Here is a 72,089-nt window from a genome sequence, read left to right as displayed (position 1 = left end):
AAAACATCAAAATGGTGAGGCATTCAAGTCCATACCCTCTAACGGAGGGGCAATATCCCCAGATTTCCATGGGTCTCCTTCCCAAGAAAATCCATCCAATGATGTGAAGTTAGAGGAGAAAATCCCCTGAGAGAGTAAGAATGAGGTAAGGCAAATGTATATATGCTTTCTTAGTCAGAGAGGGCTATCTGGGAAACACATAAACACACACACACACACTCCTCCCCCCATATGTGTCTTTATCTGTTGTATGTGAACATGTGTCTAATGTGTATATACATGAGTGTTGAAAGTATAGTGAATGTGGTTATGGGAATAGAATCTTAAATTAAGTTGTACATAGCATTGCTTTCTTGACACTCTATGAGTTATGTCAATCATTTTCTAGGAAGTGATTAAATGGCCCCAAGAGTAATTTTTCTCAGGTTTTTCTGGGTTGGTACCATAGCAAGCTGCCAGACAGTGGTAGAAGAAGCATTGCCAAGAGAAAAGAGAGGGGCTGTACTTGAATCCCCAAAGGCAGTGAGTGGTAGACTCACCATAGCCAGGCTTAGCCAACCTGATGAAGATTTCCTCCCTTGGACCTTGACTCTGGCCTGATTATAGCACCAAGTTCCACCGAATTTTCTGTGACAGATCACTGAGGATCCCAATTATCTGGATACCATTTTGAGAAGTATCAGCCTAGGCCTTACATCTCCAAAGGATAGACAAGTGTCCACACCTAAGACCAGACCAAAAGCAGAGTGCTGGTGGCACTGGGTAGGAAAGGAGAAGTGAGCCTTCAGAAAAATTAGAAAGCAGGTGAAGCTGAATGCTTGCATCTCTCCTTTCCTGAGACATGCATCTCTCTCAGACAATTTGTCTACTCCCATCCTAATTTATTTACTTGATATCTAAAACCTAACCCATTTCCTGGTATTAATGAATGGAATGTGGACCATTTTTCCACTTAGACAGCTATTGCATATCTGAAAACTCTTAGAGATTATGTGTCCAATTCCCCCAATTATTCTCTATGAAACTGAATTCCATAATATGGACATGATTTGTCCAAAGTTATACAGCAAGTTGTAGAACTGCAAATGTCTCCTGATTCCTTGATCTTTGTTTTCTATGACAGCAACAGTTAATCTTGACCTCTGTTCTGTTGATTAGATACCTTATATTTCCATTGGCTTTCCATGGGTGGGAGAACAGATCTATCTTCAGGTTCAGGATACCCCATTTATGTCTTTCAGTGTAAGACCTATTTTTTCCAGTCTCCTCATTTTCTTACCTGTATGTATGTCACACTGGCTCCAGCAAAACTCATTTGCTTGTCAAGGCCCCAAGTGCCCACTCTGAAGAAGGAGGAAGGATTTCCAGTCACAACCCAAGAGGGTGACTCTGCCCTACATAACTCTTCCTATGGCTTGATTGCCAAGGGACTTAATGGACATGCCCTTGGAAGAACAATTGGTTCTGAAACTACAATAAGTATGATAGTGAGTTGAAAGCCACCTATGGAGGCCCAGATACCTCAATATTAAGGCTGAGAACCGAGCATGAAGGCCAGAGATTCTAGATGGGGAAAGGAAGATATTTCTTTTTTGAAACCTCTTTGTCTTTGCTTATCCCTTATGCCTACCCCCACAAAGTACAAAAATGGTGCACTTCACTTTAAAAAAGACAAAATAAGCTCCAAGAGTTTCAGTATATTGTTCACAGACACATACTGAAATTGCATTTCCTATTGAATCCCAATTCACCTCATTCACACTTCTCTCCAGACTTACCTCCTACTTTACTCATTAAAGACTTTACCCATTACTCATCAACCAAAAAAGTCAAGATGCATGTCTGAGTGTTCAACTATCCTTGATTTCTGTTTCTTCAGCTATTTCTTCATTTAGCTTGAGTGGGTAGGTCATATTTTTCACCAAAGTACTTGATTGTTCCTTATTGTTTGATGCCACAACCCTGGTTTTAGCAAATAATGCACTTTTTAAAAAAGATTTTATTTATTTATTAGAGAGAGAGAGAGAGAGCATGAGCAGGGGGAAGGGCAGAGGGTGAGGGAGAAGCAGAGTCCCCACTGAGCAGCAAGGGGCTCAGTCCCAGGCCCCTGGAATTACAACCTGAGCCAAAGGCAGATGCTTAGCCAACTGAGCCACCCAGGTGTCCTGCAAAAACGCCACTTCTAAATGAAACCTGGGGAAGAAATAGGGAGGAGAGAAAATAGAAGAAAAGGAGAATGAGTTTGGAATATGTCTTTCTTCTCAGATTGATCTTTTTCTGATGAAGAGAAAAATTGCTATTCAAGTCAGCTCCCACATAGGGCTAGAGATTTGGGACTTTGAAATGGGGGAAAGTAAGGGATGAGAAGAGATAAGGCAGAAAAGAGGAGTGAGTGAAGATAAGGAGTAAGTGAGTGTAGGTGCAGGTGTGGGAAGTTAGTAGCATAGAGTGATAGGAGTAAGCGCAGAAAATAAAGAGTAGGAGGGGACATGTAGAGCAAGGAGGGGGAAGTGTTGAGGAAGGAGCTCTAAAGTTTTAGTCTCAGAGCAAGTGCTGTACGTTTGTGCCACTGTAACTCAGAAGTATGTGTATCTGTGTGTGTGTGTGTGTGTGTGAGAGAGAGAGAGAGAGAGAGAGAGAGAGACAGACAGACACAGAGACAGAGAGACAGAAACAGAGACGGAGATAGACCAGATGGACAGAGACGAGATGAAGAGAGTTTCAAGTCTGGCATCCCAGAATTCAGAGGTGCTCACTAGCACACTCAGAGGTTCAGATGTATATTCAAGAAGTAAAACGTGAGAAAATGAGTTAGATGAGTCTGCATTTTCTTAAAGATTTATTTATTTGTGTGAGATAGTGTATGAGTTGGGGGAGGGGCAGAGAGAAAGAGAGTGGAGAGAGAGAGAAAGAGAGGGGAGAGAGAGAGAAAGAGAGGGGAGAGAGAGAGAAAGAATCTTAGGCAAACTCCCCACTGAGTTCAGAGTCTGATGCAGAGTCCAAACCCATGACTTTGAGATCATGACCCTAGACAAAGCCAAGAGTCAGAGAAGTGTTGACTTCTGATTGAGCCACCCAGGTGCCCTGAATCTACAGTTTTTGATTAGACATTTCCACTTTGGATTTGTCTCGAAAACTTCCAAAATGGAGGAGGTTGGGTGGCTCAGTTATTAAGGGACCGCCTTCTGCTCAGGTCATGATCCCAGGGTTCTGGGATCGAGCTCCACGTTGGGCTCTCTGCCGGCGAGAAACCTGCTTCTCCCTCTCCGTCTCCTCTTGGTTGTGTTCCCTCTCTCACTACTTATCTCTCTGTCATATAAATAAAATCTAAAAAAAAATTCCAAAATGACATAAACCTGATCAGAGAATTAGTGATGGAAAATATTCCATTTGTAAATGCAGCCATAACTTTCTAGAGAGGAAGGTGTTTAGTGTTTGTTCAGACCAGCAACTCCCTCTAAATCCCCTCAGCGAAGGAATTCAGAGGTGGAGAGTAGGCAAGAATATGCAATATGGACCTGTCAGGTATTTTTCTTCTTTAATGCAATAAGGATAAACTTGGCTTTCTCTTAGATTTTCTTCTCCTTACTATTCCTACCCAGGATGCCCCTACCTTCAGCTCTAGAATTCCAACTCAGATACTTGGACAACTTTGTCTATAAGAACTCCAGCCCAGAATCATGCTGCTCCAGGGCATCTTTCTGGAGACCAACTGTATTTCATTTTACTTCTCTCCTTCACATTTGGGTCAGTGGGAGATGGCAACACTAACAGTGTGAAGAGCAGCAATGGAGGCAATGGAGAAAAACACAGAAGGAGGCTCCTTTCTCATACCAAGTCCACCAACATACACACAGGCCCTGGCCTCTAAGAGCAGAGCATTTATTATCCATACCTGAGAAGTCAGAAATGGTGAGCTAAGAATTTGAGCATTTTTCTTTCTCTTCCTATGTTACTAAACTTTCTAAGTTTATGGTTTTATGCTCTTATTGGTTATTTCTTATGGAAGCAGAAACCCCCTGAGAGGATCCATCCCTTCATATCTCCTGATACTTTTCCATCTGACTACATCTTCTTTTAGCTTGGAAAGGGTAGAACTGGGTCTCCTGAAATTGTCACTATTGCTCAGTACTTTAGGGAACACCCCACTTGTGTTGCTCTTTAGGTCTTCTTTTCTCTTTTCCAAATTATTCATTTATTTCTAAAGTCAAAAGTATGACCTTCCGAGATTTCATTTGAGTTCATCTCTTCCTTTCCTCAAGATGATCCCAAGGGTCTCTTTTCCAAAACTGTCAAACAACTCAGCATCATGGTCTAGTGGTTCTGAAGTCATATTTTCCCCATTCCCCCCAAACCTCTGTTGTGTTTTCTTGCTTCTCTTTCTTAGCTGTTTTTCTCCTACCTACCACTCCTCCCAGTTTAGGTTCTCTGGGATATGCATGATAAAATGAAGAGGAAAGCTAGATGCAAGGCAGAATATTGCTATCATTCTCTAGCCTGGTAACAGCTAAATTTCCATAAATGGATGTATATGTGTTCATTTATGAAGGGTAGTATTTGGATCTTAAATTTTGATATTTTCCCAAATAAGTGGATGCAAGAAGAGGAGCCATTAAATGGCAAATGTATCTTATTTTTCAATAAAATACATTGTAGCTTTACCACTACTGTAGCGAGTCTGTCAGTTTGACTGATGCTATTTTTATAGAAACTCATACAATTTTCATTACTGGTAAGAAATAAGAAGGCAAAGAGGCTGAATAGAGTCCATTTTATTTTTTTCAAGGGTTTGAAAAGCCTTTATTGTTACAAGGAGGACCCTAACAAGCAGGGACTTATAAACAAAATATATAGTCCCAGGATGTCACCATGGAGAAATCAAGAGGCCATGATTACAGAATAGGTCACTGTAGTTGAAGGACATGATCCAGGGAAGGCCAGCCAAGAATGCAGCAGACATGATCAGGACAGGCCAGCGGTGGTGAGGTCACAGGGTGAAAGGACAGAACAGCTCTCTTCACTCTCACTTCTTGTAGCTCTCCAGATGTAACAGAACGCAGCCCAATGGCAGAAGGAAACACAGGAAGCAGGAAGTGAGCCCAATGGCAACATCCATGGTCCTGAGCTGCTCTCATGGTGGCTTGGAATGGATCTAGGCACACAGCACCAGGAGCCTTCAGGCTAGGCCTGCCAGGCCCCTCAGCAGCAGTTGTGTCAGTATGGACATGACCACACAGAATGATTGCAGACAGTGGTCACAGGAGCCCAAGATTGGGGACCATTTCTTTATTAAAGAGTTCCTGCTTTGTGCCAGCCGCTGGGACTGGAGTCAAAGATACATTCAAATATGAATAAACCATGGTTCCTGCTTTCAAAGATACAGCACTGTAAGCATCCTAAAAATAATGCTGTTTAATTTTTTTCAAGATTTATTTATTTGAGGGGGGAGGGGCAGAGGGAGAAAGAATCCTGAAGCAGCCTCCTTGCTGAGTGTAGAGCCTAAGCAAGTCTTGATACCAGAACCCTGAGATCATGACCTGAACTGCAATCAAGAGTTGGCTGTTCAGCCACTTTGGAGAGCAGTGTGGAGATTCCTCAAGAAATTAAAAATAGAGCTTCCCTATGACTCTGCCATTACACTACTGGGTATTTACCCCAAAGATACAGATGTAGTGAAAAGAAGGGCCATCTGTACCCCAATGTTTATAGCAGCAATGGCCATGGTCGCCAAACTGTGGAAAGAACCAAGATGCCCTTCAACAGACGAATGGATAAGGAAGATGTGGTCCATATACACTATGGAGTATTATGCCTCCATCAGAAAGGACGAATACCCAACTTTTGTAGCAACATGGATGGGACTGGAGGAGATTATGCTGAGTGAAATAAGTCAAGCAGAGAGAGCCAATTATCATATAGTTTCACTTATTTGTGGAGCATAAGAAATAACATGGAGGATATGGGGAGATGGAGAGGAGAAGGGAGTTGAGGGAAATTGGAAGGGGAGGAGAACCAGGAGAGACTATGGACACTGAAAAACAACCTGAGGTATTGGGGAGGGCACGTATTGCATGGAGCACTGGGTGTGGTGCAAAAACAATGAATACTGTTACACTGAAAAAAAAAAGTTGGCTGCTCAACTGACTGAGCCACCCAGGTGTCTCAATTAGAAATAATTTAAAAAATGCTAGAAGAGAAGGAAACAATTTCTCGTGATGTGATCATCAGAGAATGCTACAAAGAGAAGACTTGAATTGGACTTTATATTGAAATGAGCACATTTCATATAAAAGCATAGAAATAGGAATATGCAGGGTTTGGCTGAAGTAAAAAGCACATATATATCAAAAGTGGGTGATAAGTGAAAAAGGCAGAAAGAGCATAAGCTGGAAACTCAGAACTCCTTATTCATAGTGTTGGTCCTTGATTGGACAGGCTCTAAAACTCCTAGGGTCGTTACCATAAAACTTTGTCCAGCTCAGATAGGTGACAGAAACTGGTCTTTGGCATGAGCCCAGTGAGTGGTATATATAAGGGTAAGTAGAGGGTAAGGAAGAAGAGTATTTGCGTGGAAGAGGGCATCTGATCTGGGGCTAGTTAATAAATGCTTTGGAGCCTAGGGTCCTGAAAACTAGAATGAAGGCAGGGGTTAGAGGCAAAAGAAACATGAACTTTCTCAGTACCACACAGAAACGCAAGCAGCAAAGAAGATAGTGTAATGGGAAATAGGAAAACCACCATTCTGGCTTTGTTAGAATTTGCTACATGACTGTGGGAAGGCCATTACTCCTGTCCTGGCTTCAGTTTCCCTATCTGTGAAAAGAAAAAGTTTATTCAACAATCATTGAAATACCTTCCAGTTTTGACATTGTATGTTGGCCTCTACGGCCATACCACCCTGAACGCGCCCGATCTCCTCTGATCTCGGAAGCTAAGCAGGGTCGGGCCTGGTTAGTACTTGGATGGGAGACATTGTATGTTGGATAGTTGAAGACCAGAGTTGTGGTAAAGGCTGAGCATGTCTGCAATGGGAGTATGTATGGGAATGGGACAAAGGAGCCCAGAAAGCCCTGGTGCCTGCCTGAAATCCATTTTGTAGAGAAAAAAGACTTCCATTCCATTATTGTATAAAGATAATGTCAGAAAAATCTTTCCTGAAACTCTGAGAAAGATAAGTCCAGAAAATTGCTGCCTGTGTGCCTCAATGGGCAGGGAGCACCACAAAGAGGCCCACAGATGAAAATATCTGTGCTCTTAAGTCAAACATCAAGTTAACAGTCTAGCTTTGGTCCTTTCTGTGAGCCAATCAGTCCCTCTACTGATTATAGCAAATCAATGGAGAGTTATCTGACTTCATCATGATTTCAGAGCCAGGTGGTTGGGGCATAACATCCCATATCACAGGGTCAGATCTATATATGGGAAGAATAGGCAGCCACATATACAGCACTTATATTTGAAATTCCACCTCAATCAGGTTTTGCTAAAATGCAAATATTTTAGGTGCGCATGCCTGGCTCCCTCTGTAGAGTATGCAACTCTTGATCTCAGGGTCATGAGTTCAAGCCCCATGTTGGGTTAGAGCTTAATTTAAAAAAAGTTACAAAATGAAAATATTTTATCTGAGAGTGATAGACAAACTTATTAACTCAGGATTAGTCATCAAAATCTTAGCTCTGTTCAAATTCTCTGATTTGGCTGGAGGAAATGGTGCAGAAAGAGTGGTTATAATTTAATAGATGAGTTGGGGGCTGAAGAAATGTCTGAAAGGTTCTGGAATGTGGGACACTGGCTGGGTTGGGTAGTATGCCAGAGTGCAAAATGGCATGAGGGAGGGGAGGTTTCCCCAACTAAAAAAGGAAGCATTTATTTCTTTTTTTGCATAACATTATAGTTAATTTTTGTAGACTGTCTTCCCAGCTGAGCTGTGAGTAATTTGGGGTTCTAGTATGCTCATGGCTATCTCCACCAAGTGTCTAATCTCTTATCTCAAATTGCTGCTACTGAATTAGGAGATAAGCTTCTAAGATCCAGTCATGAATGCCTTTCCATGGACAAAGGAGCTTGTACTCTGTCTTTTTTTTTTTTTTTTTAAGATTTTATTTATTCATTTGACAGACAGAGATCACAAGTAGGCAGAGAAGCAGGTACAGAGAGGAGGAAGCAGGCTCCCCGCTGAGCAGAGAGCTGGGATCATGACCTGAGCCAAAGGCAGAGGCTTTTTCCCACTGAGCCGCCCAGGTGCCCCGCTTGTACTCTACCTTGTAGGCAGGCTCAGAAATGGCTACTTCCCTTTCTAGTGGTGTTTATTATCTTCTCCCCTCTGTCAGGTTTTAAATTCCTGAGCCCTTCTCATTAATCTATGATCTGGATGAAGATATTAAGAGTAGGACTAGACAATCAGAGAAATCGTATGATCCCCCTGATATGAGGAAGTTGAGAGGCAATGTGGGGCGTTTGAGGGGTAGGAAAAGAATAAATGAAACACGGTGGGATCAGGAGGGAGACAAACCATAACAGATTCTTAATCTCACAAAACAAACTGAGGGTTGCCGGGGGGGAGGGGCGTAGGGAGAGGGTGGTGGGGTTATGGACATTGGGGAGGGTATGTGCTTTGGTGGGTGCTGTGAAGTGTGTAAACCTGGTGATTCACAGACCTGTACCCCTGGGGATAACAGTACATTATATGTTAATTAAAAAATGAAAAATTATTAAAAAAAAGAGTAGGACTAGAAAGGAGAGGATGACCACAAGAAAATTTAGCAGCTTTCTACCTTGTCTACTTCCAACCAGTCCTTCTTTTAAATATATATGTATATATTTATTTACTTATTTTTAAAATTCCACTATGGAGTGTTATATATAACTGTTGAATTATTGAACACGACACCTGAAACTAATGATGCACCATATGTTGGATAATTGAACTTATTTTTTTTAAAGGTTGTATTTATTTATTTGACAGAGAGAGATCACAAGTAGGCAGAGAAGCAGGAGGGGGTGGTGGTGGGAGAAGCAGGCTCCCTGCTGAGCAGAGAGCCCGATGTGGGACTCCATCCAGGACCCTGAGATCATGACCTAAGCCGAAGGCAGCGGCTCATCACACTGAGCCACCCAGGCACCCGGATAATTGAATTTAAATATGAATTTTCAGGTATTTAATATATAGTGTTATATTAGTTTCAAGTGTAAAATATAGTGATTTAACACTTCCATACATTATTCAGTGCTCATCACAATAACTATACTGTTAATCCCCTTTACCTATTTCATCCACCACCACCCTACTTCTCCTCTGACAGTGACTAGTTTTTTCTCTATATTTAAGAGTCTGTTTTTTTTGTTTGTCTCTTTTTTCTTTCTGCAACATACAGATGGTCAACAGACACATGTTTTGTTTTGTTTTGTTTCTTAAATTCCACATATGACTGGAATCATATGGCATTTGTATTTCTCTGACTGACTTATTTCATTATACCCTCTAGATCCATCCATGTTGCTGCAGATGACAATATTTCATTCTTTTTCATGGCCAAGTAATAGTCCCTCCTCTGTTTACCACTTCTTTTCCCATTCGTTTATCAGTGGACACTTGAGTTGCTTTCATAAATTGGCTATTATAAGTAATGCTGCAATAAACATAAGGGTACATATATCCTTTCAAATTACTGGGGCTTTTTTGTGGGGGGGAGTAAAATACTCAGTAGTGGAATTATGGGATCATATGGTAATTGTATTTTTAATTTTTTGAGAAACCTCCATACTGTTTTCCACAGTGACTGCACCAGTTTGCATTCCCACCAACAGTGTCTGAGGGTTCCTTTTTCTCTACATCCTTCCAAAAGTTGTTTCTTGTATTTTTTATTTTAGCTATTATGAGGTGTGAGGTCATATTGCATTGTGGTTTTAATTTGCATGTCCCTGATGGTGAGTGACATTGAACATATTTTCATGTGTCTGTTGACCATCTGTATGTTGCAGAAATGGCTGCTCATGTCTTCTTCCCATTTTTAATTGGATTATTTGGGGGTGTGTGTGTGTGTGTGTGTGTGTGTTTAAATTGTGAGTTGTATACATTCTTTATATATTTTGGATATTGAGCCATTATTGGATATAATCAGTCCATCTAGCCAGAAATGCCAGATTATTCACTACAAGCAGTGAAATCTGTTGGTAAAAACAAAACAAAACAAAAAACTCCTCTATACTTTTTCAATGCCTTCAGAATAAAGTCGATCACCAATTTCCAATAAAAGCTTTCAGAAAATGAGGACTAGAGGGGAAATTTCTCAACTTGATAAAAGTCTTTGACAAAAACACCAATTTATGACATTGTACTTAATGGTGAAAGATTGAATATTTTCCCCTAAGAATAGGAGAAAGAAAATGATGTTTGCTCTTATCACTCTCTTATATTTGATATATTATTGGATGTTCAAGCCACTGTAGTAGGGCCACAAAAAGAAATAAAAGGCTTTCTAATTGGAAAGAAAGAAATAAAACTGTTCGTTTTTCCAGAGGACATGATTATCTATGTGGAAATCCTGAGGAATCTACAAAAAAAGAAAAAAAACCTCATAGAATTAATGAGATCACCAATGCATCAAACTACAGAATCAACATACAAATACCAACTGAACTTCCACATACTAACAATAAATATGCAGAAACTAAATTTAAAACAAATATAGCATTTATATGCACCCCCAAAGAAAAGGCTCTATATGCTGAATATTACAAAGTGTTAATGAAAAAAAGCAAAGAATACCTAAATAATTGGAAAGAATTACCACTGAGCACACATTATTATGCTGAGCAAAAGACCCAACCCCCGAAAGTTACATACTATATGATTCCATTTATATAACATTATTGAAATGACAAAATTATAGAAATGGAAAACAGATTAGTGGTTGTCAGGGTTCATGATGTGTGTGGAAGGAGTAGGACAAGAAGGTGACTATGGATAAGAAGTCCATTATTTTGATATGGGTTTAGCAGCCCAGGAATTGGAAAATTCAATGTAGTAAACATGTCAATTTTCTCTAATTGATCTATGGGTTTAATAACATTCCTATCAACATATGCAGCACGTCTAGAAAGATTATTCTAAAATTTATATGGGAGGGCAGAAGCAAACCACATGTTTCACAGAGGACTAGAATATCTAAAACAATCTTGAGAAAAAATAGATTACAAATAAATATTCTACCTAATTAATGCCTACTATCTACCTAGAGTAATCAGGACAACATGGTATTGGCAGAGCGATAGCCACATAGATGAGTGGAAGAGAATAGAGAACCCAGAAATAGACACACACAAATGTGTACAACTGGTTCTTATTGAAGTTGCAAAAGCAATTCAATGAAGTGAAGATAATCTTAAAAAAAAAATTTAAAGATTTATTTGTTTATTTGAGAAAGAGAGAGAGCACAAGTGGTAGGGGCAGAGGGAGAGGGAGAGATAATCTTAAGCATACTCCACATGGAGTGTGGAGCCCAATGTGGGGCTTGATCTCACGACCCTGAGGTCATGACCTGAGCTGAAACCAAGAGTCATCCAACTGTGACACCCAGGCACCCCAAGGATAATCTTTTAAACACATGATGGTGGAACAATTGGACATAAATAAGCAAAATGAACCCTTGCCTGAGTATCACATGTTTTATAAAAATTAACTCAAAATGGATCACAAAATTAATTGTAAAATGCAAAACTATATGACTTTTAGAAAAACATAGGAGAAAATCTTTGGACTTTAGGATGAGGCAAAGAGTTCATGTATTTGACACCAAAAGTATGATCCATAAAAGGAAATACTGATAAGTTACACTGCATCAAATTTTAAAACGTTTGCTCAGCAAAAGGCCCTATAAAGAAGACAAACTACAAATCAGGAGACAATATTTGCAAACCACATATTTCACAAAGAACTAGTATCTAGAATATATAAAGAACTCTCACAACTCAATAGTAGAAATAAAAAAAAACCTCCCAAATATTTAATTAGATAGTGAGCAAAAATGTAAAAAGACATTTCACTGTGGTGCCTATACAGATGGCAAATAAAAGTCTACGTAAAAGATGTTCAACATTGGGGCATGTGGGTGGCTCAGTGGGTTAAGCCTCTGCCTTTGGCTCAGGTCATGATCTTAGGGTCCTGGGATCGAGCCCCACATCAGGATCTCTGCTCGACGGGAGCCTTCTTCCCCCTCTTTCTCTACCTGCCTCTCTCCCTATTTGTGACCTTTCTCTCTCTGTCAAATAAATGAAATAAAATAAAATAAAATGTTCAACATTATTAGCCAATTGCGAAATACAGTTAGAATGAAATATCACTATACACCTACCAACATGCTTAAAATGAAAACTAATGACTATAGCAGATGCTTGTGAAGGGCCAGGGAAATTGGATCACATATATATTGCAGTTGGAATGTAAAATAATAAGTCACTCTGGAAAAACTTTGGCAGCTCATAAATTAAACATGCACTACCATACGATCTAACAAATTCATTCTTGGGCATTTATCCCAGAGAAATGAAAACTCGTGGTTACATAAAACCCTGTAAATCAATGTTCATAAGGTCCTTATTTTTAATAGCCAAAAAATATAAAAAATTCAGATGTATTTCTGCAGGTGAATAGCTAAACAAACGGATACATTCATACATGGAATGCTATTAAGCAATAATAAGAATGAACTATTGGTACATATGACAAGTAGGATGAATTTCTACTGAATTATGCTGAGCAAAAGACCCAACCTCCAAAAGTTACATATTGTATGATTCCATTTATGTAACATTATTGAAATGACAAAACTATAGAAACGGAAAACAGATTAGTGGTTGTCAGGGTTCATGATGTGTGTGGAGGGGTTAGGACAAGAAGGTGGCTATGGATAAGAAAGGACAACAGGAGCCATTCTTCAAGGGATGGAAATGTTTTGTATTTTGACTTTGTCAGCATCATTTTCTGGTTGTAATATATTATCAAGTTTTGCAAGATATTACCATTGGGTGAAACTGAGTAAATGGCACATAGTCTCTCTGTATTATGTCTCACAATTGCATGCCAATCAATCTATAATAATCTCAAAATAAAAAAAAATCATCATGAGAAACTCACTTAAATTTTTTAAAAAGATTTTATTTATTATTTATTTATTTGAGAAAGAGGGAGGGAGAGAGAGAGAGAGAGAACACAGGAGTAGGGGGAGGCGTCAGAGAGAGGAATAGAGAATCCCAAGCAGACTCCAACCTGAGTGCAGAGCCTGAACTGGGGCTTGATCTCATAACACTGAGATCTCAACTTGAGCCAAAACCAAGAGGTTCAACTGACTGAGCCACCCAGGTGTCCCAAACTCATTTAACTCTTATTTCCACTTAATTCTAAGCAGAAGGGCTACTCTTGCAACTAATGATATGTTTAAAGAGTGATGCTAAAGAGCAACAAAAAAGGTGCAACAGGAAGTAAGTTGTCAAGGAAAGGTGCCTTTAAGGCTTGCAAATGGTTTTGGTTTTGCTTAGTTTGAAAATGGAGGGGCACCTGGGTGGCTCAGTTGGTTAAGCCTCTGACTCTTGGTTTTGGCTCACGTCATGATCTCATGAGTCATGGGATGGAGTCCAGTGTCAGGCTCTGTGTTCACTGAGAGTCTGCTTGAAGATTCTCTCCCTCTGCCCCTCACCTCCTCTCTCAAATAAACAAATAAGTCTTAAAAAAGAGAAAATGGAAGAGGATTTCTGCATGAGAGATTAGAAGCTTGTCATGTTTCCGGGGAATTTATACTTAAAGCTACTTGACTAATTAGAAAAAGTCCTTTTGGAGTACAAAAAGATTTAAGCGAAACTGAATTGGAACTGTTCTTTGGGTTTGCCTAGTAGGTCTAGACCTAAGCTAGCATTCAGGGACTATGCAGATCATGGAATACTCCAAGTAGTCTTTAACAAATGGTATTGGGAAAACTGGGTAGTTACATGCAGAATGAAACTGGACCAGTTTCTTACACCATACACAAAAATAAACTCACAATGGGTTAAGACCTAAATGTGAGACCTGAAACCATAAAAATCCTAGACCAAGGGTGCCTGGGTGACTCAGTCAGTTAAGTGTTTGACTCTTGATTTCGACTCAAGCCGCGGTCTCAGGGTAGTGAGATCGAGCCCTGCATCAGACTTTGTGCTGGACATGGAGCCTGCTTAAGATTATCTCTCTCTTCTCCTTCTACCCCTCCCCACCCTGACTCATGCACGTACTCATGCTTTCTTTAAAAAAAAAAAAATAGATAAAAAATAAAAATACTTTTTTAATTAAAAAAATAAAAAATAAATATTTTTTAAATAAAAATCCTAGAGGATTGTGCAAGTAGTAACCTCTTTGACATTGGTCATATCAACATTTTTCTATATATGTATTCCTGGGGCAAAGGAAATATAAGAAAAAATAATATTTGGGATTACATCGAAATAAAAAGTTTCTGCACAGTGAAGGAATCAATCAACAAAACTATAGGGAAACCTACTGAGTGGGAGAAAATATTTGCAAATAACGTATCTGATAAGGGGTTAGTATCCAAAATATATAAAAAACTGACACAACTCAACACCCAGAAAAAAAGGGAACTCTTGCACACTGTTGGTGGGAATGTAAATTGGTACAGCCATATGGAAAACAGTATGGAAGGTCCTTTAAAAATTAAAAATAGAGGGGTGCTTGGGTGGCTCAGTTGGTTAAGCGTCTGACTTCAGCTCAGGTAATGATCTCAGGGTCCTGGGATCGAGCCCCGTGCCCGGCTTTCTGCTCAGTGGAGAGCCTGCTTCTCCCTCTCCCTCTGCACTCCCCGCCCGCCCACCTCCCACCCCCACTCATGCTCTCTGTCTCTCTCTCTCAAATAAATAAATATAATATTTTTAAAAATTAAAGATAGAATTACCATACAATCCTGCCATCACACATCTGGATATATATACAAAGGACATAAAATCTGTTTCTCAAAGAGATATCTACACTCTTATGTTCACTGAACATTATTACATAATAGCCAAGATATAGAAACAACTTAAGTGTCCATCAACAGATGAATGGATAAAGAAAATGTGACTGTATATATCTGTGAACACACACAGCACATACATGTACACATACATTATTCAGCCATAAAAAAGGAAGGAAATCCTTTTATTTGCAACAACATAAGCCTGTAGGGCATTATGCTATGTGGAGTAAGTCAGAGAAAGACAAATACTGTATGATATCACTTACATGTAGAATCAAAAAAAAGGTCAACTCTTTGAAGCAGAGAATAGAATGGCAGTTGCAAGGGGGTGGGGTGGGGGAAATGGAGAGATGCTGGTCTAAGGGTACAAACTTTCAGTTATAAAAGTTCTAAGGAACTAAGTACAGCATGGTGATTATGTCACTATAGTGGATTGGGGCTCCTCTCTCCTACTTTCTAGGACTCTAGATTTTGGAGTTCCCCATCCATTTAAAATCCTGTCTTTAAATAAACATATTTCTAGCATTCAGTGACAGATCGGTTTCAAATATCAGTATTCTCCATTTCTAGTTTGTGTGATCCTGGGCAGATCATCTTAGATCTCTGAGATTGATTTATGCATCTGTATGATGAAGACTACTTATAATACATTATGTAAGCATTAAGTGGAATAATATATTTAAAGCTTTTGCATGGAATATGTGTTCAATATATGGTGGTAGTTATTATCATTGTAGAGAAAGGAACCCAACACAAACAACTTGAAATAATTCTGATGCTGCTGGTTTGCTGGATCTATCACCATTTTGAGAACAACTGACCTAGTGTATTAGCCTATTAGATTGGTATATATCAACAACAAAATTAACCATGTGAACAGCCAAATATCCCAATTTGGATAGAATTAATCTGAGAGGTGAAAAGAAAGAAACAGTACATGGCTCTGAGTGGCAAGTATGGCCATTCCTCTTTTACCACTGATTGCCTATGCTGCTCAGAATTGGGACCAAGTCAATTTCTGGTGGATTATTTTATTCAAAGTTATGCTTCTTTGTTGAATTCCTTTTCAAGAGTGAGCTACAGTCTGTTCCTATTTCACCTTTTTGGAGAAGTAAACTTTTATGTGCTGTCAAATCACCTGGGGCTACATTATTTTTCTACTTTTTTTGGCTTAAAACATCAACAATTCATTATTTCTCATAATTCTGTGGATTGGCTAGGCTCAACTGGGCAGTTCTGATTAATGTGACATTGTCTGGAGTCACTCATGCAGCTTCTTTCAACAAGGAGGTTGGCTGTGGTTGGAAAGCCCATGATAGTTTTTGGTCACTGGTTTGGTACCTTAGCTGGGGTAGCTGGAATGGCTGGAAGCTGCTGGACTTCTCTCTATCAGGGTAATCAAACTATTCAAATGGTAGGTCAGGGCCCCAATATGTCCACGACCTCCCCCATTTTGCCAACATTTTCTTCTTTAAATTGTTATAAAATACAGATACCATAAAATTTACCATCTGAACCATTTTAAAGTCTACCATTCAGTGACATTTAGTACATCTGAATGTTGTACAACCACGTCCAATATCTAGTTCCAGAATGTTTTCATGACCTTAAAAGGAAACCTCTTCCATTAAGCAGCTGTCCATTTCCCTCACTCCCATCAGCCCTGAGCAATCATGAATCTCCTTTCTGACTTTGGATTTGCATTGTCTGGATATTTCATATAAATAGAATCTTGTGATATGTGGCCTTTTTGTGTGTGCCTTCTTTGAATTAGTATAATATTTTTGAGGTTCATCTACCTTGTAGCATATCTCGGTACTTTGTTCTTTTTATTGTTCTATAATATTCCATTGTATGGCTATACCACATTTTGTTTACCCATTTATCAGTTGATGGACATTTAGGTTGTTTCCATCTTTTGGCTACCATGCACAATATTTTTAATTTCTTTTTCAAATTGTTCATTGCTAATGTATAGAAATACAGCTGATTTGGTAGCCTGTATCATTGCCGAATTTGTTTATTAGCACTAATAATATTATTGATTGCTTTAAGATTATATACATATATATATCATCATGTCATCTATGAATAGAAATAATTTTACTTCTGCTTTTCCAATTTGGATGTCTTTTATATCTTTTTCTTGCCTAATTGATTGGGTTAGATCTTCTAGGACAATGCTGAAAGCAGTGATGAAAGCAGGCATTCTTGTTCTTGGTTTTAGGGGGAAAACTTCCAGAATTCTACTATTGAGTGATTAGCTATGGGATTTTTAATTAAAACAAAACAAAACAAAAACAAATGCCCTATACCATATTTAGGAAGTTCCCTTCTATTTATAGCCTGTGACTGTTCTTAGGATGGATGATAAATTGTTGGATTTTATCAAATGCTTTTTCTTTTTTTTTTTTTTTAAAGATTTTATTTATTTATTTGACAGAGAGAAATCACAAGTAGGCAGAGAGGCAGGCAGAGGGAGAGAGAGAGAGGAGGAAGCAGGCTCTCTGCTGAGCAGAGAGCCCGACGCGGGACTCAATCCCAGGACCCCGAGATCATGACCTGAGCCGGCTTAACCCACTGAGCCACACAGGTGCCCCTATCAAATGCTTTTTCCATATCAATTAAGAGGATCATGATATTCAGGGACACGTAGGTGGCTCAGTCAGTTAAGCATCTGCCCTCAGCTCAGCTCATGATCTCATGGTCCTAGGATAGAGTCCCACATTGCGCTTATTGCTCAGCGAGGAGCCTGCTTGTCCCTCTGTCTGCCACTCCCCCTGCTTGCACATGCTCTCTCGCTCTCTGACAAACAAATAAGTAAAATCTAAAAAAAAATAATAAAAAAAGGATGATTATGATATTCAGATGTTGAAGTACTCTTGCATTCCTGGGATAAATTCCATTTGGTCTTGGTGTATAAATGTTTTATACGGTGCTGGACTTGATGTTAATATTTTGCTGAGAATTTCTACAACTGTGTACATAAAAAACTATTGGCCTATAGATTTCCTTTTTTGTGGTATCTTCTTCTGGCTTTGGTGTCATAGAATGAGTTGGGAGGTGTTTCCCACTCTTGTTTTTTGGCAAAGTTTGAGAATGATTGGTGTTAACTTTTCCTCAGACTTTTGGCAGATTTACCAGTGAAGCCCTCTGGTCCTGGAATTTTCTTTGTTGGGAGGTTTTTCATTACTGACTCAATCTCCTTACTTGATTATAGGTTTGTTTAAATTTATTCTTTCTTCCTGAGGCAAATTTGGTAGTTCGTGCGTTCCTTGAAATTTGTCCATTTCATCTAGGTTATCTAAATTTTTGGTCTTCAATTGATCATAAGAATCACTTTTTACTATGTAATCATAGTGATCACTTATTATGTGATGGTAGTAATCACTAACTACAACCTTACAAAAATAGAAAAGGTAAGATCCCATATAGAAGATCTTGAGCTAGTTAGAAGATCCTTACAGGGCATGGGGCCCACCTTTTCTCTCTGAGGATTCTTCTCACCCATCTTTGGCTTTCCTACTTTCAGAGATTGGCATCTTACCAGTTTCGGGGGTAGTTCGTTCCATCTTTGGACAGCTCAGAGTATTAAGACATCCTTATTTATATAAAGCTACACACAACAAAGCTTATCATTTTTCTTCCACTGTAGACAGTCCTTATGAATTGTAATGAGCCCTTCCCCAAGTATACTCATGTCCATAATATGTCCTAGTTTCCTTAACTGTTTTTTTTTTAAACTAATAATGCCCTTAAGGTCCCCACCAATCTGCTAATTTGACTGAATAATTTATGAAAGTCCTCTTTAAGTGGCACTGCATTGAAGCCAAGGACAAACTCCCACTCAGAGGGACTGTTGGAATTAGGGGGGTGTGAGAATTTTTCTTTTGCTCTTTCTTCTGCTACCGAATTGGTATGAATAGGGTACTTCCCCTTTTAACTCATACCTTAATTAGGGTTAGTATAAGACCCTGGCTCCTTTTCTACAGTCTGGCTCAGTATTTCTTTGATAATTTCATGCTGCCATCTGCCGGCTAAGTCAGGTAGTTCTTGCCTTTTTTTGAACTAGTTGAGCAGGGTAGAGGAAGTCCAGGTTAACAAAATGACAAGCCTAGAAGTAGAATAATTGGAATCTTTTAGAAAGAGGTATTGAATCCTTCCTCTCATATAATTCCTGTTGTATTCCAGGCATTTGGGAGCCCAAAGTAGAAGATGTGGAAGCTAGGGTATAGCCTCAGGAAAAAGCCAAGTAGTAGTAGTAAAGGCAAAGGGAAGAATGTGAAGTAAAGGGTAGAGGAGGGGAGGAATAATTCTAGCCCAAAGGTGATAAATGACAGAAGAAAACAGGGCTTCTCCAAGGCATGCATGATGTTAGGCAAAAATTTGGAGGAGAGCTTTCTATGTAAGTAATTCAATTAAAATATATTCTAAAATTCATGGGCCCATGTGAAGTATAGAAATTTAACAATGAAGATTTAGAATAATGGGTAGAAAGAGGTAGTTACATTTTTTTTTTATTAAACAGTTTATGCAAAAATTCTTCATAACAGCCATGTAGCACCTCTTCCTTTTCAGGCCCAGAAACCATTTCTTCAAGTTCTTTATTGTCAATGTACCATACCTGGTTAATTTTATACTTTCCATTATAAGAAAAGGTAGCAACACTGTTATAACTTCCAATGCAATGACTCTTCAGAAACTTTTGTATCAGAAGAATATAGATTTCTTTCTTCTGTAGTTCTTAGCTTGCGTCGGCTGTGGATCTTAATAGCTTAGAGCCTGAAAATGTCCTGTGTCTCATGTGAATGAGAGTCACCTAGAATCAGCATGTCATCACCATTTTGGTGGCTTAATCTCACCCAATCCCATGAAAGGAATTACTGTGAGAGCCAACGGGAGTAATCTGCTAGCTTGGCTGCTCTTCAGGAACCAGACCCTGGCTGCAGAACTCTGGGACAACCAATTGATAGCTTGTCTTTTACCATTTAAGGTGTTTTTGTGAAACAAAGCATTTAAATTTTAAAAAGTCAAATTTATCAATCTTTTGTAATTGATGATCTAAGTCTTATTTAAGAAAAGTTTCTTTAACCCAAGGTCTAGAAAGTATAGAACATTACCACAACTGTAGAAAATTCTATTGGACAGAGATGTATTAGGCAGGCCTAGTTACTCTGAGGATTGGTAACCTATGCTAAAAACACTATAAACTGAAACACATTAAATTCCATTGGGGGGGTTCAGATTCTTGGTGATACTCTTAGTTCATGGTCTGTAGAGAAGTTTAAGATTAGTTCAGGTGACCTGATGGTGTTGCTGCTGATGGTAGTTGTCTTGGTTTTTAAGTCCTACTGGTGAGTCCAGGCAGAAAGCCCAGGTGTTAAGGGAATAGTATTCATATAATCATTGTTTTTCTCTGATAACTGAGTGATATCAAAGTGGTTGAGAAGACCGACTTTTACAGGTATGATTATTATTTTTGAAATATATCATGATCATTATGGTGATTTAGAACTCCACACGAATTCCACAATTCTCACTAGAGAGATCTAATACACAAGGCAATCTTATCAACATAATTATTTCACTAAAGTGCAACAAAAGGTATGAGTCTAAGGACCTCTACTCTGGGATCCTAATGCTGTCACTAGCTTTTAAACCAAAAGTAAAAAAAAAAAAAAAAAAATCAATATCCCTCCATCTCAATTTACCAACCTATACAATAAGACTCCCTTTCCCCTATTTCTTTCATTAGAAACTTGTGAAAATTTAAATTAGGTGAGATCTTAAAGACATTCAGAATTATAATCTCATTTCCTGTCCCAAATCTGGGAAACATAACAGGTCTTGTTTGTAGGCTTTTGCTCTATAGTTTAATTTTTCAGGAAGGCTCTTGTGGAAAATTATCTTTCAGACTGAAATTCTGTTACCAGATTCTCTTTGTGTTTAGCATGGTCTTCTCAAAGGTACCACTTGTACAACGCAATTTCCCTCATTTAAAATGACAAATCAGATACTTTTTTGGGGGGGGTATCTGAACCAAGAGCACTTAGAAGATGGAGTGTACCCTTTAAGGAAGAAAATTTTATATACTTTGTTTTCTGGAGACTAGAGGGCATGCTTACCTGATAGTATTTGGGTTAATAGTTACACTTTCTAGTTCAGCCAGTGGGAGGGCAACCGATCCTCTGACTTTCTAGGAGTCATTGTGTGATTCTTAGTTTTCATTGTCTCCCTCCGGTTCTCCATTGTTTCTTTGATAAACAACATAGAACAGTTTATGAGATTAAATGCTTCTCACTGAAATATCTAGGTTTCTGGGGCAACTTTGGCTATTATATAAGCTTTTGCCTATCACTTACTGCCCATGAATGAACTTCGCTGCTGTGCCCTTATGATTGGTTCAATGTCAGGGGTCATCAGATTCATGGAGGAAACAGGAAAATACTAAAGATTAAGGACTCACGGTTTACAATTGCAAATAGCTCACAAACAGTATAGCTTCTCGATTATTTAGAGGCCAAGAGGACATTCTGTGAATTACCTTCTGTTCCTACCTTTCTCTTGCTCACCGTTTGACTTAAAAGCACTTCTAATTTCTATGACCGGGGCCACACAAAGGTAGAATGCTGGAGTAGAAAATTCGCTGTCTCAAAATAATGGTGTGTGACCTCATGCATATCACGTAACAGCTTCATTTTCTGTAAAAAACATAGGAATAAACGGGCACTATCTCATTAGATAATGGAAGAGAAAGTCCTTTGGAGAGGGATCTAACCTTAAAGTAGTGCCCTTTCTAGCTTCCTTGGTTAAAACGTTTGGTAGGGAAGTTATAAACTCTGGCTCAAAGAGGTATTGAGATTCTTTATCAACATATCAAAGCTTTACCTCCCCCTTCTTCCCATTTCAAAACCAAACTAAACTAACCCCTTTCATTTGCTATGCTGTTTGTGGAGAATTTTAGCAACAGTTACCTAATTTGATTTACTCAACGTCTCTATTTTATAGATAAGAACCCACTGAAAACCCATTGAATTTGTGGTCAAGAAATGAAGTCTACTTCCAGTCTAGTGTTTTTCCTAACATGTTGCTGTTTTCTTGAAAGCTCCCTTTTTCTTGTTCCTGGTTAAATTTTGAACCAGTTAAACCACAAAGATGTCTGGCTTTCAATCTTCTAAGCCACTCCTCTTCTACTCCCTCCGCCCTCAGGTCCCCTCCCCCTCACTTCTTAAAGCCCTGAAATTTGCTGCTGCCGCCATATTTCTTCCTTTCCCGTTTTGGAAGCACGCTAACGGTGGATATCTTTGCCCGTGTGGTTCTTTCTGGAACATTTTCTAGTCCTAACCACGTCTTATGGCGTATTAATTTGAGAAAATTCACCAAAATTCCATAAAATATTTTAATAATTCTAAACTTCCTTTGAGTGTTTTCTTGACACCTCCTCCTTATTTTTCAGATATTTGGGATATTTTGAGGGCAACTTTCAATTTTAAAGGAATTTTTCACTGGAATGATTTTAGTTTTCTTTTTTCTTCCCTATTCTATACTTTGCCCATCGGGGCTGCGGATACCGGGTTTCATTATTATTATTATTGTCATTATTACTATTTTTGCCCAACGGGGCTGTGGATACCTGCCTTTTAATTCTTTTTTTTTTTCTTTCTTTTTTAAAAATTTGCCCATCGGGGCCGCGGATACCTGCTTTTATTTTTTTTTTCCCCTTAGCCCATCGGGGCCTCGGATACCTGCTGTGTCCCCCTCTCTCTCCCCAACCCCCTGGCCCATCGGGGCAATGGATACCTGCTTTAAAAATTGTTTACTTTTTGGCCTATCGGGGCCTCGGATACCTGCTTTTATTTTTTTTTTTTTCCCTTGCCCATCGGGGCCTCGGATACCTGCCTTATTTATTTTTTTTCCTTGCCCATCGGGGCTGTGGATACCTGTTTAGATTTTTTTTTTTCTCATTGCCCATCGGGGCCTTTTACGGATGGAAGTGTTGGTTGTGCTATCTGGGATGTCTACAGATTTATGCTGCTAAACGTTTGGTGTTGTGTGAGTGGACCTGCGGCTTTGGCTGGGAGATGACTTTGCAGTTAGGCTAAGGGGTTAGTTAGGCTGGGGAGGAAAAATGGCGGCCACTTTAGCGGGTCGGCTGGGGGCTGGTTGTTTGTGCCAACTATGAATTAGGGAGCTAAGATGGATAGCGGGACAGGCAGAGGCAGCTATATGCATTGCATTAGCTAAATGTCTTGAGTGAGCTGATTTTGAGCTTGTTAGGAGCTTTGCATGAACTGTGGTATCATGAAGTAGAAAAATAGGATGGTCTTATGTCATGTTACAAGAGGCTGGTAGAAATTAATAGGGAGAACACTTGGGCACACGGCTCAAAATGGCGGTTTTGGGTTTTCGGCATTGCTCAGCATGGCTCTCTGCTTTGTTAGAATGTCCAAAATGGCGGACCCAATTTTGCCGCAGTGTTCATGTGGCGGGAAGGACACATCATGGTGGTGTCTTTGTTCTAGTGCACAGCATGGCGGTGCAAATATTCTGTTACATAGTAAAAGATGGCGGCTGGAGTACTTGCCGCAGTGTAAAACATGGCGGGCTCTTGTCTTTGCCGTATGCATTTTCTGACAGGTTTTGCCACAGGGGCAATATGGCAGACCTTGTCATTTGGTTATCATGGCAGTTTGTCACGTGGATGTCATGGCGGGGATTTTTGCCCGGTACATTCTTGGCGGGCTTTGCACCAGGTGGGCCTGCCTTATTGTTAAAGATGGCGGGCGTTGTCGTGTTGCCGCGAAAAGTGGGAGAAAGGTGGGATGGACAATGTTGGATTGCCGCATGACCCACCCAATCAGAAATGGTGGTAGAATTGGGCATAGCCAATTACTGGAGGATGGAATTAGTCTGTGTGAGTTAGCATAGCACCTCACTGCCGTCTTTATTCAGCCAGTCAGAAGGAAGCAGAGGAGCCATGTTTGTACGTCTTCTCCCAGTGGGTGGTACCCAAGGTCTTTCCAAGGTCACTTGCCTTTACCACTTCCCTCCCCTCTCACTTGCTCCCTCCCCTCTATTTGCTCCCTCCCCTCCAGAACTACCTCTTGCAGTGCTGGCTCTTTGGCTTTGGGCTGAACCCAACCTCCATTTCTCTGCACTGGTCCCATGGCCTATAGCTAGTCTACCCCCCCCCCCCCCCCGGGGCCTTTGCTCATCTGCAATGTGGCCAGGGGCAGTGCTCCATGCTTGCCAGGTGTGAACATGGTGGTGAGTCCTGGCAAGAACCAGAATGGATCACAGATGATCGTTGGCCAACAGGTGGCAGAAGAGGAATCCCTGCCTTCCTCAAGAGGAACACCTACCCCGTGGCTAATGCTGGGGTCGGATTTTGATTTATATTTATTTCTTGGATGTCAGTCTTATATAGTTTGATAATGTGGCTTGCTAACTTTAGTTTTAACCTTTAAGTGACTATTGTGCGTATGTTTTTAGGAGCTTATTTGTAGAATTCAGTTACATTAAATGAGTTTTCATTTTGGGGTTCCTTAAAATTTCTTAAAGTTTTCAATTTCTTTTTTACAGATTGCTTAAACTATTTTTTTTGGCTTTAGATAGTCAAAGTCAAACCGGCATTTAAAAACTTTTTGCTACTTTTTACTTTGAAATTGACTTAATAAACTACTTCCTTTTGGATTTTTGAAGTCATAACACGGAAATAATTAAAATTTTAACTTTATGATTAAATGTAATAAGGAATATTTGAAGGTCCACTCCATTCCAGGCCTTGCTTTGTTCCCATCCGGAATGCTGCACTAATTAGTAAGTTATTTGTCAGAAAACTTTACTTGCTGTGGACTTGTTCCTCTAGTAAAACATTATTGAGTGTTAATGCCCACAGTTTCAATTTTCTGTGGTGCCTTTTCTCCACAGCCCCCAGATCCTCCCCAACCCTGCTCCCAGCAACTGCCCCACTCCCATCATCTGACACCGGCCCTTCCTCTGCCCTGTGTCAAGCACTGCCCCAGCCTCAGCCTCAGCTGCCCAGTCCCAGCCCCCAGCCCCCACCCCGCAGCGCCCAGCTCCCAGCCCCCAGCCCCGAGCCCCCAGCCCCAGCCCCAGCCCCGAGGCTCCAGTCCCCAGCCCCCAGCCCTGAGCCCCGAGGCCAGCCCCAGGCCCAGCCCCAGGCCCAGCCCCAGGCCCGGCCCCAGCCCCAGCCCCAGGCCCGGCCCCAGCCCCAGCCCCAGCCCCAGCCCCAGCCCCAGCCCCAGCCCCAGCCATCACCCCTAAAGTCATTCCCAACTTGCATTGATTTGGTGCTAAAAATAAATTGTCCATTGTTTGTCCATAAGATTGGAATATTCTTCCTCTAGCATTGCTTATTTCCTGAGTTGACTACCTGAGTCGTTTCCAATTAATGTACACAGTCCCATTTGTCCCCTGTCCCATGTTAGAACAATCCAAACCTTGTGTTCTTGTTAGAAAATGTTGGTTGAAAGCTTCATATCAGACACCTATTGTTCATAATTTTGGTTATTATCTTTCCCCTGCCCTTGAGGAAGGAGAAACCATTCCTCTGTCATTGGTGCAGTAGTCACAGTCCCAGTTTTCTGGGCAGTGTTCATAAATTGTGCTGATCACCTGAACACTACACTGAGTATAATTTTAATTGTCCATAATCCTGCCCATTGGATTGGATCCCAGTCCAAAACCCTTTTGCTGAATTCAGAAGTGGGTGCAGAAAACATGAGTCTTCAAACAGTTAACATGCTCAGTCCCAATCATATCAGCCTTGTTCATTAAACAAAGGCACTCTACCATTTTTGTCCTGCTTCTGGAATTAAGGTACCAAATTGTAATTGTACGTTGTCTTGCCCAGTAATCAATGTCCCTTCATCCCCTTTGCATTGCTACTAGGAAGTACTACCTGGGACCATGTTCCTTGAATGATTAATGAGTATAATCCCAATTGTCCACACCCCTGTTCATTACACAAATCCTTTGCAACTTTGCATTGTCGCAGAGGTGCCCATCCTCTCTAAGTTCTTTACTTTGGGATATTAATGCATATAGTCATCATTGTTCTTGGTCCTGCCTAAAAGATAAGATCCACCCATGCTCTTTTCATTACTCCTAGGTAGCGCAGACTGCTTACTACCTAGTATTAATATGTAAAAATCCTCACTGCCCGTTGCCCCAACAGTTAGTCTGGGATACAACCTTATCTTTATGCCATTGCTTATGAGGAGTTCTGATTACCCGAGGTCACTTCCTTTAAACAGTTGATGTGCATAATTGCATATATCCATGGTGCTGTGCAATAAAAAATGAAATCCCACCCTATCCTAATCTCTTTGGGATATTGCTAGGGAGTGCAGATTATGCAAGAACTCAGTTCTTGGACAGTTAATTTGCACCGTTACAGTTGTACAGAGTCCTGTCTATTTGAAAGGGCCATTGTATCCCATTTGCACGCTATAATGTGGGCTGATAACTCAAGGATCCTCTGGCATTGATAATTTTCATAATTGCATTGGCACATGTTCTGTGAACTAGCCACACCCAATCCCTTTGTATTCTAACGGGACCTTTACTAAAGAACTATACACATAGGACACTATGTGTACAATATTAATTGATTAGACTGAGCCTTTTGTATTAGGAATTCTGCACCATCTTTACATCTAAAAGGTGCTAATTATTGAAGGCTCTTTTCTTAAAATTGTTTGTATGCAAAATTGTGATCCCCAGTGTCTCCTGTAGTTAACTTAGAACCCCATTTCCACCTAACTCCCTTTGCATGACTGCAGAGGCTACTTGGGCCCTTTAAGGGCTTAAGGCAGTTATGTTCCCTTCTGTGCTCTCATTCCCTCCTACTTCCTTTGCATTACTGAACTGAACATTTGGAAATGTTAATGTTCTTAATCGCAGCTATTAATCCCTTTTGTTAGTCCAGGTTCCTATCTCTTCCTACTCATTTTATATTAGCATAAAATGTCCAGGGGACTATTATTGTGCTTAAATGCAGCTCTGTCCCTTATGTTAGTGTAGGATTCCATCCTCTTCAACTCCCTGTGCGTTACAGCAGAGTTGTACAGCTGGGATCTTTAAGGTCCTCAAAGGCAGCTGCGGTGCCTTCTGTCCATCTAGGATCCCATCCCCTCCTACTTCCTTTGCATTTTTGCAGAGGATACTGGGGACTGTAACATGGATAATTGCTGCCAGAGTCCTTTCAGCTTGTCTAGGATCCCAGCCTCCTCCCTCTCACTGAGTTTGCATTACAGAGAGTACAAGGGACTGCTAATGTGCTTAAATGGCAGCTATGGTCTCTCTTAACCTAGGATCCCTTCCTCATCTAAATTCCTTTGCATTATTGCAGAGGGTACTTGAGACTGTTGATATGCGTAATTGCAGTTACATCCCTGGGCTTGGATCCTATCCCCATCTGTTCCCTTTGTGAAGGGTGCAATGGGATGATTAATGAGATTATTGCAGCTGTAGTTCCTTCTGTTAATCTAGTTTCTCTTGTGCTCCTACTTCTTTTGCAATACAACGGAGGGTAGTTGAGATCTTTGAGGTGCTTAAAGACGGTCTGTGGCCCCTTCTGTTATGTTCCCATCCTCTCTTATTTTGCATTACTGCAGAGGATACTTGGGACTCTGAATGTGCCTGCTTGCCACTATAGTCCCTTCTGTTATCTGGGATCCCATCCCCTCCTACAGCATTTGCATTACCACAGAAGGTACAAGGGACTATTAATGTGCATAAAGGCAGCTATGGTTTCTTCTCTTAACCTGGGATCCAGCCCTCCTCTAACTTCCTTTGCATTATTGCAAACAGTACTTGAGACTGTTAATGTCCTTTAAGGCAGCTGTGGTTGCTTACATCACTGTAAGATTCCATTTTCTTTAATGCCCTGTGCATTACTGCACGGGGTACTTGGGCACTTGAAGGTGCTTAAATGCAGCTGTGGCCCTTTCTGATAGTTTATGTTCCTGTCCCCTCCTATTTCCTTTGCATTACTGCTGAAGCTACTTGGGACTGTAAATGGGCTTAATTGCAGTTACAATCCCTTCTGTTAGCTTTGCATTAGCACAACAGTGTATATGGGACTGTTAATGTGCTTAAGTGAAGCCTTGCCCCTTATGTTAATGTAGGATTCCATCCTCTCCAGCTCCCTATGCATTATAGTGGAGGATACCTGGTACCCAAAGGTGCTTGAATGTAGCTGTGATGCCTTCTGTCAGTCTAGAATCCCATTCCCCTTCTATTCCCTTCACATTACACGGCGGGGCATTTGGGACTGTTCCTGTGCTTAACTGCGGTTGCAGTCCCTCCTGTTAGTCTAGTTTCCCAGGCCCTCCTACTTCCTTTGCATTACAGCAGAGGGTACTTGAGACCTTTAAGCTGTTTAATTGCAGCTGTGGTTCCTTCTGTTCGTCTAGGATCTCACATCCTTGAACTCCCTTTGTATTCCCTGGGATTGTTTTTGGGACTGTTAAAGTGCTTAGCTGCAGCTGTGGTCCCTTTTCTTTGTCTAGCGTCCCATCCCTTCCTACTCACTTTGTATTATCTGGAAGTGGATTTGGGACTATTAATGTGCTCATTTGCAACTGTGGTCCCTTTTCTTAGTCTGGGTCCTACATGTTCCAACTCCTGCACACAGCAGGGACTACTTGGGACTAGTAATATGTTTAATCTTACCTGTGGTCCCTTCCAGTAGTCTAGGATGCCATCCACCTTCTATTGGCTTTGCATTAGCACACAGTGTACACAGGACTGTTATTGTGCTTAAATGCAGCTTTGTCTCTTATGTTAATGTAGGATTCCATTCTCTCTAACTCTCTGCATTATAGAAGAGGGTACTTGGCACCTTTAAGGTGCTTGAACGTAGCTGTGGTGCCTTCTGTCAGTCTAGGATCCCATTCCCATTCTACTCCTTTTACATTACATGGCAGGGCATTTGGGACTGTTCATGTGCTTAACTGCAGTTACAGTCCGTTCTCTTAGTCTAGGATTCTGTGCCCTCCCACTTTCTTTGCATTAGAGCAGATGGTGTTTGGGACTGTTAATGAGCTAAATTGCAGCTATAGTCCCTTCTGTTAATCTAGTTTCCCATGCACTCCTACTTCCTTTCATTTTAGCAGAGGGTACTTGAGACCTTTAAGGTGCTTAAATTCAGGTATGGCCCCTTCTGTTTTTCTTCCCATCTCCTTCTACTTCTTTGCATTACTGCAGAGGCTCCTTGGGACGGTAAATGTGCGTAATTGGCACTATAGTCCTGTTTGTCTAGATTCTTATCCTTTCCTGCATGGTTTGCATTAACAAAGAGAGTACAAGGGACTGTTAAGGCGCTTAAATTTAGCTACTGTCTTTTCTTTTAACTTAGGTTCCCATCCTCACCTAATTTTCTTTGCGTTATTGCAGAGGGTACTTGAGACTGCTAATTAACCAGTTGTCCCTTCTGTTAGACTAGGAACCCATTCCCACATACTCCCTTTACATTATCATGGAGGGTACATGGGACTGTTAATATGCAGACCCTTATGTTAGTGTAGGATTCCATCCTGGCCAACTCCCTGTGCATTACAGCAGAGGGTAATTTTGACTTTCATGGTGCTTAAAGGGTTAGTGTATGTTCCTATCCTCTCCTACTTTGCATTACTGTAGAGGATTTTTGGGACTGTTAGCATGCCTGATTGCTGCTACAATCCCTTCTGTTAGTCTAGCATCACATCGCATCCCATTCCATACCGTTTGCATTACCGCAGAGGGTACAAGGGATTGTTAGTGTGCTTAAACGCAGCTACGATCTCTTCTGTTAACCTAGGATGTGGTCCCCACCTAACTCCGCATTATTGCAGAAGGTGCTTGGAACTGTTAATGTGCTCTAATGCAGCTACCGTCCCTTTTGTTAGACTAGGATGCCATCTCTATCTACTCCTTTTGCATTATCATGGAGCATCCAGGGGACTATTAATGTGCTTAAATGAAGCCATGGTCCCTTAAGTGTAGGATTCCACCTCTTCAACTCCCTATGCATTACAGCAGAGGGTAGTTGGGATCTTCAAGGTCCTCAGAGGCAGCTCTGGTGCTTTCTGTTAGTCTAGGATCCTATCCCCTCCTACTACTTTGCATTTCTGCAGAGGATACTTGGGACTGTTAATGTGCCTAATTGCCACTACAGTCCCTTCTGTTTGTAATCGCATCCTCTCCTAAACTGGCATTGCTACAGAAGGTTCAAGGGACAATTAACTGTTTAAATGCAGCTACTGTCTCTTTTGTTCTAGGATCCTATCCTCATTTCGGGTTTCCATTTACTACAGTAGGCACAAGGGACTGCTAATGTGCCTAACTGCCACTACAGTCCCTTCTGTTTGTCTAGGATCCTGTTCCCTCCTACAGGGTTTGCAATACCATAAAAAGTACAAGGGACTGTTAATGTGCTTCAAGGCAGCTAAGGTCTCTTCAGTTAACCTAAGATTCCATCCCTGCCTATTTCCATTTGCATAATTGCAGAGGGTACTTGGGACTGTTAATATGCTTAAATGCAGCTATGATCCCTTATGTTAATGTAGGATTCCATGCTAACTTCCTCTGCATTGCGATAGAGGGTATTTGGGACCTTTAAGGTGCTTAAAGCTGCGTCCCCTTGTTTGTTTCCATACTCTCCTACATTGCATTACTGCAGAGGATACGTGGGACTGTTAAGATGCCTACTTGCCACTATAGTCTTTTCTGTTTGTCTAGGATCCCATGCCCTCCTACAGGGTTTGCATTACCTCCAATGGTGCGAGGAACAGTTAATATGCTAAAGTGTACTTGAGGTCCCTTCTGTTAGATTAGAATTCTATCCCCTTCTATTTCCTTTGCATTATCATGGAGGGTATATGGGACCATTAATGTGCTTAAATGTAGCTACAGCCCATATGTTAGTTTAGGGATTTCATCCTTTCTAACTCCCTGTGCATTACAGCAGAGTTGGGTAGTTGGAATCTTCAAGGTCCTCAAAAAGACAGCTGTGGTACTTTCTGTTAGTGTAGGATCCCATCCCCACCTAACTTCCTTAGCATTACATAGAGGGTACTTGAGACCTTTTAAGGTGTTTAAATGCAGCTGTGTCTCCTTCTGTTTATGTTTCCGTCCTCTCCTATTTTACATTACTGCAGAGGATACTTGGGACTGTTAATGTGCATAATTGGTGCTATAGTCCCTTCTGTTTGTCTAGGATCCCGTGCCCTCCTACAGGGTTTGCATTACCACTGAGGGTGTGAGGGACTGTTAATGGGCTCTAATGCAGCTATGGTCCCTTCTTTTAGACTAGGATCCTATCCCTACCTACTCCCTTTGCATTATCATGGAACATCCATGGGACTGTTAATGTGCTTAAATGAAGCCATGGTCCCTTTAAGGGTAGGATTCCATCCTCTTCAACTCCCTATGCATTATAGCAGAGGGTAGTGGGATCTTTAAGCTCCTCAAAGGCAGCTATGATGCCTCTGTTCGTCTAGGATCCCATCCCCTTCTACTTCCTTTGCATTTCTGCAGAGGATACTTGGGGGACTGTTAATGTGCTTAATTGCCACCGGAGTCTCTTTAGTTAGTCTAGGATTCCATCCGCACCTACTCAGTTTGCATTAGAGTTTACATGAGACTATTAAAGTGCTTAAATGAAGCTGCTATGGTCCCTTATATTAAGGTAGAATCCTATACCCACTTAACTCCTTTTGCATTACACGTAATGTTTATGAGTCTCTTATATGCTTAAGTGAAGCCTTGCCCCTTATGTTAATGTAGGATTCCATCCTCTCCAGCTCCCTATGCATTATAGCGGAGGATACCTGGCACCCAAAGGTGCTTGAATGTAGCTGTGGTGCCTTCTGTCAGTCTAGATCCCATTCCCCTTCTATTCCCTTCACATTACGCGGCGGGGCATTTGGGACTGTTCCTGTGCTTAACTGCGGTTGCAGTCCCTCCTGTTAGTCTAGTTTCCCATGCCCTCCTACTTCCTTTGCATTGCAGCAGAGGGTACTTGAGACCTTTAAGCTGTTTAATTGCAGCTGTGGTCCCTTCTGTTCGTCTAGGATCTCACATCCTTGAACTCCCTTTGTATTCCCTGGGATTGTTTTTGGGACTGTTAAAGTGCTTAGCTGCAGCTGTGGTCCCTTTTCTTTGTCTAGGGTCCCATCCCTTCCTACTCACTTTGTATTATCTGGAAGTGGATTTGGGACTATTAATGTGCTCATTTGCAACTGTGGTCCCTTTTCTTAGTCTGGGTCCTACATGTTCCAACTCCTGCACACAGCAGGGACTACTTGGGACTATTAATATGTTTAATTTTACCTGTGGTCCCTTCCGGTGGTCTAGGAGCCCATCTCCTACACATTAGCTGGTGGTATTTGGAACTAAAAAGTACTTAATTGCATCTGTGATCCCTTCTGTTGTTATAGGATCCCAGTGTTCTCCAAATATATTACAGCAGAGGGCATTGGACTGTTAATAGGCTTAACTGTAGCTGTGGTCCCTCCTGTTAGTCTCGTATCCCAAGCCCTACAACTGCCTTTGTGTTACCTGGCAGTGTATTTGGGACTGTTCAGTTGTTAATTGCAGCGGTTGTCTCTTTATTAGTATAGGTTCTCAAGTCCTCCTATTCAATTTACATTACAGCAGAGGGTCCTTGGGATTGTTAATTGTTAATTAAATGCTAATTGTTAATTGGTAATTGTTAATTCAATGCTGCTGTTGTACCTTCTGGAATTCCTGGGATCCCATCTTCTCCTACTCTGTTTACATTATCTGGGAGGAGTTTGGGGACTGTTAGAAGGTGCCACACTACTAAATCGAGAATTTTTTCTTAGTATAGTTTACCATGCCCTCCTATTCTCTTTACATTACAACAGATGGTACTTGGGACTGTTAAAGTACTTAATTGCAGGTGTGGTCCCGTCGGTTAGTCTAGGATCTCATTTCCTTCTCCCCTATTATTGAGAGCAGATTTGGGAATGTTACTTTGTATAATTAAAATTGTCATCCCTTCTATTAGTCTAGTTTCCAGCCCCTTCCAACTCCCTTTGCATTACCTAGGAACAGATTTGGGACTGTAATGTGCTCATTTGCAGCTGTGGTCCCTTCTGTGAGTCAAGCATCCCATGCCCTCTAACTTTCTGTCCATTACAGCAGAGGATATTTGGGACTTTTTTTTTTTTAAGGTTTTATCTATTTGACAGAGAGAGAGAGAGATTGCAAGTAGGCAGAGAGGCAGGCAGAGAGAGAGAGGGAAGCAGGCTCCCTGCTGAGCAGAGAGCCCGATGCTGGGCTCGATCCCAGGACCCTGAGATCATGATCTGAGCCGAAGGTAGAGGCTTTAGCCCACTGAGCCACCCAGGCACCCTGATATTTGGGACTTTTAATGGGCTTAATTGCTGTCCTGATCCCTTTTATTAACCTAGGATTCTATGTCTTCCAACTCACTTTGCATTACCTGAGGATGTATTAGGGACTGTTTAAATGCTCAGTTGGAGCTGCGGTCCCTTTTGTATATCTAGTTTTCCCATGCCTTCCTCCTCTTTTGCATTATAGCAGTGGGTACTTGGGGCTGTTAAAGTACTTAATTGCTGGCGTAGTCACTTTTGTTGGTTTAGGATCCCATCCCCTTCTACTCCCTTTACACTACCTGGGAGGATTTTTGAGACCGTTAAAGTGCTCACTTGCACCTGTGGTGCCCTCTGTTGGTCTAGGATCCGATGTCCTCTAACTCCCTTTGCTGCATTACAGCAAATGGTACTTGGACTGTTAATGTGCTTAAATACAGGTGTGGTCCATTTTGCTAGTCATGATCACCTCCTCCCTTTATATTACCTGGGAGCAGACTTGGTACTGAAAGGTGCTTAATGCAGCTGCGTTCCCTTCTCTTAGTTTAGGATCCTACACCCCCAACTCTTGCGTTATAGCAGAGAGTACTTGGGCCTGTCAGATTATCACAGCTGTGGTACCTTCTGTTTTGAAGGATCCCATGCACACCAACTTCCTTTACATTATCTGGGAGTGTATTTGGGAAGGATAAAGTGCTTAACTTTGGCAGTGGTTCCCTTTGTTGGTATATTTTTCCACGCCCTCCTATAGTCTCTGCATTATAGCAGAGGGTACTTAGGACTGTAGCTGTGCTTAAATGCAGTTGTGGTCCCTTTTGTTAGTGTAGGATCCCATGCCCTCTCCTTTTACATCACCTCAGAAGTGCTTGGGACAATTAAGATGTATCCCATTCACTCCTACCTTTTTAGCATTACAGTACGGGTTTGCTGAAAACCAAGCCCCCCCCCTTCTGTATTGTTAATAGGCATAATTGTATTTGTTCCTTTTCCTCTGCACTAGATTTCTCTAATTTCACTTGTATTCAGCAGTGGATGAACTTTAATACCTTTGTACTAGGATAAAGTGAACCATGGTAATTGATATACTGTGTCTTTCATTAAGTCTCCCGTACGCTCTTTGAATTAATTACCTCAGTTACTTTTTTCTGGAACTATTGGTGTGCAAAATTCCAGTGTTTTTTTTTTTTTACATCAATTTTTTTTTTTTTACATCAGGGGATGCTAGTATCCCAAAATTCTTTCCTTGGGACTCTTAATGTACATACGCCCTCTTGATAAGCTAATGCCCTTACTTCGTATTCTACTGGGGGGTACTGACCACCTACAGTCTTTCTGTTGGACAGTTAACGTGCCGTGTTGCACTGGGGTCCCATCCCTATCACACCTTCTCTGTCAGGGGTGCTGACCAACTATGACTGCTTCTCCTGTGCAGTTTAAATGTGCATAATTACAGGAATCCTTGCTCCCTTATGTTAGAATAAGATCTCATTTCCTTGCCCCATTTACGTTATTGCAGGGGCTTCTGACTAGCCAAGATTCACTCTCTTAGACTGTGTGCATACTTAACATTTGCTCTTATACCTGTGCACCAGGTTAGGATCCTCCCCATACTGTTTATATTCCAGTGGGAGGTGCCTACTACTCAAGATTTTACACACTAACGCAGTTAATCTGCACAACCTTCGTTGTTTTGTACCCACTCAGTTGTCTACAACTGTACCTTTAAGTTCAGGACTTTGCCTTTACCAAAGTGGAGGTGACTGACCACATTCAAGCATTTCTCTTGGAACTGTGGCTGTGTGTAGTTTCAGTTGTCCACTCTCCTTTGAGTTAACTTGTCCCTGACTCTTCTCAGAACCTTTGAGGTACTGCGTGGGATACTGTCAATTTAAGGCCTCTTCCTCAAACTGTTAATGAGTGTAATGACAATTAAATTAGGATTCTTCGCCTTTACACGGCCTTTGAAGTACTGCAGGGAATTCTGACCCATAAGGTCCCATTTCTTGGCCTGTTAAGATGCATGATTGTATTTGTCTGGGTTCCTGTGTACTAGAGAAGAACACCTCTCCCCACTCCTGTCTGTTATCTGTTATGTAGGGAGTGCCCCCTCTAAGGCTGTTATATTTGAGCAGTCAAGGAGCACAGTTATCTTTGACCACAACTACGCACCATGGATATTAATGTGCATAACTACACATGCTTCATCCCATTTGAATAAGGTACTACCCTCTCAGACCCCTTTTGTAGTACAGCGGGGGTACTGATCACTAAGGCCTTTTCTCATGGCTTGTGATTATGCATAATTTCATTTGTACATGTTTTTGTACACTAAATAAGGGCACCTCTCTCCCCACTCTCTTTACCTTTTAGCAGGGAGTTCCCATTACTTAATCCTTACATTTGTACAAAGTACATGGTTTTAATTAACCATACCATATCCCTTGGGCATTAGTGTACAGGACTGCAGCTTAGTTCATCCTACCCTGTTGTATGTCATTGAGTATACCAGGGTTGCTGACCCCAACTTGTCCTATTAATGTGCATAATTACATTTGTCCAGGTTCTTATGCACTAGATGAGGAGACCCCCTCACCCCCTACTTCTAAGCCTTCCAGTAGGTGGTGGTGCCCATTGCTAAGACATTTACATCTGAATAGTTAATATGTAGAATTGTAGTTTTCCACAACTCTGTTACTTCCAGAACTATCGTACCTCCTTTGCAGTGCTGCAGGAGATACTGTTTTCTCCCAAAGTTCTTTCTAGTAAACTGCTAACATTCATTCCTCAATTGAAATTGTCTGTTGTCTTCAGTAGACTAAGGCCCTACACTCTCACCTTCCCTTTGCAATACAGCAGAGTGTGCTGATGAACTAAGGTCCTCTTTTGGGCTGTGAATATGTACAGCTGAAATTTTCCCCTGTTTTATGTACTCTATAAGGACCCTACCTACTTTCTTAGCATGTTTAGCAGGTAGTGTCCACTATTTAAACTCTTTCACTTGGAAAGTTCATGTGTATAAGTGCAGTTTGCTAAGCACGTCTTATACTAGAACCCCTGTACCCTCTTTGCTTTGGAGTAAGGAGATGCAGTTTACCTCTAATGCCCTTCTTTTGGACTTTAATGTGTATGATTGCAATTGTCCATCTTTTCATCCCCTCAAACCTCCTTTGCTTCAGGGGCATGTTAACCATAAATTGCATCCCATCAAACCCCCTTTGCATCAGGGGCATGTTAACCATAAATGAGCTCTTCTTGAGATTATTAATATACATACTTGTATTTGTTTGTTGATCTGTGCAGTGTGAAAGGATGACCTCAGCTCTTGGACCATTAATATGCACCACTATCAATTATGGGACCTATTGTACTCCCTTTGTATTCATTAGGGGTACTGACTAAGGTCTCTTTCTTGGACTGTCAATGGGCAATTATCTATGTTCCCTTCTGTTAGGTTTAGGATAACATTCCCTTAAAACCCCTTTGCATTACTATAGGGGTTGCTGAACACACAAAACTCCTGGGACTGTTAATGGGCACAATGGCAATTAGCAATGAATTTTTCCTCCCTGGCCTTGTTAGATAAACACTCCCAGCCCCAATTTTGCATGACATAATTAAGTATAAACATTGCAATATGCTGTGAACTTGTCTATCAAATAGCAACCCATACTCCCTCTCCTTTTGTATTGCTCCTATGTATAAAATTCCAAGTACTCATGGTCTTCCCCTTATCATCCCTCTTCCCATCCCGTGCTCACCCTTGGACCCTTCCTATGGACCTTTGTCACAGTTTCAGGTGTTCATGTATTCAGCCATTGAATAAGATTGTCCCTCCGCTCTGCCCCCATCCCTTGCCCCTTTTGCTTTATTGCTGGGGAATGTTGACTGAACAAGGCCCTTTCTCTTGGACTTAATACATTAGTAATCCCTGATGTCATTGCTTTACCCACTTTATATTATTGTAATGCTTCAGTTGCACTTTCCTTGGTCCCACCCATCAGACACGGACCCCTCCACTTCTTTGCATTGCATTGCTGACTGCCCAAAGTCCCTTCTATGTTAACGCAGTACTGATTGTCCCATTTTTTTTTAGCTCATCAGCCCAAGATTTTCCTATCACTTTGATGTCATGTGCAGTATTGACTACCAAAAGCAGGCCTGAATTAGGTGGATGGACCTTCACTCTTTTTTCTGCACTTGTTAATGATGCAATCCCAGTTGTCACATTCTGGGACAGGAACCGTCCCTGCCCACCTCTGTTACTGCTTTACTAAGCAAAATGCTCAAGGCAAGTCAGGCCTACAAAGCTGGATTGCCACCCCTTATTACTGATTTTCAGTATAAGTATCAGTTGAAAATTGTCTCCCCAGGAAGAAAGATTAGCACCATCTGTGCATTCTTCCTTCCAGAGCAGATTGCCTGGCCAAGAATCTCTCTTCCTCTCTTGTATATTGCTATTGTACAGTGCTGGTTGCCAGGATACAATTAAAAAAATGCTGTTTGCAAAATGGAATTGTAAACCTGGTCATTTAATTTTTGAAGTCCAAAAACCCATTTATACCATGTACTTGATGACCAGTGTCTCTCATTTTACTATGGGTGGTGGGTCTGTGGATAGACCACTATGAATCTTGCTATTTTAAGTATTCCCAAGAGTTCTAGAGTGGAACTCTTAAGACACATATCTTTGGGCTCTGCCACCATTTAAAAACCATTCTTTTTTTTTTTTTAAGATTTTATTTATTTATTTGAGAGAGAGTGAGAGAGAACATGAGCGAGGAGAAGGTCAGAGAGAGAAGCAGACTCCCTGTGGAGCTGGGAGCCCTATGCGGGACTCGATCCCGGGACTCCGGGATCATGACCTGAGCCAAAGGCAGTCGTCCAACCAACTGAGCCACCCAGGCGTCCCTAAAAACCACTCTTTATTTGGGCTTCATCACCATTCACTTTTAGAGAAACTACCTAAACTTTCTAGTCTTTAAATTTCTTCATCTGGATCATCAACCACCCCCCTACTTATTTCAAGAAGATTGCTTTCAAAGAATGAACTGAGAGAACATATGCTGAGGCATTTTTGAAAACCTTAGTTCACCTTACTTGATTAACCTATTACATATATAAAATGCACCCTGTTGAATTCTGCTAATCTAAAGTAGCCTGAAGCACTACACTGAAGTGAGGACTTAGGAATGATAGTATCAATTGCCCTGTTTTGTATTAAAGGAGAAATAAGCTAAGTTCTAATCATTCTTCTGGACATAAATTTCAACAGTGAGATAGCTTCCTGGTAAAATGAATAATATCCTAGCTTCTAGTGTGCAGGGTGTGGCAGAGAAGTCTCTAATGTGGAACTGCTGAAGCAAGTAACTAGTTATCACAACGGCAGTTCTTTGTAATCACTGAAAAAGGATACTATTCCTCTGACAAGGATGTCAAAAGATCCGCCCAGCTCAGGGTGCAGTATGCACTACTAGCTCCTTGGACAACTGTAAGAAGAGTCTCTGGCTCTTTAGAATACTGTAAGTACTACTTTGTAGTTATTAAGTAATCTTTTCCCTGTTCTATTTTCCTTCTCTTAAATGCTACCTGTAGAAAGGAGGGTCTTTAAGTCTCCTTCCCTGTTCCTACCTCATCTGCAATTATATCTATCTATCTACTGATAGATATCTATCTCACCGTATGAGTTAACCAACAGAAATATTATATACCCAGCCGTATGCTAGTTAACACTGAAGTGATGGGTAGAAACGATATGGTCCTGTATAACCTCATTCCTGTGATATATTGCCGAGGAACTAATAAAAGAGCACTTGAAATACCTTTAGGAAATGATGATCAAGTGCTGCCTTGTGTGAATTATAAGTTACAGAGTTTTAAAAAGGGTGCCCACTAGGGTCTGAAATTAGTTGGATAAACAAAGAGGGAAGTGGGTTTACTTTTTCTCTTTGGTCCAGGGTATGATTAATAGTACAGCCATATGTGTAGTCCACTTGGTTTATTTTAATGTAATTTGGTTTTTACCCCTTTTGGAAGTATGAAAAGTGATTACAGAGATAAGGCCTAGGTGTTGTGTTTGGCTATATGCCAAGGCTGGGAAATTGTTCATTGTTAAATTTCATTATAAGCTTGAGCTTTTCAAGGTTCAGATTGGGGGTACAAATGTGATATGTTGGCTTTTTGTGCCTTTTAATTCTATCTCTGCCACAAAACATGAGTAGTGATTCCTTTTTAGTTTGAAATATTTGTGGAACCTGTTTGGCAAGAAGGGAATGGAGAAGTGTAAGTTTTATAAGAAAACGATGACATTGCCCACTTTATGAAGTTAATTATACCCTTTCCCCTTCAGTTTTTCAACAGATAACCTTGGTAAGCTAAAAAGCTTAGTCTCCCTGATGTAAAACAAACACAGAGGTCCAGCTGAAAAAAATTATTAACATCAAATTTGAGACATTCTTGGTGCACGTCTATGCATCCTGGCAGGAGCAAGAAGAACCGTATTGCATGGGCATCCCTTACTGCCCATTTTAATTCATAACCATATTTCCTCATGGCTTGTTTCCCACCAATGCCAAAGACATCCCCCAGTCTGACTGATTGGGGTTAGTATACAAGTGGTCCTGAGCCTTCTTGGAAATGTATTAATAATAATACATTTAATGATTTATTATTATTTAATAATAATATTAATAATTATTATATAATTAATCATATTAATCATTATATAACAATTGGTCATTGTTTCTCAAACTTAAGTAAGTTGTCAGGATAAAATGCCTTTTATTTATTTTTTTTTAAATTTTTAATTTTTTATAAAATGCCTTTTAAAGGAACAAAAATTTTTGAGATCGTAAAGAACATGGTTTGAGGAATGTTGACTTCAAGAAAGTGATTTGAAATGTAAACATGTTTTCCAGTTTTAAGATCTTTATTAAAGGATATACAATGTTTTATATAATTTATGTAGGATTTAGAGATCCATGAAGATATATCCACAAACCCCCAGGGTTCTTAATCACCCCAATTTGAGAAACACTGGTCTCTGCTTGTGACATCTTTTATTGTTACTTAACAAATTATTCTGTATGAGTATACAAGTATAACTTTATTGGAATTTGTTTTAAAGGGATGAATTCTGAGCTGGTTCTGTATCCCACTCGAGGAAGGATGGATCAACTTTAAGTGGATTGAAGCCTGCACTAGATGGCATCCAAAGGTGAATCTTGGAGTTTTATTTCAATTCATTGCTTGAAATAAAGTCTCTTGAATTTATAAAATGGGATGCTCTGGAAATGTGGGCATCTTCAAAATTGAGATAATCCTTGTATTAATAAACTTTATGGGGTCACACACTGGAATAAGTTACAAAACCAAAGACATGATTCTTGATGAGGATGCCAAAATGAACAAATCATTGTGGTGTTGGGCAGTTTGATGTTTACCATAAATAATGTTGGAAAGTTCTGTGTGGCACAGAGGAAGACGAGAGGAGCAAACAAACTTACTGAGAAAAGTGGCAAGGGGAAAATGTAAAGTGTGACTAGGGAGCACCTTGGTCTGTTTACTTAGGGGTTATGTAAGCTGAGGGTTTACAGATACTACACCAGTGTTTCTTGTTTTGCAAATGCATTTTAATGAAGCACATAATTTCTTAGAGTGAATGACTTTTTTATAAAAAAGATTTTATTTATTTATTTGACAGACAGAGATCACAAGTAGGCAGAGAGGCAGGCAGAGAGAGAGAGGAAGGGAAGCAGGCTTCCTGCTGAACAGAGAGCTCCACACGGGGCTTGATCCCAGGACCCTGAGACCATGACCTGAGCTGAAGGCAGAGGCTTAACCTACTGAGCCACCCAGGTGCCCCGAATGAATCACTTTTTTTTTTTTAAAGATTTTATTTATTTATTTGAGAGAGAGACAGTGAGAGAGAGCATGAGCGAGGAGAAGGTCAGAGAGAAGCAGACTCCCCATGGAGCTGGGAGCCCGATGCGGGACTCGATCCCGGGACTCCAGGATCATGACCTGAGCCGAAGGCAGTCTTCCAACCAACTGAGCCACCCAGGCGTCCCGTGAATCACTTTTTTAAAAGATTTTTTTTTATTCCAGAGAGAGAGAGAGAGAAGGAGAAGGAGAATGTGAGGGGGGAGGGGCAGAGGGAGGAGAGAGAAACTCAAGCAGACTGCACTATGAGCATAGAGCCTGATGTGGGGCTTGATCACACTACCATGAGGTCACCTCCTGAGACGAAACTAAGACTCAAGCACTTAACTGACTGTGTCACCCAGGTACCCGTAGAGTGAGTCATTGTTTTTTTCATTGGTTTGGGGGCAGAAGGAATGAATTGCTGGCAGAATTATGAAAAAGTTCTGAGCTGGGAAAAAGAATGCCTAGCCTTTGGTTCTGACTCTAACCTTAGATCAAATCACCATCTGTCTCAACTTCAGTGTCTAGGGATAGCTGATGAATTAAGACAGAGACTTGAATTGAGTATCTCAATCCCTGAAAATGACATTTTGTCCTTTGGGAAATAGAGCCTTTCTTTCTCTCTTCTTTCTTTTTTCCTTTCTTTCTTTCTGGCATTTCTCTAAGTGGTTATTGTGTTTTCATTTCTGACTTTCTTCCTTATAGAACCTTAATATACAGAATTGGAGGAAGCTTTCTGACCCTGGTTTTGTGCATCTTTTCCCATATCCCCCTTTAGTTTTTCTACCTATCTTTCTCCAACTTTATCTACACATTTCTCTTACCACCTCCCTAAATTGTAGGAAATCGTAAGACTAGAGTTGCTATGATTAATCATTCCTAATTTTTCAGGATATCTGGGCCTGGTTGGCAAATAAATGTATACCTGCATGGGAGGTTTTTTTTTTTTTTTTTTTTTTTTTTTTTTAAAGATTTTATTTATTTATTTGACAGAGATCACAAGTAGGTAGACAGGCAGGCAGAGAGAGAGGAGGAAGCCGGCTCTCCGCTGAGCAGAGAGCCTGATGCGGGGCTCGATCCCAGGACCCTGGGATCATGACCCGAGCTGAAGGCAGAGGCTTTAACCCACTGAGCCACCCAGGCACCCCTGCATGGGAGTTTTTGACTTAAGTAAGGAATTTAAAAAGTTGGTCTGTGGTGGCGGCTAAAATATTCTTATTTGTGAAAGCATCCTGGGAGAATTTTTTACCAGCTTAAAGAAAGAAGAAAACTGATACCTGACCTGAGCTATTTCCTCAAACCTTATTATAAGTAGCTGTTTCCTCAAACCTTATTATAAGTTTGGATGTTGAAGACTACTGATGTGTAGGATTAAACAGAGCTAATGCCTTCTTCTGTGTCAAATTGTACAGATTGGATCGGATGAAAACTTGATTTCCTCACTACCATAGTTTTGGCTACAGACAAATAGCACTTAACACTGTGTCTCTCAAAATCCAACTCAAGTTGGATCTCAAGTATTTGTTTGAGATATCTGATTGACTGAATTTAACAAGCTAAACTTCAATGGCCATGAAGAATTATATATCATTATAATGATGGCATTGAGTTGGCTGTTTTTATTGATGATTTAAGCTTTATTTGATCCTCCTTGACCTCTCCAAATTAGAGCACTGAGACATGGAATGTTAGGTTCCTTGTGCACCCTGTAAAAATGAGTTTTATAAAGAACACTTTACTATTTTGATGACTGTGTTGGAAATGAGCTTTTGATTTCTTCATGTTAGAGCTAAAGATTGAAGCAAAATTTAAATTTTACTTGTGTTAGATTTCTTAGATGATGGGTAGACTTAAAGAATTACTTTGTTTGACCAACTAGAATGCTATTCTTCTAGTTTCCTCGGAAATACTAGAAGGTATGCAGCAGACACAATACCTTCTTACTGTATAAAATATGTAATTGAATGTTTATAGCAGTTTCAAAATAGGGATATGGCTGGAAGATCAGTGTACATTACTGGGTTTCATTATGAAATGTCTAGATTACCTTATCCATAGCTCTGAAAACTTTTGGTATGCTGTATTTTTATGTTACTGGATCTCATTATAAAATATCTAGATTATTTTAATCCATACTTTTGAAAACCTTTGGCATATTTATATTATGATTGTTAGTATGCTTGCCATTGTATAATGTAATTGGTATGCAGTTTCTCTTATGATCATTAGTTTTCCAGCATTACATGTCTCCCTTGACTGAAATTGCTATAACTGCTGCCTTCATTTTATATAGTGGATTGAATAAGTCCTTCTCTATGGTCCATTGATGAACAAGAACAAGAGTTCAAGTTGCTAATTTTAATAACTTTTTGATATTACGGATCTTGATATTTGGGCTTCATATGTTTCAACTTAAAAACTGACTACAATTAAATCTCTATAAACAAACACTTTGCCAACAATGAGGGTACATAATTGTAGCAAAATATGGAAAACAGAATTACCAGTTTTTAGGTTCCATTTTGCATGCTTTTTAAAAAACCTACAATCTATAAACCTTCAACATCTAGTTGGCAGATTTAACAAGGAAAAACCTTTCTTATTTTAGAGTATTCAGAATGGTTTTGGAAGATAGTACAGAGAGAGTTCCTATATACCCCATACCCATTTTACTTTATTATTAACATTTTTAAAAAAAGATTTTATTTATTTGACAGACAGAGATGACAAGTAGGCAGGGAAGCAGGCAGAGAGAGGGGGAAGCAGGCTCCCCGCTGAGCAAAGAGTCTGATGTGGGGCTCAATCCCAGAACCCCGGGACCATTACCTGAGCCGAAGGCAGAGGCTTTAACCTGCTGAGCCACCCAGGTGCCCCTATTATTAACGTTTTATAGTACGATTATACATTTGTCACAATAACTGAACCAATATTGATATATTATTTTTTAATATTTTATATCAATATTTTATTTTATTGATATATTATTTTATTTTTTTAAGATTTTATTTATTTGACAGAGATAGATAACAAGTAGGCAGAGAGGCAGGCAGAGAGAGAGAGGGAAGCAGGCTCCCTGCTGAGCAGAGAGCCCGATGCGGGACTCGATCCCAGGACCCTGAGATCATGACCTGAGCCGAAGGCAGCGGCTCAACCCACTGAGCCACCCAGGCGCCCCAATATTGATATATTATTAACCAAAGTCTATACTTTATTTACATTTCCTCAGTTTTTCTCTTACGCTCTTTTTATGTTCCAGGATCCCATCCAAGGTACCGCCTTGCATCTAGTAACTGTGTGTTCCTTAGGCTCTTAGTTATGGCAGTTTCTCAGACTTTCCTTGTTTTTAATGGCTTTGACAATTTTAAGGACTAATGTCAAGTATTCTGTAGAATGTCCTTCTGTTGGGATTTGTCTGATGTTCTTCTCGTGGCTAGATTGGGCTCAAGTTTTTGGGAAGAAGACCATAGCAGTCTTCTTTCTCGAGTACATACTATTAACGTGACATATCACTATTGATACTGATGTTGACTGTTACCAGTTGACTAAGGTATTGTTTGCCAAGTTTCTCTACTTAACATTTAAAATTATTATTATATTAAAATTATTTTTTCCCTTCCCATACTGTATTTGAAAGGAAAGCCACTATGTGCTTAAAGAATGGGGAGTTATGCTTCACTTCTCTGATGGTAGAGTGTCTGTATAAGTTATTTGGAATTCTTCTGCATAGGAAATGTGTCTGTTATTCCCTAATTTATGTATTTATTTGATAATTCATTTATATCAATATGGACTCATGAATATTTATATTCTGGATAATAAGTTATTACTACTTATTTTCATTCAGATTGTTCTAGTTTTGGACTTTGGAAGTTCTTTCAGTTGGCTCATTGGACATAGCCCCATCCTTGTGGGTTTCTGCTTTTCGTTTGAGCACTTTCTTACTTTCTGGAACTACCAAGATGCTCTGGGCTCATTTATATGTTTCTTATCCCAGTCCTCAGATCTAATGTTTCCTAGTTTTTTGTTGTTGCTGAGGATTTCTCAGCAGTCCGGTACACTCCTGAGACCCATCTTTCTTCTCAAGGACATTCAGAGCATGAGGACTACAAGTAGCTGTAAGCAGCTTCACATACAGCAGATTTTTCTTTTTGAGACTCTGGATAAGCTCCAAATAATCTTTTTTTTTTTTTTTAAGATTTTATTTTTATTTATTTGAGAGAGAGACAGTGAGAGAGAGCATGAGCAAGGAGAAGGTCAGAGGGAGAAGCAGACTCCCCGTGGAGCTGGGAGCCCGATGCGGGACTCGATCCAAGGACTCCGGGATCATGACCTGAGCCGAAGGCAGTCGTCCAACCAACTGAGCCACCCAGGCGTCCCTCCAAATAATCTTTAAAATGATGGCTATCATGCCACCCGAGAGAAAAAGATAATTTGGAGAGCTCATCATTGTGGGAATTCTGTCTTTGGCTTTATGGACTTTAACTTCCTGCAGCTCTACTTTTTAAAACAGAACATGAGCCAGTTTTTATCAATTCATACAGTGTTTTTATGTTTTTTTGCACATACATATATATTTTAACATTACAGATGAGTTTGGCTTATTTCATTTATCCCTCAGAGTTAGGTTCCAGTGAGGTTTGAAAGGGCAAGCATACTTGATCCCCATTTCATAAACAAAAAATGAGAGATGCAAAACAATAAATTACTTCCATTCACATCTCAAAGCAACTTAGTGGGAAAGATCGAACAAACCTACACCTTCTGATTAGCAGCCCTTGAAATTATTTCTACCATCCTTTGGCAGACTGGTAGTTAGGTGTTGAGGATTCATTGATACATAAGTACCAACTAAATATGTGTCATAGCCCTGTTTTGGCAGGCCCAATTCTATTGTTACTGTCATTTCCTTATTTTAAAAAGTTGAGGGCTAGGGCACCTGGGTGGCTCAGTCGGTTAAGCCTCCAACTCTTGGTTTTGGCTCAGGTCATGATCTCAGGGTGGTGAGAACGATCAAACCCTGTGTTGGGCTCCATACTGGGCATAGAGTTTGCTTAAGATTGTCTCTCCTCTCCCTGTGCTCTTTCCCATGTCCCCACTACCCATTTGTGCTCTTTCTCTCTCTCTCAAAAAAAAAAAAAAACAACTTGGGGTTCCTGGGTGGCTCAGATGGTTAAGCCTCTGCTTTCAGCTCAGGTACTGATCTCAGGATCCTGGGACTGAGACCCACATCGGGCTCTCTGCTCAGCAGAGAGCCTGCTTCCTCCTCTCTCTCTGCCTGCTTCTCTGTCTGTCAAATAAATAAATAAAATCTTAAAACAATACTTGAGGGTTTTTTAATTTGAGGAATCATAGAATTATTGAAAGGTAGAAAAACAGAGACCCAAGTTTCTGTGAAAGCTATTGGTTTCCTAGCTTTCTGTATCTTGTTTATCCTTTTGCATAGATTTGCTTAGTTGTTGTAATAATTTGTGTTTTATATGCCTGTAACCATTATTGATTTCTCTGAATATCCTGGGACCCATTTATATAAGCTGTTCAAGAAATGTACCATGTGGATTGAGTAAAATACAGTTTTGTTTACCTTGGCAGCACTCTAGCAACTTACTGCTTGACATACAAGTTTTAAAAGAGGGAAATACTATAAAACTAGAATGAGAGGTACTCTGATTGAGGTAGATCACTCAGTTCTTAAAATAGTGCTTTATTAAAGAAGCCTGAGGCAATGTGAAGAAGAATTCTTAACCTATAGGGTCAGATCACATGGAAGCCTTTCTTAGTGACTTGATGGCTCAGTTGATTGAGAAAACATTATTTCTACTGTTTTCAACTCCTTGATTTCTTGAACCCCACTATATTTTATGATGAGAATAGGATATTAATTATATACTCTGGAGAAATGCTCATCAGTGGTGATTGGAAAATAAAGCACAGTATGGGAATTTTGGTAATTATTCAGCTCTGAATTGCTCTTGGAGGTGAGGGGAGGTGCAAGGAATGGAGCTGGACTGAACAGAAGAATTTGCATGTTACTAGGCTTCAGCTGGGATATAGAGCACTAAATCTTTACCTCTCAGTCTTCACCCATCAATCCATATGAAGAAAAGAGGAGACATGGTTTAATTTAACTACTAGTTGCTAATTGGGACAGACTTTCCCAGTGTTCTGCATTTCAGTAACACTTTTCTTTGATCTCTTCTCCAGATCTTCTTCAGAAGAATAGGCTTGTTGCTCTACAGTGTTAGTGACCTGTTCCCTTTGACGATCCCTAGGTGGAGATGGGGCATGAGGATCCTCCAGGGGAAAAGCTCACTACCACTGGGCAACAACCCTAGGCCAGGAGGTTTTATCAAGATTCTTCCCTGGTCCCAGGGAGGAAGATGAACTCTCAAAACCACCACCACCCTTCAGAGGTGCGTAAATTGTGTCTCTAAAAGCATAATTAGTAGCTATTAATTTTGACCTTGCTTTATACTGTACATAGCTTTCCATTGAGATTGTTTCCATCATTACTGACTGTGTCTGGTTTGATAAAAATAGCTCCCTAACTAACCTGGGAAGTAACTGGGTGTGAAATGGGTAAAATGATGTGAAGAGAGTAGGAGGCTGCATGAGTTAGGATGTTTAGGGTGGGACTGTTGTGTGGTAGAAACTTACAGCTTAATTATTCTTTCTTTTAGGAGAACATGGGCAACTGCCACATTTGTGACATTGATCATGGGGAGATCATCATTTTGGACCCTCTGGTCCCTAGAGTATTTCTTGAAGCCTTGCTGGGGAATTTTGACAATCATTTACATATGTCAAGATGGCTTAGGATGTCTTTGGGCTAAAACACAAAACAAGCTGTTTGAGAAGATAAATAGGAGTTGTATGCTTGTTGATTAATGGAACCTGACCAGAAATGGCACAAAGTTTCTGTTGTCAGGTAAGCTCTAAAGAACTAGGACCTTGTATACTCTAAGTTGGCAGTAAGAGAAGCTGATTAGGGGGATGCAGATTAGGAGATGGAGGTAACCATTCAGTAAGTAGTAAACCCTGATTATACGGATTTTGTACAGATTATTCAACCAGAAGACTAAGACTGTGATTGATGGTGTTTCTATGTTTGCCATAGTTTCCTATTCTTTTGAACAAAAACCCTGATTATACAGATTTTGTACAGATTATTCAACCAGAAGACTAAGACTGTGATTGATGGTGTTTCTGTGTTTGCCATAGTTTCCTATTCTTTTGAACAAAAACCTTGTGTTTTATCTCTAGGGACTTAAAGGCTTCAGCTTTATGTATTTATTTTTAAGCTTCATAGAGATAGTTTCCATAGCTCGTAAATTTGTATCTTCCCATAACTCTTGCACACTACTCAGTTAATACTTCTATATGGCATTTACATGGTTTCCCCTCTCATTTTTTATAGGTCCTGATTGTTCCTTCTTTTCTGCCAAATCACTGTCTTCCCAAAACAGTGCAAAGTGCAAGAAAGTGAAACATACCGAAGGAAGATCAACATGCCTGGCACACTAGCATTTTAGAACAGCAGAATGAAGTAAGTTTTTGGTGTTGTAATCCTGTGAGGATTTTTAGCTATGAGCTTATTTGTTGTAGGTTTGTATGGGATGAAGCATGATAGTCTAACACGGAGGGGTGTGCAATGTGAGATCTGAGGATAACCAGTAACCTGTATTACCAACTGGGTTCACTGAAGCAATTCGAAGATATTACAGTTTGCCTATCAGTTGTGTCCAAGTAATTGAGTTTCACCTTGTCTCTTTATCTTCACTGTGTAAATGTTTTGCCACTCTTAGAGGCCTAAACTGTAGAAGCCTAAAACATAAAGAGGGTTTTTTTTCTTTTTGTTGAAAGGGTGGATCTTTTTCGCTTCTTGTGAAAGAAGATCTGCAGATTTAGTGTTAAAGGAAGCTCAGTCCATGAAGTTACCATTATAGTTGTGAAGCATATGAAAATGAAGTTTGTTTTTTAAGGAATGGGGAAAAGTAAAGATATAAAGTGAGGAGATTGACTAGGTGCTCTCTAAGGGCCCTTTATAATAATATTCATACATCTGTGGCATCTTGTTTGGCTCTTTTGGAAATCATTGTAAACAGTTGAAGCAGAATATTGAAAGGTCCACATTCTGTGTTTACATCTTTTGCCACTCATTAGGTGTATGGTCTTTGTCAATTTAGAGTTTTTGGTTAGACTTGTAGGTGACAGTAAATGAAATCATGTATGTAAAGTCTTTAGTGCAGTTTGGTCCATGGTAAGTTAAAAGTAAACTAAGAAATTTTATAAGTTGATATGACACAATACAGGTGACCACAAATACCATCTAATGGTAGGCAGAGTTGGTATGTTTTGGTTCTATGTAAGAAATTTGTAAGGTGTAAGTTTATAAATAAAAAACATTTAAGTTGGTGGTGGTTCTTATAATAATTGTTACTGTTAGTAATATAAGTAGTATTAGTACTAATAATAGTTTATTTTAATTATTAATGTACTTTTTGGTTTTCTTTTCTTGTTTCCTTTTCGTGATGCTTCACATATGCTGTTTGTGCCTCTTACTGTATCTTGTCTTTACTTCTTACCCTTTTCCTCTGAATGTCTGCCTTTGCTTATCTTTTTCACTCCTAAGTGTGTATTTCTTTGCTTGTCTATTTCTTTCTTGAATCTCTTTGGTTGTCTTTAAAATGTGTCTTAGCCATCCCATGATTCTCTTGCTAGTTTCTTCTCTGTGTATCTTTGTCTCAGTCTGGTTTTTGTTCCTAAGAGTGATCTGTGTCTTGTCTTAGATGTCTCTCTCTAGTTTTGTTTCATTTTGTTTTTTCAATTTGTTACTGATTCTCTTTGCTCTCCTAGATCTGGCTCTTCTTTCTATGTTCTTCCGTTTTGGTCTGTGTTGCATGCTTGTGTGCTTTTTGTTCATAACTTGTCCTGCCTATACCTCTCTTCTTTTACTGTTGTGAACTCTGATTGTTGGTCTTCCCTTCCCCTTGTTGTTGGCTTGACATTTCACCTTTTTCTCATTCTGGCTTTCCTCCTGCTTTTTCTACTATTATCTCACATTTCTCTTTTCTGTATATTTTTTCTGTCTCTGTTGGGCCATTTTCTCTTTCTTTCCTGCTGTCTAAATGTCTCTTTGTTCTTTGTGATTTTCCATTTCAGCATTCATCTTTGTTCTTTGTGATTTTCCATTTCAGCATTCATCTCTGTTCTCTTGTTTCTTCTCTGATTTCCCCTTTCTGCTTACCTTTGAGTGTATCAGCCCCTTTATATGTCTGTGTTCCCTCCTCTTTGGCTTTATGCCATCCTCTCTCCTTGCATATTTTGTGCATCTGTGTGGTCATGTGTGTGTGTTTGTGACAAAGGGGTTTCCTAACCCCCTTCCCAATAGGTACAGAGTGCAGCTATCAAAATAAACATTGCAGAGCTGTCATTACGCCAGGACACCCTGTGAGATGGATGATCCAAGACCTATGATGGACAGAAGGTGGAAGGCCCGTAATGGATAGAAGGCCCAAAGTAAAAAACAAATGGTTTGAGACTTGAAACCTGAAGACAGACATGGAAAAACCTGTGTTTCAAGATAGATGGAATCCTCAGGCTTGAGGCCATCAAAGCCCTGACAGCTATGATGTAAAAAGGTGGCTTTTGTTGGATAGAACACCTGACTGAGTTGGAAGGAAAATTCAGTTCTTGAGTTAGACAGAAGTCCAAAGACCCAGAGTGGGAGACTGTATGCCTAAGTGTTGAGACCCATGGAAGACCTGAGACCTCAGACACAAGGTCTAAGAATTCAGATAAAAACCTAAGATCCAAGGATGGAAAGCTCTAGACACACATAAAGACCTTGGATTCCTGCTTATCTAGATGGACAGAAGGCCAAAGAGAGAACGATGTCTCAAGACTAAATTAGGTGGGAAGCTAGAAGCCTATGACACAGAATTTGGGAAGGATAGAAGCCCCAAGACCAAAGGAAATCCCGAGATGAAAACACTAAACCCCATCTTTTTTTCTATTGTTATCCTCTCTGCCCTTGAACATTTTTAGTTCTCCCTTTCCAGTTCTTATGCTTTTATTTAAGTTCACTTCTTTTGAGGAGCCCTTTTTGATGTTGCTGTTACCTTAAGATTACCTTTAGATTGGTAATATTATGCTCAGGCCAGTCTTAAGTCAGTTTTTATCACAGTTTTGAGCTATTAAGTGTTTATTTTTTAAATTTCCATTTCTCTTCACCTCCACTCCTTGAAAGATGCATTATAGGTAACATTGTATTTCAGTCCTCCCTTTTCCTTAGAAGCTCTGGCCTGATGAGCAAAGGCAAGCATCAGGCTTTTGGGGGAAAAAGTCCCAGACTATCTAGAGGAAATGTGAAGAGATGTTCCAGGCCAATGAGAAGAATTAGATAAGAAACACCCAGATGTGCTATACTGTTGAGAAGCACCAACCTGCAACACCTTTCTTCTTTGAGCTTGGGTGAGCTTGGGATTCCTAGTAATGGTTACAAAATGAATGCTTGGGTCTGGTATGTAGTGAAGCCCCAAGGAGACACTTTGAACCCCCTGCTTATAGTAGTGGCCTAATATTTTGGTAGATTGTGCCAACACTTCTCCTGGATTTAATACCCACCTCTAGGCTTAAAGGTGAGAGAACTTGGAAATATTTAGCAGGTTTAATCCTACCTTGATTTCCCTCCCCCTTACCATAATTTAAATAACTGAGAATATATGTGAAAGCACTGTAAACACAGAAAAAAGAAGGCATTCTCATTAATAGTGTATTGGCAGTCATGCACAGCTAACATTTAAAGTGCTCTGTCAGTTGTTAAGCATTATGTAAATCAGGAGTTATCACACTGCACATAAAGGGTCAGATGGCAAATACTTAAGGTTTTGTGGGCTATATGGTCTCTGACACATGTTTTTCTTTTACAACTCTTTAAAAAGGAAAAACTATTCTTAGCTTGTGAACCAAGTAGATTTGGTCTGGGGGGGTCATAGTTTTTATAGCCCCTGATGTAAGTACTGGGGACTATGTGCTGAATAATAATATCATTTCTGTGTGTCGGTCCCTGTACACTCAGGATGCAGTATTTATTCATGATTACATCTGGGTGACTTGAAGAAAAATACGTGAATGTGATTTATAAACTATAAAACATTTAAAGATTAAAGAGTTTCAGAGTTGATGGATGAATATCGATTACATAGTATCTACATTCTACTGTACTAGGCGCTATAGATACAAAGATTAAAAGAAGCCTGAATAAAGTACTTTGTTAGAAGTATGTAATACCATGCAGATATTAGGAATTGTTTGATAAATGAATAACTCCTGTATTTGTGGCTATTGTGTTTCCGCTACTCTGGTAATTTTAAGCAAAAATACAGTATTCCAGGTAGCAGAGAAGCAAATGCATGGAAACTGCTTTGAAACCGTAAAATATACTGCAAACAGTGTTGTGAGCACTTTACCATACCATTTTCAAAAGGAAAAGAAGTGTTCTCATTATGGAATTAAAAGTTTCAGATTGTGAGGTGCATATTAAAGTGCCTTATAAACTAAAGCATTATATACCAGTGGGTTACATGTTTATGAGTAGATGAATATTAATTGCCTTTTATGGGCCAGTACTGTTTGGGTACTGTGAAATCTAAGATAATGCTCTCATGTAATAAGAGGTTTATATCCTAGACTATTTAGATGTAAGAAATTAGATATTGCTTGTTTTAATCAAGACTTCACTGGTCATGTCAAATTAAATAATCACCAGTATATTTTCCCAGGTGAAAGGAAAATGTAATGATTGAGATTGCCTTTGCACTTTTTACAGTGCTATATAAATCCAAGACATTAGCTGTTTCTGTGTAAATAAAACTTTCTATGCGATAGGCATTTTCTCTACAAAATTCTCATTGTGTGCTTGACTGTGATGAAGGTTGTATAAATAGCTATACAAACTGAGGGTTTAAATACTTGTTGAATGAATGAATATCATCAGATGCTTACTAGGTAAAAATATAGGCAGTAAAGAGATACACAGACTTATCATTTCATTGTGCTTGCAGCTGAGGATACGGCAATACATGTGTAGTATTTTAGGAACTCTAAAGCACCATATAAGTCTAACTACTTATTTTCTAGTTAGTACTAGGATTATAAAATTATATCACAGCCATCATTATACTATGAAGAAAGTTGAAAAAATTTTGAGGAAAAATTGTTAACTATTGAACACTGAATATAATATACAAAGGATTAAATATCTGATAAATGAAAAAACGGGGTAATAATTGTCTATTATGTGCCACTGACCTTGCTTGTCATTGGAGATGTGAAGATAAATCATCTTTATTGTGTCCTGGGTAGTAGCAGATAATATATAAATCAGTTTATAAGTTTTGCACTGCCATACATATAAAAACAATATCTGCTGCGTGAACATTGATTATTTTGTTTTATCCCCAGAGATAACAAGTGGGGATATAATAGTTCATTATCTGTTCAAATTTACACAGCCTGCTGTTCTATATAGATAAAAGGAAATAACTTGGCTTAATGAATGAATAGTGGTTACTTTCTGTGAGGCTCTGAACTGTGCATGCCCTAGGATATGAAAATGATTTTATCCTTACGGGGTGTTCATTGGAGGAAATAAGGAAGTAGGTGGGAGATCCAGACTGGAAGTTACTTAAGCACTGCAAAGCTTATTTAATAAAAACATGGGGAAATAGAATTGTGCCAGGAAGTATGCTAAATGCTGACCTCTGTGGAAAGATAAAATCTGAATCAGAGGTGTACTTGCTCCCTGGCCTGGCGGAAGAGATGGAAAATATTTTTAAGAAGCAAGGTGTTAGCAGTTCTCTATCAGTCTTTAAAATGCTGAATGCTGAATGTGGTGATGAATTCAATCTACCCTGGCCTGGCTTGAGTCATTAAAGGAGTAAAAAATAAATGGCTCAGGAGTATAATCAAATGGCTTTGCTTTTAGATTCATTTGATAAATAGAGCATCTTTCATGTGGAATAATATATCATTGTAGGTCTTAAGAGAAGTGAAATGGGCCAAGTCTAAAGGGCATTAGAATACCTATTATGGATGAAGATAAGAAAATACTGAGTTTTGAGCAAATATTTGAGTGCCTGTTTTCTGGAACATATTATGCTAGATAAATTAGTTGAGTGGGTCTCATCCAGAAAATGCATGTTGACATGCCTTAGATATGAAAAAAATAGAAAAATAAGACATGGTTCTTTTAATATTAAATGAAGAATTATTCCTAGTTCTAGAACGTCCCAGTGTCACTTGATCATTGAACTAGTTTAAATCCAGAAGGCTGATACAATGGTGCTTAGGGCTTGTCTTTTAATTCATTACTTTAATATCTGTTTTTTTTTTTATAGATGAATGATATAAGATGAGAATTAAGATGAAATTACTGGTTTTAAAAATATTTGCTCACTGACCTGGCTTAGAGTCAGGAAGCAATAGATTTTTTTTTTCCTACATTTTCCATATTTTGTGCAAAAATTTATTTACCCTGAATAAAGTATGTTCTTAAATGCTGAGAATTAAGAAATTAAAAAGTCCTAGGCCAAAATGTAATTTAATCTCACTAGTCTATGATGGAAACACAAGAGCAAATTTAATGAGACTGCAGTTCTTTACTTGAAAAATATTACTGAGCAGCTGTGATATTAAGACACTGAGAACAAATGGCCACCTTCTCTTTGGCATGTTTTGTAGAGTGGGAATAAGAGGAGACTTTGTATTCGTTCATACTAACACTGAAAGTGATGTTAAATTGGAGCAGATCTGGTATAAAATGCATTTAGTTTATCTTGGAGATGCAGTAAAACAGAACAAAACAAAAAATTGGAATGAAATTCTTCCTTAAATGGAAGTGTCTTTTTCAAGGTATTCTGTTAATTGCTAGACAGAATACGAAAAAGATCATAACTGAAAGAAACTTGATTTTTTTTTATTACCTTGGAGACTAGAATATAAGAAGTTACTGTTCATTCTACATGTATGTTCATACATACATGTATGTATGTTCATTCTACATAGTTCATTTATTCATTCTATAAGTATGTTTGAGTGTCTGTTATATATAAGGTTTTTTATGTTTCCAGTTCTTCCAGAGACATGAAAAAAATGAATGTTTTCTTAGAGGACTTTTTAAAAAACTTTCCTTTCAGACTGTTTTCTGATTAGGGGCATGGCTAGACCCTTAATAATGTGGGTTTTAATTCCTGTTCTGTACTTCTTCTACCATTCTGGCCACTACAATAAGCAGGGTTTTCTATTGGGCTAGCTCATTAAGTGTGAGGAAGTTCCCTTATAGTAGACACTTTATTTTCCCTGGCCCATCTCTCAGGAGAAATGGCTGTGACCCCTGCTAGGCAGAAGGAGGGATGAAAAACAACTAATTCTCAAACCCCAGTCTCATTGGTACCAGCCTTGGGGAGACATTCATACTCAGGCCACAATAGGTTTTGAAATGCACTTATCAATTTTACCTGCTTTTTGATAGATATACTCTGCCTAAATAGATCTCTTTGAAGAACAGTCTTCAGATGGTATATAACATAATGGGAGAGACATGATTTTTCTTTTGCACCAGGTTTGCAACTTAACCATCAAAACATGTCGAAGAAAGGATCTCTTATAGTGGAATTATATCAGTGAATAAAAGTAGCTTAATTTTAGCATGTTTTAATTTTAAAAATAATAGAAATTGGAAGTAATTGGCAAAAACTGGAGGTAAATGATAAAAAAAACAACCCTCATTCTAGTGCCCAACTGGGCTTTGACCTTTTCTATTTTTAAATCACTCACAAGAGGGTGGGATTAGGAGGAAGAGTGAAAGAGAAGGTCAAAGCATTTTGAAGGGCAGCCTCCTTGTGTTTTGAATTGGTTTTAAGAGCATTACCTCCAAGTCTAACTAGGAGATTGCTTTTTTTTTTTTAGTTTAATTCAATTCCAATAACTGGTCATTGTTGAAATGAGGACACAGTAGTTTGTTACCACTCACTTCTATAAGTTTTTGAGAAACAATTTTGGACTATATATTTATCAACTAAATTCTAACATTTGGCTTTTAATATGTGGTGCCAGCTGGATTCTGTAATGCTCCTATTTTCAGGTTGGGGTCGGGAATTACATTATTGGAAACTGGAAAGGAGAAAGTAACTAAAAGCCTTCCTTTCACAGTTTCTGGCATCCTAAGACTGCTACTGATAAGAATAAGAACATGCTGTCATCTGATTTTTATGGCATAAATGAACAAAGCCGTCTTTAAAGAAATAGCCTCGTCTCTACCTTTCTACCTAAAAGGGAATCTATGCCAAATACTCTGATAAAGATACACTTGGACTTGTGAACTAATGTGAAATGCAGTATCTTTGAGTTTTGAGTGTTTTGAAGATTGAAAAACCTTGCTCAGCGTGAGTGACCACAAAAACAATGTAAAGCCATCTACATGTCACAGCTGAGAGAAATTGGGGAATGTTGTCTAATGTCAAATAAAATGTACTGTTTTGAAAGTTTTGTATTTTGATGTGACAAGTTCTACCTCAGTATTCTTAGGTTCACTAGTAATTTCTCTCTCTCTCTCTCTTTTTAAATTACCTTAATCATCCACCATGGATAAATGGTTTGAGGTCTCATTTCTTTATTCCTTCAGTGATTTTGGCCAGGGATACTGAGAAGTACAAACCCAGTAGAAAAAAAGTGAGAAGCAGTGTGCCTGGGTAGCTCAGTCATTAAGTGTCTGCCTTTGGCTCAGGTCATGATCCCAGGGTCCTGGGATTGAGCTCCGCACTGGGCTCCCTTCTTGGTGGGAAGCTTGCTTCTCCCTCTCCCACTTCCCCTACTTATGTCCCCTCTCTTGCCCTGTCGCTGTCAAGCAAATAAATAAAATCTTAAAAAAAAAAAAAAAAGCAAAAAACTATTGAGGTATGGGGGAGGTGTAGGAGTAAGGCATAACAAAACTTTTTTGTAAGTATGTGGGAAGTAGGATGTATTCAGGCAGGAAGTCACATTATATAATTAAAGAATCCTGACTGGGTGAATGGATCTTTGGTAATCCTAGAATTCTGAATGGCTAAATACCTAAATATAGATTGGTGACTTCATAGGTATATGACTCCTTGTAGTGCTTATAGGTAAGAATTTATACTCCTTTTTGACAAACTGACAAAATACTGTCTTTGAAGACAAAGTCTTTTTAAGTCGTCATGGCCTAAGTGACTTCAGTACATGTATTTATGACACTGATACCTGGAGAACTCATTATAACCGTGTTATAAGTGAATAGGGTGTCAGGTGGTAAAATTGACTCTTATCATGATGTGTTGCTTCTGAAAGGGAATGGACCTAGTTAACCCTTGCTGTTTATTTTCATTTCCCTGCAAGGCTAGGTGTGTGGGACAGGGATACGTTGGTGGGAGAAAAGTGGGGAGGTTAGAAAGAGTTCTTGCTGAGGTAATTTTTGGCTATCTAATGAGGGTCTGACTCCATTGGCAGCCTTGATTCCCTCATGGGCTGATTTAACAGTCTCCTTGTGATTTTGCTCTGCTTACTCCTGGGTTTGTGATACCATTGCTGCTCAAAAATCTCAGTTTCAGTCCTCTGATGGAGAGGAAGTGAGAAGCACCAAGTCTTCTGCTTAATGAGGAAAGGTCAGATGTGACAGTTTCAAAGGGGCAGCAGGAATATTTAGAAAGTGTCAAAGCAAATAATAGTATTTTCCAGCTTTTGTATTTTCTGTAGGATAAAGATGGAGCGATCACTGTGTGTTCCTAGTTATGTTTTGTTCTAGGCCAAAGCCACACCCACAGATTAATTTGTGCCTCCTGTTGGTTTACTCTTTTACCCTTGTTATGAGAAGTTTTCCGTATGTATTTCTGGGATTATTTCCTCAGGTAATGTTACTGGGACTAGTAAACACTGGCAACCTTACACCATTTTAAGTTGAAAATTTTGTAATTTAAGTTGGGTCTAAAATTGAGCCAGCCATTCTGTTCACAGTGATTAGGCATAAAAATTGCTAGTTATAGGTGCAACTTAAAAAAATGAAGGGGGCCAGGAATACAAATGGAAGAATCTTGACCATTCTTAGGAATTATGCCAAATGATGGAGCATGATGATAATTATATGGTAAATGGGGAAACCTGTGGACAGGTCTCATACCTTTAAACTCTTAACTATATTGCTTCCCTTGACTTGATAAAGGTGATTAAAAAAAAAGAATATGAGTATAGTTGACCCACAATGTTACATTAGTTTCAGGTGTACAACATAGTGATCAACTTCTCTGCATACACTCACCGCAAGTTTGGCTACCATCTATCACCATACAATGCTATAACAATGCTATTTAATTCCCCATTCCTCTTATTTACTTATTCCATAATGAAGCCTGTATCTCCCAATTCCTTTAACCTATTGGCCACCCTATGGCCACCATCAGTTTGTTCTCTATAGGTCTGATTCCACTTTTTGTTTATTCATTTTTTTTTTTAAGTTCTACATGACTGAATTCATACGGTATTTGTTTTTCTCAGTTTATTTCACTTGCATAATACCCTCTCGGTCCATAAATAGCAAGATCTCATCATTTTTATTGCTTCAGAATATTCCATTGTATACATATACCACATCTTCCTTACCAATTTTCTATTGATGCGTACTTAGGTATGCATTACCCTTATCTTGGATAGAGGTAATTAAAAAAAATTCAATTTAATTAACATATACTGTATGACTAGTTTCAGAGGTAGAATTTAGTGATCCATCAGTTGCATACAACACCCAGTGCTCATTACATCACATGCCCTCCTTAATGCCCATCACCCAATTACCCCATCTCCCCACTTGCCACCTCCCCTCCAGCAACCCTCAGTTTGTTTCCTATAATCTCTTATGATATGCCTCCCTCTCTGTTTTCTTTCCTTTTTCTTTTATTTATTTATTTATTTTTAAATATTTTATTTATTCATTTGACAGACAGAGGTCACAAGTAGGCAGAGAGGAGGGAGCAGGCTCCCCGCTGAGCAGAAAGCCTGATGTGGGGCTCGATCCCAGGACCCTGGGATCATGACCTGAGCTGAAGGCAAAGGCCTTAACCCACTGAGCCACCCAGGCGCCCCCCTTTTTCTTTTTAAAAAATATTTATTTGATAGATGACCAGTAGGCGGGGGGTGTGGGGGGGGGAAAGCAGGCTCACCGTGGAGCAGATGGGCTTGATCCCAGGACCCTGAGATCATGACCTGAGCCCAAGGCAGAGACTTAACCCACTGAGCCACTCAGGCGTGTTTTCTCTTATATTTTTTAAAAGATTTTATTTCAGAGAGTGAGTGAATGAGAGAGAGAACATGAGAGGGGAGAGGGTTAGAGGGAGACACAGACTCCCCCCTGAGCAAGGAGCCCTATATGGGACTTGATCCCAGAACTCTGGGATTGTAACCTGAGCCGAAGGCAGTTGCCCAAACAACTGAGCCACCCAGTTGCTCTCCCTCTGTTTTCATCTAATTTTTTCATCCTTTCCCTGTGTTCATCTGTTTTCTTTCTTAAATTACACATATGAGTGAAACTACAGAATTGTCTATCTCTGATTGACTTATTTCATTGAGCATACTATTTTCCAGTTCCATCCACATCATTGTAAATGGCAAGATTTCATTCTTTTTGGTGGCTGAGTAATAGTCCATTTGTGTGTGTGTGTGTGTGTGTGTGTGTGTGTGTATGTGTACATATATACATATATGTGTATATAATCCATCTGTCAATGGATGGCTTTTTCCATATTTTGGATATTGTGGACAATGCTGCTATAAACATTGGGGTGAATGGGCCCTTTTGACTCACTGTGTCCTTTGGATAAATACCTAGTAGTACAATTCCTGGGTCATAGGGGAATTCTATTTTTAACATTTTGAGGAACATCCATATTGTTATCTGGTGTGGCAGCACCAGTTTGCATTCCTACCAATAGTGTAAGAGGGTTCCCCTTTCCCTGTACCCTCGCCAACATCTGTGTTTTTTTCTTGAGCTTTTCATTTTAGCTATGCTGACCAGTGTGAGGTGGTATCTTACGGTGGTTTTGATTTGTTTTTCCTTGATGATGAGTGATGTTGAGCATTTTTTCATGTGTCTGTTGGCCCTTTGTATGAAGAGGAATGTTAGGGGTAGGATGGTTTTTGAGGCCTCACTTTTTAATAGACAAGAATCAATTAACTCTATCTCCCCAGACCTAGAGTAAATTCCATCCCCTTTTACTTTCAGAATTTTTTTTTTTTTAACAGTCAATGATTCTGAAAACATCCCTGGAATGCCATCTATGTTTTTAGAATAGAGGAAGATATATGGAATCCATTTATGATGGTGAGCTACTATGCCCTTCCATTCCCATGGGACATTTGGCAATAATGCTGGAGGTTAAGAAACTGCTCTTTTGTGGGCGCCTGGGTGGCTCAGTGGGTTAAGCCGCTGCCTTCGGCTCAGGTCATGATCTCAGGGTGCTGGGATCGAGTCCCGCATCGGGCTCTCTGCTCAGTAGGGAGCCTGCTTCCCTCTCTCTCTCTCTGCCTGCCTCTCCATCTACTTGTGATTTCTCTGTCAAATAAATAAATAAAATCTTAAAAAAAAAAAAAAAAGAAACTGCTCTTTTGTGACTGCAGCTGCACTCATCTTCATAGTGTAGTGGTTTTATTCCCTCACTCCAGTTAGATTCCATTGTATTTTGTGCAGGAGGGTGTTAGCAATGTAATTCTCAGAGTAATTAGAATTTGTGTATATAAAAACACTTGTTAAGAAAGACCAGGTACCTGAAGTCCAGAAAACATGACTTGCTCAATGTCACAATATAAATATAGCTGAGGTGAACCCAGATCTAAGATCACTTGACATCTAAATTAGTCCTTTTCTCACTATATATTCCATATAGCCTCTTTTATGAGAAGGGGGACATTTTTATAAGAAGAGTTTGGATGATGAATAGCTTATAGTTGAGAATAGCTCTCCCTAATTATAACTAACCTTTAGTAGAGTGCTTCATGTCATGTTCATGGAAAAAGTCTTACAGAATACCCAAAAGCATGATTATAGTAATTGTTCAGCATTCTTGGGAATCATTGCCTGAGTTTGTTTTGCTTTTGCCCCTTGCTGTGATGTCATTAAATCTCTGCTTTTGTTTCCTCATTAATAAGACTGAGATGATGACAGTACCTATCTCATGGAATGTAGACAGTTTTAAATTCAAAGATGCATGTAAGTACAATCAAAGAATGGGCCGAAAAGCCTTTGAGAAACCACAGTTTGCCCATGATCTTACAGTTATTTTTATGTGTACAGTCCTCTTGGACCTCTAAGGGAGAACTTGCCATTTTTACTATATGTAAAAACATTGTTGCAAGGGGAGAGATACTATTCAAGTAAGAGGATTGTGAAAAATATGTGTCTACAAAGGACAGGATTTGTAACTTGGAATGTTTTTTATATCTCTTCATGTGTGATTCACATTCTACCTCAGCTGGAAGCAGATGCAGGAGTCTGCCTAGCAAATTCTGTTATAGACCAAATGGAATAGAAATGCCCTGACCTTCAAATTACCATGAGAATGAGGCACCTCCAGTTCAGGTGAATCTTCCAGTCTTGGAATAGGATTGAACCTGGAATTGAAAGTCAAGGGGTCACGAAGAAACTGTTTGGCATTGATACAGATTTCTAGCCCTGAAGACCTGGACAAAAATGGATTATTAAAGATCCCCTAGGAAATGATTATAAACCTAGATGTTACAGACACTAGAGGATCCTTCAAATGATGCCTCCTGCCCTGTTGAGTGGGGGTGGTTGTGGTTCAAATTTGGTGTCTAAAACAAAGCAGTCTGAACAGCTTGGAGAAGGACAAAATATTCTATCCATCCCCTTTCCTCTGATCCCAGCCCATACCTCCTCTAGCTCAGAAAGAGGTAGGGTCTGAAGCAAGCAAAATCTATTTTCTTCTATTACTCCTAGGCAGCTGAAACTATCAAATTCCTTCTACCCTCCACTTCCTCATTGTTACCTCCCTTTTTATATCCTTTTTTCTTTTTCTTTTTTTTTTTTTTTTTACTGTTATTGTATCACTATAAAACAGGACAAGAAGTGCCTGGGGGTAGGCAGGAATTGAACTGAGAACAGTCTAAAAAAACCCTTACTTGGGCTTGCTCATGGGGAGAATCCAGTCATTTGGCTAGAGTACTCTTCAGGAGCTACTGCCTGAAGAACTGGAGGGATTCTCTGGCTTAATAACCAACCAGTGGTATTCGATGTGTGGACATAGGATGGTAGTTGAAACCTGAGTCTGCAGGGAGGTAAGAAGACCATGAGAGAAGATGATGAGAGAGGTAGTTGTCAGAGCACCTTGGATGAAACCATTTTATTATCCCCAATCCATCTTCTCACTGTTACCCTTTCTTGCTTGAATAATTGGGAAGAATAGGGCTTAGCTGGGAATTAAGTTATTCTTGAACTCCAAGATGTGAAAGATACAGAAGCGGTTTTAACTATCTGGATTACTAAACTATTGCCTTCAAAGGGAAGAGAATCAAGAATATAGGTGCCACTGACTAATATTGGCTCAACCACACTCTGATGGAGGAGACCTTCTTTAAAAGCTACTACGTATTTCTTGATACAGCACCTGGCATTTTTGGGTTAGAACTCAAAAGCCCCATTAGAACAAGGGCTCTGGCCATGGGCACCTAAGGGTTGAGAAACAGGACATGAGATAAGGGACTTAATTGAACTATTGCCAAATAGAAATTACCACTGATTATGATAGATGAGGAGTTGGCTTTGGAGAAAACTTGTGATAAATAGTAAATCCTGCCATTTTCAGCAAAAGAGAGTGCTGGAACTCTATAATGATCACAGAAAATAGCTCTAGTAACAAGCCCCACTAGGCACTATGTTGATTATCAGTACCCAAAGGTACAATAGTCATAACATTAGCTATTCTGGAAAGACTAAGAAAAAGTCAAAGCAAAGCCCTAACCATGACTTTACTTCCATATCTAATCTGGAATCAGAAGTCCCTTTACTTCTTCCCTTTTATTTCTTATCCTTTCCCTACACTGCTAAGGAGAGTGCAACCACCAGAAGACAGTCTGGATGATCTACAAACAGCACCTAGATTAAGTAGTGAATAAATATACCATGTAGAAAATAAGAAATAGAATAATCAATAAGATTATGCTTCCAGTCAGTATCATCATTATGCTAAGTCAGCCAATTGTCCTATTTTATGCCATTCTTAATTGAGCCAGAAACTGCTCATTTCCCTCTTTGTAATGCCAATCCTTGGGCACTTTTTGCTCTATTAGGTTATTTTTTGATTGATTGTTTTGTTTTGTTTGTTTGTTTTGTTTTTTACCTGTGCATCTTTGGAATAAGGCATGCTGGAGGAATGGCCAGTGTTAGAGGAAATAAACCTGTAAGGGAAGTTATATATTCTTATATATAACTTATATTCTTATATATTCTTTTTTAAAAAAAATTTAAAATTTTTATTTATTTATTTATTTATTTTTTTAATATATTTTATTTTATTTATTTTTTTTTTTTTAAAGATTTTTATTTATTTATTTGACAGAGAGAGATCACAAGTAGGCAGAGAGGCAGGCAGAGAGAGAGAGAGGAGGAAGCAGACTCCCTGCCGAGCAGAGAGCCTGATGCGGGACTCGATCCCAGGACCCTGAGATCATGACCTGAGCCGAAGGCAGCGGCTTAACCCACTGAGCCACCCAGGCACCCTATATTTTATTTTTTATAAACATATATTTTTATCCCCAGGGGTACAGGTCTGTGAATCACCAGGTTTACACACTTCACAGCACTCTCCAAAGCACATACCCTCCCCAATGTCCATAACCCCACCCCTCTTCTCCCAACTCCCCTCCCCCCAGCAACCCTTAGTTTGTTTTGTGAGATTAAGAGTCACTTATGGTTTGTCTCCCTCCCAATCCCATCTTGTTTCATTGATTCTTCTCGTACCCACTTAAGCCCCCATGTTGCATCACCACTTCCTCATATCAGGGAGATCATATGATAGTTGTCTTTCTCTGCTTGACTTATTTCGCTAAGCATGATACACTCTAGTTCCATCCATGTTGTCGCAAATGGCAAGATTTCATTTCTTTTGATGGCTGCATAGTATTCCATGGTGTATATATAACCACATCTTCTTGATCCATTCATCTGTTGATGGACATCTAGGTTCTTTCCATAGTTTGGCTATTGTGGACATGGCTGCTATAAACATTCGGGTGCACTCGGATCACTACGTTTGTATCTTTAGGGTAAATACCCAGTAGTGCAATTGCTGGGTCATAGGGCAGTTCTATTTTCAACATTTTGAGGAACCTCCATGCTGTTTTCCAGAGTGGCTGCACCAGCTTGCATTCCCACCAACAGTGTAGGAGGGTTCCCCTTTCTCCGCATCCTCGCCAGCATCTGTCATTTCCTGACTTGTTGATTTTAGCCATTCTGACTGGTGTGAGGTAATATCTCATTGTGGTTTTGATTTGTATTTCCCTGATGCCGAGTGATATGGAGCACTTTTTCATGTGTCTGTTGGCCATCTGGATGTCTTCTTTGCAGAAATGTCTGTTCATGTCCTCTGCCCATTTCTTGATTGGATTATTTGTTCTTTGGGTGTTGAGTTTGCTAAGTTCTTTATAGATTTTGGACACTAGTCCTTTATCTGATATGTGGTTTGCAAATATCTTCCCCCATTCTGTCAGTTGTCTTTTGATTTTGTTAACTGTTTCCTTTGCTGTGCAAAAGCTTTTGATCTTGATGAAATCCCAATAGTTCATTTTTGCCCTTGTTTCCCTTGCTTTTGGCGATGTTCCTAGGAAGATGTTGCTGCGGCTGAGGTCAAAGAGGTTGCTACCTGTGTTCTCCTCAAGGATTTGGATGGATTCCTTTCTCACATTGAGGTCCTTCATCCATTTTTGAGTCTATTTTTGTGTGTGGTGTAAGGAAATGGTCCAATTTCATTTTTCTGCATGTGGCTGTCCAATTTTCCCAGCACCATTTATTGAAGAGGCTGTCTTTATTTCATTGGACATTCTTTCCTGCTTTGTCGAAGATTAGTTGACCATAAAGTTGAGGGTCTATTTCTGGGCTCTCTATTCTGTTCCATTGATCTATGTGTCTGTTTTTGTGCCAGTACCATACTGTCTTGATGATGACAGCTTTGTAATAGAGCTTGAAGTCCGGAATTGTGATGCCACCAACTTTGGCTTTCTTTTTCAATATCCCTTTGGCTATTCGAGGTCTTTTCTGCTTGCATATAAATTTTAGAATTATTTGTTCCATTTCTTTGAAAAAGATGGATGGTACTTTGATAGGAATTGCATTAAATGTGTAGATTGCTTTAGGTAGCATAGACATTTTCACAATATTTATTCTTCCAATCCAGGAGCATGGAACATTTTTCCATTTCTTTGTGTCTTCCTCAATTTCTTTCATGAGTACTTTATAGTTTTCTGAGTACAGATTCTGTGCCTCTTTGGTTAGGTTTATTCCTAGGTATCTTATGGTTTGGGGTGCAATTGTAAATGGGATGGACTACTTAATTTCTCTTTCTTCTGTCTTGTTGTTGGTGTAGAGAAATGCAACTGAGTTCTGTGCATTGATTTTATATCCTGACACTTTACTGAATTCCTGTACAAGTTCTAGCAGTTTTGGAGTGGAGTCTTTTGGGTTTTCCACATATCTTATCATATCATCTGCGAAGAGTGATAGTTTGACTACTTCTTTGCTGATTTGGATGCCTTTAATTTCCTTTTGTTGTCTGATTGCTGAGGCTAGGACTTCTAGTACTATGTTGAATAGCAGTGGTGATAATGGACATCCCTGCCGTGTTCCTGACCTTAGCGGAAAAGCTTTCAGTTTTTCTCCATTGAGAATGATATTTGCGGTGGGTTTTTCATAGATGGCTTTGATGATATTGAGGTATGTGCCCTCTATCCCTACACTTTGAAGAGTTTTGAGCAGGAAGGGGTGCTGTACTTTGTCAAATGCTTTTTCAGCATCTATTGAGAGTATCATATGGTTCTTGCTCTTTCTTTTATTGATGTGTTGTATCACATTGACTGATTGTGGATGTTGAACCAACCTTGCAGCCCTGGAATAAATTCCACTTGGTCGTGGTGAATAATTGTTTTAATGTACTGTTGAATTCTATTGGCTAGTATTTTGGTGAGAGTTTTCACATCTGTGTTCATCAAGGATATTGGTCTATAGCTCTCTTTTTTGACAGGATCCTTGTTTGGTTTTGGGATCAAGGTGATGCTGGCCTCATAAAATGAGTTTGGAAGTTTCCCTTCCATTTCTATTTTTTGGAACTGTTTCAGGAGAATAGGAATTAGTTCTTCTTTAAATGTTTGGTAGAATTCCCCCGGGAAGCCGTCTGGCCCTGGGCTTTTGTTTGTTTGGAGATTTTTAATGACTGTTTCTATCTCCTTACTGGTTATTGGGTTGTTCAGGCTTTCTATTTCTTCCTGGTTCAGTTGTGGTAGTGTATATGTTTCTAGGAATGCATCCATTTCTTCCAGATTGTCAAATTTGTTGGCGTAGAGTTGCTCATAGTATATTCTTATAATAGTTTGTATTTCTTTGGTGTTGTGATCTCTCCTCTTTCATTCATGATTTTATTTATTTGGGTCCTTTCTCTTTTCTTTTTGATAAGTCGGGCCAGGGGTTTATCAATTTTATTGATTCTTTCAAAGAACCAGCTCCTCGTTTCGTTGATTTGTTCTATTGTGTTTTCTTTTTGGTTTCTATTCCATTGATTTCTGCTCTGATCTTTATGATTTCTCTTCTGCTGGGCTTAGGCTTTCTTTCTTGTTTTTTCTCCAGCTCCTTTAGGTGTAGGGTTAGATTGTGTACCTGAGACCTTTCTTGTTTCTTGAGAAAGGCTTGTACCACTATATATTTTCCTCTCAGGACTGCCTTTGTTGTGTCCCACAGATTTTGAACTGTTGTATTTTCATTATTATTTGTTTCCATGATTTTTTTCAATCCTTCTTTAATTTCCTGGTTGACCCATTCATTCTTTAGAAGCATGTTGTTTAGTCTCCATGTATTTGGGTTCTTTCTAAACTTCCTCTTGTGGTTGAGTTCTAGCTTCAGAGCATTGTGGTCTGAAATGCAGGGAATGATCCCAATCTTTTGATACCGGTTGAGACCTGATTTAGGACCGAGGATGTGATCTATTCTGGAGAATGTTCCATGTGCACTAGAGAAGAATGTATATTCTGTTGCTTTGGGATGAAATGTTCTGAATATATCTGTGATGTCCATCTGGTCCAGTGTGTCATTTAAGGCCTTTATTTCCTTGTTGATCTTTTGCTTGGATGATCTGTCCATTTCAGTGAGGGGAGTGTTATAGTCCCCTACTATTATTGTTTTATTGTTGATGTGTTTCTTTGATTTTGTTATTAATTGGTTTATATAGTTGGCTGCTCCCACATTGGGGGCATAGACATTTAAAATTGTTAGATCTTCTTTTTGGACAGACCCTTTGAGTATGATATAGTGTCCTTCCTCATCTCTTATTATAGTCTTTGGCTTAAAATCTAACTGATCTGATATAAGGATTGCCACTCCTGTTTTCTTCTGATGTCCATTAGCATGGTAAATTCTTTTCCACCCCCTCACTTTAAATCTGGAGGTGTCTTCGGGCTTAAAATGAGTTTCTTGGAGGCAACATATAGATGGGTTTTGTTTTTTTATCCATTCTGATACCCTGTGTCTTTTGATTGGGGCATTTAGCCCATTAACATTCAGGGTAACTATTGAGAGATATGAATTTAGTGCCATTGTATTGCCTGTAAGGTGACTGTTACTGCATATTGTCTCTGTTCCTTTCTGATCTACCACTTGTAGGCTCTCTCTTTGCTTAGAGGACCCCTTTCAATATTTCCTGTAGAGCTGGTTTGGTGTTTGCAAATTCTTTCAGTTTTTGTTTGTCCTGGAAGCTTTTAATCTCTCCTTCTATTTTCAATGATAGCCTAGGTGGATATAGTATTCTTGGCTGCATGTTTTTCTCGTTTAGTGCTCTGAAAATATCATGCCAGCTCTTTCTGGCCCACCAGGTCTCTGTGGATAAGTCAGCTGCCAATCTAATATTTTTACCATTTTATGTTACAGACTTCTTTTCCTGGGCTGCTTTCAGGATTTTCTCTTTGTCACTAAGACTTGTAAATTTTACTATTAGGTGACAGGGTGTGGGACTATTCTTATTGATTTTGAGGGGCTTTCTCTGAACCTCCTGAATTTTGATGCTCGTTTCCTTTGCCATATTGGGGAAATTCTCCCCAATGATTCTCTCCAGTATACCTTCTGCTCCCCTCTCTCTTTCTTCTTCTTCTGGAATCCCAATTATTCTAATGTTGTTTCATCTTATGGTGTCACTTATCTCTCGAATTCTCCCCTCGTGGTCCAGTAGCTGTTTGTCCCTCTTTTGCTCAGCTTCTTTATTCTCTGTCATTTGGTCTTCTATATCACTAATTCTTTCTTCTGCCTCATTTATCCTAGCAGTGAGAGCCTCCAGTTTTGATTGCACCTCATTAATAGCTTTTTTGATTTCAACTTGGTTAGATTTTAGTTCTTTTATTTCTCCAGAAAGGGCTTTTATATCTCCTGTGAGGGTTTCTCTAATATCTTCCATGCCTTTTTCGAGCCCAGCTAGAACCTTGAGAATTGTCATTCTGAACTCTAGATCTGACATATTACCAATGTCTGTATTGATTAGGTCCCTAGCCTTCGGTACTGCCTCTTATTCTTTTTTTTGTGGTGAATTTTTCCACCTTGTCATTTTGTCCAGATAAGAGTATATGAAGGAGCAAGTAAAATACTAAAAGGGTGGCAACTACCCCAGGAAAATATGCTTTAACCAAATCAGAAGAGATCCCAAATCGTGAGGGGGGAGAAAGGGGATAAGAAGAAAAGAAAGAAAGGAAAAAAAAAAAGAATTAAAAAAAGAAAACGAATAAAGAAAAGTAAAAAAAAAGATAAAGTATATATATTTGATAATCTAGTTAAAAAGCCTTAAAAAGGAAAAGGGTAAAAGTTAAAAAAATTTTAGCAAAAGAAGAGGGAAAAAAATGAAAAAGAAAAAAATTAAATTAACTGCAAGACTAAAAAATCACAGGGAGAAAGCCATGTGTTCCGTGCTTTGCTTTCTCCTCCTCTGGAATTCTGCTGCTCTCCTTGGTATTGAAACCGCACTCTTTGGTAGGTGAACTTGGTCTTGGCTGGATTTCTTGTTGATCTTCTGAGGGAGGGGCCTGGTGTAGTGATTCTCAAGTGTCTTTTTCCCAGGCGGAATTGCACTGCCCTTACCAGGGGCTGAGTAATCCGCTCAGGTTTGCTTTCAGGAGCTTTTGTTCCCTGAGCGCTTTCCGTAGAGTTCCAGAGGACGAGAATACAAATGGCTGCCTCCTGGTCTCCGGCCAGGAGGAGCCGAGAGCCCAGGGCCCCACTCCTCAGTACACCCTCAGAGTACAGCGCCCAGTTACTCCCGTCCGCCTGACCTCCGGCCGCGCTCCGAGGTCACCGAGCCTGCGACCGGTTCAAGGTAACACCGAGCTGTGAGCTTACTGTCGGCTCTGTCTGTAGTCGGCTTTCCCGTTCCAATACCTGCAAGCTCTGCGACACTCAGACACCCCCGATCCTTCTGTGACCCTGCGGGACCTGAGGCCACGCTGACCCCGCGTAGGCTTCGCCCCGGTTTAGCCTCTGGAGTGGTGTCCCTCAGCGGAACAGACTTTTAAAAGTCCTGATTTTTGTGCTCCGTTGCTCCGAGGCTTACTGGGAGCCGGCCCCTCCCCCCGGGGTCTATTTTCCCGTCCCTTTGGATTCACTTCGCCAGTCCTACCTTTCAGAAAGTGGTTGTTTTTCTGTTTCTAGAATTGCTGTTCTTCTTCTCTTTGATCTGCCGATCTGAGGATGGATTTGCAGGTGTTTGCAATCTTTAGATAAGCGATCTAGTTGATCTCCTGCTAGCTGAAGTAGTCTCTATTCTTACATATTCTTAAGTGCAGTCTTTAGAATAGCAGGCCACAGAAAGACCCTGTTATCAAGCAAGGGCTTGTATATCGTAGAGGCCCAAAACATGTTAATTTGGTAGGGAGGAGAGTGCACATTTATCTAATTGGCCGATTAACCAGATACCAATGCTATTTAGTTGACTTTATAACCCTTGTCTGTATTCTGATTCTTTCTCACCTTAGTGTTTACAGCTTTACCTTGTCAAGTTCTGCCTGTCCATTTCCTGATATTTCCTGATATCCCTGGAACACCATAATCTCACTTTTACAGAGTTAGCCTTTCATATAGGCAGAGCTATATAGTATAGCTGTAGTAACTATATAGTATAGCTATATAGTATAGCTATATATATATAGCTATATAGGCAGAGCTATAGCTATATAGCCTATGTGGTGTGACTTCCAAGGTACAAGAAGGCCTTATTTCTCAAGCCTGTATTTCCCCTTCTTGGTAACTGATGTCTGAAATTCCATTATTTAGAGATAAGTCTTTGAATCTTTAATATGTGACAAACAGGGACTATCTTTTTATTGTATCATGTTAGTCACCATACAGTACATTTTAGTTTTTGATGTAGTATTCCATGAAATACTGTTTGTGTATAACACCCAGTGGTCCATGCAATACATGCCCTCCTTAATACCCATCACCAGGCTACCCCCCCCCCCCAAAATCCTCAGTTTGTTTCTCAGAGTTTCTATAGTCTCTCATGTTCATCTCCCCCTCTGATTTCCCTACCAGATATTTGTTGAGCATCACCTATGGGCAAAGCACTGCTGTTATATTGGGTGCAGGTACAAAAACACCACACGTCAGGTTCTTCCAACCTATGGCAGATAGTATTAAAGTTTTGGCACTTAATTCTGGTAGGCTTAGTCCCAAGAGACTGCTAATTGCCTGAAAAAATACAATCTTCCCTTCTTGCTTGACATGTGGCTGCTCAGCTGGACTACAATTTCCAGCCTCCTTTGCACTTCCATGTATGATTGTTATAACCATTGAAATGTGGGTGGAAGTGATGTGTGCTATTTCTGGACCTGGCTCTTAAGACTTAGTGTATTATTACCTTTCCACTCTCTCACCTCTTCCCACCACCTGCAACATAGACGTAATAACTACCTTCAACCTACGCTACCTTCAACCATACAATGACAATCATTCCCTATGAGATGAAAGTACAGTTACTTGGTAAGAAAATAAGTCCCTGAATGACTAAGAAATAGAGTTGCCCCCCTGACTTGAATTTTCTGCATTAGGGGTGTCATGTAGGAAAGAGAGTATTTGTTTAAGCCATTGAATTATTGATTTTCATTCTTATAGTAGCCCACTATTCTTTCCATAACTCAAAACAACTGTATACAGTCCCATTATCCTTTACATAGCATTTCAGGTAGCTACTACTAAAAATTTAGAGTTGTTACACAAGATAAAATTTATTTACCATTCTAGCACTCAAAGATAAAATTTAGGAACAGATCATATTTTGAAAGAAGTTGGTGAAGAAGCTGGAGAATAGAAGGCTCATAAGTCTCTGAGAGGACAGGAAAAGGGATTAAGAAAAACTGGGACATGGGAAGTGGGGGGAGGGATAGGGTGGCTGGGTTATGGACATTGGGGAGGGTATGTGCTATGGTGAGTGCTATGAATTGTATAAGACTGATGATTCACAAATCTGTACCCCTAAGGCAAATAATG

The 72,089-nt window shown here is 39.7% G+C and overlaps 2 long non-coding RNA genes and 1 pseudogene across 2 annotated transcripts; 2 read left to right on the top strand and 1 right to left on the bottom strand.

Annotated features, from left to right (window-relative positions):
• Nucleotides 1-5,023: 5,023 nt before the first annotated feature.
• Nucleotides 5,024-5,227, bottom strand: LOC131820865 (cytochrome c oxidase subunit 8A, mitochondrial-like; annotated as a pseudogene).
• Nucleotides 5,228-25,248: 20,021 nt separating this feature from the next.
• Nucleotides 25,249-50,411, top strand: LOC131820868 (uncharacterized). The gene is made up of 6 exons (XR_009349807.1): nucleotides 25,249-38,889; nucleotides 40,494-40,583; nucleotides 47,492-47,700; nucleotides 47,968-48,215; nucleotides 48,705-48,833; nucleotides 49,920-50,411. It is a non-coding gene; the product is annotated as an uncharacterized LOC131820868 (long non-coding RNA).
• A 231-nt stretch (nucleotides 50,412-50,642) lies between these two features.
• On the top strand, nucleotides 50,643-56,832 carry LOC131820870 (uncharacterized). Its single transcript, XR_009349816.1, has 2 exons — nucleotides 50,643-51,760; nucleotides 56,501-56,832. It is a non-coding gene; the product is annotated as an uncharacterized LOC131820870 (long non-coding RNA).
• The last annotated feature ends 15,257 nt before the right edge of the window (nucleotides 56,833-72,089 follow it).

The sequence above is a fragment of the Mustela lutreola genome, chromosome X (genome assembly GCF_030435805.1).
Source record: "Mustela lutreola isolate mMusLut2 chromosome X, mMusLut2.pri, whole genome shotgun sequence".
NCBI lineage: Eukaryota > Metazoa > Chordata > Mammalia > Carnivora > Mustelidae > Mustela > Mustela lutreola.
This window is presented reverse-complemented; position numbering and strand designations above follow the sequence as displayed.